General features: G+C 37.6%; 6 protein-coding genes and 1 long non-coding RNA gene across 8 annotated transcripts in view; 3 read left to right on the top strand and 4 right to left on the bottom strand.

The window, feature by feature from the left end:
- The first annotated feature begins 14,531 nt into the window (after positions 1-14,531).
- LOC141628525 (F-box/kelch-repeat protein At3g23880-like) lies at positions 14,532-15,686 on the top strand. Its single transcript, XM_074441672.1, has one exon. It carries the CDS (start codon positions 14,532-14,534, stop codon positions 15,684-15,686), a length of 1,155 nt encoding a protein of 384 aa, XP_074297773.1.
- Positions 15,687-23,832: 8,146 nt separating this feature from the next.
- Positions 23,833-26,848, bottom strand: LOC141594870 (universal stress protein PHOS34-like). 2 transcript variants are annotated; one of them, XM_074414860.1, is made up of 4 exons: positions 26,274-26,848; positions 25,267-25,370; positions 25,061-25,179; positions 23,833-24,214 (listed from the first exon to the last, which is right to left on the bottom strand). In XM_074414860.1, exons 1-4 carry the CDS (start codon positions 26,704-26,706, stop codon positions 24,127-24,129), a joined length of 744 nt encoding a protein of 247 aa, XP_074270961.1. In that variant the 5' UTR covers positions 26,707-26,848; the 3' UTR covers positions 23,833-24,126. The 2 variants fall into 2 exon arrangements, with proteins under 2 accessions (XP_074270961.1, XP_074270958.1); XM_074414857.1 differs by having other exon boundaries at positions 23,833-24,228; positions 26,274-26,832.
- An 11,798-nt stretch (positions 26,849-38,646) lies between these two features.
- On the top strand, positions 38,647-46,886 carry LOC141594859 (putative glycosyltransferase At5g11130). Its single transcript, XM_074414851.1, has 3 exons — positions 38,647-39,313; positions 45,194-45,815; positions 46,400-46,886. Exons 1-3 carry the CDS (start codon positions 38,800-38,802, stop codon positions 46,884-46,886), a joined length of 1,623 nt encoding a protein of 540 aa, XP_074270952.1. The 5' UTR covers positions 38,647-38,799.
- Positions 45,941-48,909, bottom strand: LOC141594867 (uncharacterized). The gene is made up of 3 exons (XR_012522238.1): positions 48,690-48,909; positions 47,216-47,345; positions 45,941-46,916 (listed from the first exon to the last, which is right to left on the bottom strand). It is a non-coding gene; the product is annotated as an uncharacterized LOC141594867 (long non-coding RNA).
- A 1,231-nt stretch (positions 48,910-50,140) lies between these two features.
- LOC141594852 (uncharacterized) lies at positions 50,141-53,699 on the top strand. Its single transcript, XM_074414844.1, has 2 exons — positions 50,141-50,356; positions 52,190-53,699. The coding sequence occupies exon 2, from the start codon at positions 52,199-52,201 to the stop codon at positions 53,462-53,464; it is 1,266 nt and encodes a 421-aa protein (XP_074270945.1). The 5' UTR covers positions 50,141-50,356; positions 52,190-52,198; the 3' UTR covers positions 53,465-53,699.
- Positions 53,700-54,806: 1,107 nt separating this feature from the next.
- Positions 54,807-58,263, bottom strand: LOC141594845 (multiple C2 domain and transmembrane region protein 16). Its single transcript, XM_074414837.1, has one exon. It carries the CDS (start codon positions 58,045-58,047, stop codon positions 54,961-54,963), a length of 3,087 nt encoding a protein of 1,028 aa, XP_074270938.1. The 5' UTR covers positions 58,048-58,263; the 3' UTR covers positions 54,807-54,960.
- Positions 58,264-60,183: 1,920 nt separating this feature from the next.
- Positions 60,184-61,948, bottom strand: part of LOC141594841 (putative cyclic nucleotide-gated ion channel 5) — an 8,216-nt gene continuing 6,451 nt past the window's right edge. The window contains exons 7-8 of the mRNA XM_074414830.1: positions 61,228-61,464; positions 60,184-61,089 (exon numbers count right to left, since the gene is read on the bottom strand). Of these exons, the coding sequence (XP_074270931.1) occupies positions 60,391-61,089; positions 61,228-61,464 (936 nt within the window). The 3' untranslated portion in view covers positions 60,184-60,390. The remainder of the gene's footprint in view (positions 61,090-61,227; positions 61,465-61,948) is intronic.

Raw genomic sequence — 61,948 nt, 5'->3', positions numbered from 1 at the left:
CATATTTTAAACAAGTGCTCATCAGGGAGTCAACCCATTAAATTGTCTTCAGTACCCCAAAGGAGATTGCCCCAGCTGTAACAGAAATCATATCGCAAATTAAGGACAGTTTCGACATCAAGTTTGAAACCGTACTATGAAGATAAGCCTACACAACCTAAAAGACGAAGCTTAGCTCGTTTTTCCTTGATATCATGCAACTTTTCCGAGGAGCACCTAGGAATCGTAACGAGGCTAGCAATACAAAGCATGACTACGCTATACCTTGCTGGTACCTTTAGAGTGAAGGGTACCGTTTTGTTAGCTTGGTGATCATACCATTTGAGATCCCCACAATATTCTAGATATTGAAGCAGTAAACGATCACGTCCGTCCTTTGAAAGAGCAATAAGCTGATGCCGGTCAAATTTTGTAGGAAGATGAAACATCTTCTTCCATGAACCATGTTCCTCCATTATCCATACTTCACTTGAATAACTACCACCGCGTAGATATAACAGTCCATCCAACTCTCCTAATTGTACCGGATTATTTACTTGAGGTAAACTAAGGTCGTCTCTCCATTTCTCCGTAACAACATCAAAACGAGCAATTCGATGATCGCCTACATCTGAAACAAGATAGTGTAGCATCTTGTATTTGAATATTGCATTTTGCCATCTTCCATTTTCCCATCGTCTTCCGGATGAAACTCGAGTAGGCGGAGGAGTAGGATAGCTCCATGAATCACCATTCAAGCTATATATACGAACATCTCGGTCAATCTCCGTCCAAACTCTACTAGTCACTACAATCTTATAATCATCATGTTCACTATCGTAACCAAAACCATATGATAAGCTATCGTCTCTCCATATCTTCCCCAACGAAGGAAAAATCAATTTGAAAGAACGCGTTGTAGGGTTGCATATACGGAAACACTTAACCGTGGAATAAAGCCTATGCTTGACATAAATTTTGAAGCAAACCAAGCCATTACAGGAGCCTATAACATTGCTATAGGCTTCGTTAAGACTTGTGATATCCTGAGGCAATTTCAATTTGGTCCATCTATAAGGGCGATAAAAATCATCGACGATACGAAAGGTAGTTGTACAAAAAAGGGAGTATTTGTGTGTTGAGTCGGATTGGAGCAATTTGTTAAGATGGAGTTTAGCGAAGAATTGGGTGTTGATAAGATCGCTCCACTCTTTGCATACGCATTTGACGCGTAGGGCGGATTTAGCCGGTAACCAAGATAGTATTTCAAGGATAACGTCTAACGGTATTCGACGGGTCGTCTTTCGATTGCATCTGTTGTTTCTTGTAGTGAGACACCACATTTCTCAAAATCTTGTGATGGAGAACAACTCCCGGATCTTAGTATTTAAAGAAGGAATTATATTGAGATTAGGAAGTTGATTGTTGTTAGGATTTTCGTCGCGATTAAATTGTAGTAGTACGTCTTAGATAAGTAGTTTGGATTTTAATCGCGATTATGTTAACAAAAATACTATATTGTTGGAGGTAGTCGCGGCCTATGACAAATAAAAAGGTCCTATATTATTACGATAATAATCTTGTCTCGTCTAATATACGACTATACGAGTAGTCCGTATGTCTTATTAGTTAAAAACAGAGATTTGGAAACAAACAATTGCCGTAACTTCAGATCACAAAATATATATATAGCAAGAATCATATTGAGTTTAGGAAGGTAATTGTTGCTAGGACTATAGTATAGAGCCCGTGCAAATGCACGGTATTTTAGATTGTCATGTGTAGAGAACTTGACAATTAAAACTAATAATAATATATAAAATGAACTTGTGAATTTTATTTTTAACTATCTACAATTGTTAATGTGTAAAAATACTAACAATCTAAATAGAGTGAATTTTACATTTTCACTCGAAATAAGTTTATGATTAAAAAAATAAGATTTTTAGTTTAATTACAAAAACTTATGCTTATTTTTACGCATTTGAAGCATATAATTATTTTTGTAATTTTTGTTATTTCATACGGATTAACAATCTAAACATAGTAAAAAATTTAAAGAATAAAAAAAGTGGAAAATACACACACCGATTTTAATAATATGAGTAAAATCTTCATACGGTGTAAATATAATATTTACGATATTTAAAATACATATATTAAACTAATGAGAAAATAATGAATAAAATACATTTGACCCAACTATAAAAGCTGGAGTATTTAATGAGATATTGTGAAACATAAAGTCCATATATTAGGCCCAATACATATCTAGATAAAGTTAGGCCCAATTTCTAGTGAAAAACATTTAGGCAGGAAAATTTTCAGTTTTTTTATTCTTTTAGTATAAGGGGGATTCTTATGGCAAATGATGTAAATATTTTCTTTCTTAGCATCTTAACACGTCTTCATTCACATATTAGAAAAACCGTAATAAGGAACTGAATTTTAAGAATATGTTCATAGTATCCAATTTTTTTAAGAATTTGCCCATGGTACTTTTGACGTTGACTCCTCGAGGCTCCATTTTTATGGCCAAAATAACCCTTAACGTATAACATTTAGGAGATTTTGATTGGCTGTTTAAATTTAGAAAAATTAAGTTTACTTTGGTGATGTAGGGTCCCCATGATCATAAATTCTGATAGGATTCAATTAAAAAAATACAGAAAATAAATATAAAATCAGATGTGAAATCCAATAATCATCATGACAAATATATTGTAATCGGAATAATATCAATATTATTGAATAAATTATTATATTACTAATGTTAGAAGATATTGTGATTGTGTTCGGATACTTTTTTTTTTTTTTGATAAAAACCCGTAAGGGTTAATTCCTTTCTAATAAATCATCGCAAGCCAAAGATAACAACCATTCCGGAAAGTCCGTTTGCCAACTACGCCTACCAGCAACCCATGGCCTCGAATGAGCAAGTCCATGCGCTACTCTATTAAAATTTCTACGAACGAAAGAAAAAGAAACAGAAACGAAAGAAGTACAAATACTCAAAATGTCCTTGTAAATTAAAGAAATCTCGCTCCTCCCTGAACGACGGCTTTTAAGGTCCTCGATCACTCCTCTGCAATCGCTCTCAAGCACCACCAACTGGATTCCCGCATCCCTAGCTTCCTTAAGTCCATGTAACACCGCTAACGCTTCAGCTATCTCCGGTGAGACGATCCTCCTCTCCTGCATAGCCACTCCCCATAACACGCTCCCTCCTTCATCTCGACATACCATTCCCAAGCCCGTTCCCATCCCTTCAGCTACCCCCGCATCGACGTTGATCTTATGCCACCCCTCCCTCGGCCTTTCCCAACGACTCCCCTCTTTCACCACCATCTGTTCTCCCTTGCTTATCACACTTTCACCCGTCACTCCCTCTACCTCCCACATGAGCTCTCTCGTCCTTCGCACCACCTCGTCCCCACGCCAATCACCACCATCAAACAACACCTTATTTCGCTTCTCCCAGATAGCCCAACACCCAGTCAGAAATAGGCCACACTCTCTCGCATCCATGCCTCGCAAAACCTCCTCCGCCCACTCCCTCACTCTCCCACCCCCCGCCTCAGGCATAACATCCAACCCCAACCCCTCCCAAATCCCATTCACCCACCCACAATCACGAACCACATGGAGACAAGTCTCCACGCAATTTGAGCATCGAGGGCAAGTGTTGTCCGTCAATTCCATACGGGCTGCTATATTCTTCCGAGTAGCTATGGCATCATTGCATAGCTGCCAGAAGAACACTTTGACTCGAGGCAGAACTGGAGATTTCCAGATTTTGCCCCAAAGCCATTTCTCTTTTGCGTAATGTGATTGACCCGACTCCTCCCTATGACACTCCTCCATAAGAAGCCTATAAGCTGACTTCACCGTGTATTCCCCGTACTTATCCGGTTCCCAGCACCAATCATCATTCGGTCTAGAGTCGCTAAGATTGATTTGTAAGACCCGAGAGCTTTCAAAAGGAAGGAAAAGATGGTTTACCTTGTCCTCGTCCCAGCCGTGCCCAGCTTCATCAAAGAGGTCAGCCACTTTCATATCCTCACTCGCCATTCCTCGTGGTGAAATGATCTTCATCGAGCTCGTCACTAGTAGAAAAACCCCCTACAGTGGCGGTTATAAATGACCTTTTGTGGCGGTTTTTAGAGATTTAGGGTGCGTCGTTTATCGCGGCGTCGTATAAACTTTACGGCGGTTGTAGACGGTTGTTGAACCGCCGCTATAGCTCTCCTATAGTGGCGGTTTTTATACAAAACCGCCATTATAAACCTATCTAATACGACGGTTTTTAACCAAGAACCGCCATTGTAATTCATTGAAACCGCCACCATAGGTATTTCAAAAAAAATTTACCATTAATCTCGATACTACATGTTATCTATAACGTCGGTTGTAGCAATAGAACCGTCGCGAAAGGTTAGTATAACGTCGGTTGCAACTCAGAAACCGCCGCTATAGGTAATTATAACGTTGGTTGGTTGGTGAAGAACCGCCATTAAAGGCTCTTTTTTTAAAAATAATTTAACCTTTTAACGTCGGTTTTAATGAAACCATGAAACCGCCGTTACAATTATATATATTTTTTAAAAAAAAATAAAAAAATATTTCTACGAAAATTTCAGCAGCACCTCCCCATAAATTTAATGATTCCAAATACTATATGAACCAAACAAAACCTGTGAATAGAAATGTAACCACATTTGTAATATTTCAAACAACACAAGTCCAACGAACTAACATTCATGTGTCATCACATCCAACAAAATAACATCATCACAATCACCAAAGATACATCCAAGTGTATGAATAACACACGCCTTAGTTGATAAACTAATCTACAAGTTCTCTAAACATTTGGTAGCCCACTCTTCTTTGATCGAAAAAATATCGCCATCAGACATGGTTGAATCTGCCATAAGCTATAGTTGACAAATAGATCAATGAGTAAGAGAATAAAGCTAGAACTAGATAAATAAACCATACCAAAAATTTAAATAATACATACCTTCTCAAATTGTTCTTCTTTGCTTCTCGAAAATAAAAAAGTTATGTTATACATCCACTTCATAACATAGTAACCACACTCGTAATCACTTGGTTGTTGAGGACACTAAAATTTATAGAAAAAACATGATATTAATTATATAGAATGTAAAATGTAATTATAATTTAAAGTTAGTCGTTACAATATAAAAGGAGTTTATATTTTACTTACTACGACGTCATCTTTTATGATGAGCTTATTATTCTTTCTAGCAAAATTACGCCTACCGCCTTGAGCACAATGTAAGAACCAAGCGTTTTTTAGTCTTCCTTTTATGTCCACTTTCTTTGTTGTTTTTTTATCCGAATCCAAAATATAAATAGTATTTAGCCCCAAACAAGTAACGATCAACATCCAATGGTTGCTACACATATAAGTTCATAATTAGAATTACTATTAATAAATCATATATTATTAAAAGGATTTTTCTATAATGTGCCCAATAGGCACATGATAAGGCTTATCTAAATTCAAATTAATTGTCTTAATTAATTTATTTTGTCAACTAGAATATTATTTCAGGTTATAAAAGACGCAATTCTATTAAAAGATAAGGAGTGTGATAGTTGAGTATGCGAGTTAAATTATAGTTCGAAGTAATTAGAGAAGGACCCTAATAGTTGATAGTATTCTTGTTAAATAACCCATAAATTATTACCTCTCATAAAATGCGCTCAAGATATAATTCTTTTCCTCTTGAATCTTCCAAACATGTGCAATATAATCTTCACATTGTCGTCCCTTTTGCATATATTAAGAAAGTTTCACCGGACACATGTATCCGACTACTTTTGCTGCTTCGCTTTCAGTAGCACATTGATGCAGGAAACTACGTACATTGTACATTGATTATATTAGTAAATGAAGAATAATACATAACGAACAAGTATAAAAACTACCAGACTAAATAACACAATGTTTTGCAAATAATACATACCTTCCCCAAATTTGAAGCATTACAACATTTAGCCTTTGATTTCTGAACATATGTCTAATCTCGACAACAGTCAAAAAGCTCCTTGCGCTACCTTTTTTGTAATTATAAACGGACTCATCTATCACCATCTCGATTGTAGCATTTTTCGACAAGGAACACAACTTCTTTTCTAAAGAACGACCAAAAAAACCTAATTTCCCCACTTCTTCCACACTTAGATGTCTAACGTCATCTTGTTCTTCATCACATGATGCCTTATTATTACCTTTTTCCGAGGCCTTTTCAATTGACTTGGCATTCATAATATAAACAAGTTAAATTGAGCTCATCCACAATATAGTGATTAATTAGTATTAATATAAAAAATGATGATACTTACTTGCTTTCGCAGTTTATTAGCGGACTCCCCCTCGTATTTGGATTTGTCTTTTCTCTTAAGATTTCGAGTCTTAGAATTAACCTTAATAACAAAAAAATAATGAGAGGAAACAAATTAGAGGTTGAGAAATTATAAAACCATATCTTGACCATATCAAGCTATAAGGAAGAACGCTAACAGTGGGCATATCAAGTTTTTTTTTTTTGGAAGAAATCAGCTTCTCATTAATAAAAGAGAAAAAATTTCTTACAAAGCAACCCTCTAAAGCCACATAGACTACTGAATCATAAGATCAACTACCTCATCTGGGGAAACTCTCGCTAACGTTTGCAAATAATCTAATTGAGACAAAATATTTAATCTTATAAACTATCTGCTCAACAGTCATTGAGGACCCATTGAACAAACGCCTATTTCTTTCCTGCCATAGCAAATATACAGCAGCAGCAACACAACACCGAGCCCATCTCTTTCTCCAACCCTTGCCTCTATATCTGGACAGATGAATCAGCTCCTGCCTCAGACAACGAGGCCTTCTAGTGACACCCAACCACAGTAAAACCCGCTGATAAAATGCTGTAGAGAAAGGACAAGCAAAGAATAAGTGAGAAATGTTCTCCATATCTGCCAGACACAAAGAACATCTGTTCACTATGACCATCCCCATACATTCGGGTTATCAACTGTAGGCAAACCATTTTGAACAGCCAGCCGAGTAATTAGGGCATGTCTAGGCATTATCACAGTGTCCAGCAGAGGCTTTGCCCATTGGAGATTAGGATATATGCCATGAAAAACTGAGTAAATCTTCCCCAGTTGCAATTTACCCGATCCACACCAATCCCTCAGCCAAGTTTTTGCATTCTCAATGGTTCCCGCCTTAGTGATGAATTCATCACTGATAGATAGCAGGGCTTTCCAGATGGTTGAACTTGAGTTTCTAGGTGTCACAGTCCAACAATCAACCCTTACTCTAGCAGCAACTTTAAGGCTTTGTATCACATAGCTCAGATTGAGTTATCGAGCCAACGATGCACCATATGAAAGCTAGAATAGTTGGCTCTTATATCCAATTGGAATTATACAAAGTTATCGTCTGGTCTGTGATTTATAAAGCTGTAAACAACTTCAGATCAGTTCTGAAAGTTCAGCATTACCTTGTGCAGCAGCAACAAATTTCAGACTTCATATATCTTAACTCAAGTCGAATAAAAATGCCAAACATAAATCAAATGAAAGATAATTAAGTTAGCTTTCATTTCCAATTGGAATGACACAAAAAAAACTTCTAGATTGTGAGATATGGTCGTTTCTTTGCTGACAGGTCAGTTCTGAAAGTTCAGCCCTTTCTCATGAATCTCTATCTTCTCTCAAAGCTATGTACCAAACAAAATGAGTAAGGGTGCTGGTTCAGTAAAATGAGGTGACGATTGACGGCTAGAGTGCTAGTCAGAGACAGAAACAAGTATAGACCCTTAACTAGAAAAAATAATAGTATAGGTCATTGGACTAAATAGTTGTGCATCATCTATTTTCTATGTTTAGTTTTAGTCTTCTTTCATTACAAAAGATCTTGAAACTACATTCTGGCGAAATATGATTTAGTCGCATTTATGTATAATGGACAATGATTAAACCCTTCGCCAGGATACAAAATGGAGAGGGATAGGGAATGAGATTAAGAATGAGAGAATGGGATGGAGGAGAGTAAACTAGGTGAGATGTAATGGACTATGGAGCAATGGACTATTGTTTATTTATTTTCCACATCTCTGTATATTGGACAAAGTTATATGTTATAGTAATAATACATATAACATACTCCATAGTTGAGAATCAATTGGTCTTCCTTAAGACGGATTTATCCGTTCTAAGAATAAAACGGGTCGAATAACATCCTACTTGCATAGATGAGACAAGTATTGATTGCTAATAACATCCTACTTGCATAGATGAGACAAATCTTGATTGCTAACTTACATACTAATGATTGGACTGACCGTAACTATCTGAAATGTTGCAAATGTAATCTACAAAGGTCCTCGCATCGAGAAAGATTTCTAGCTGCATTATTTTCCAAATGGTTGTTTCTACTATTTCTTACGGGTTAAAACCCGTGACTAAATAGATTTTCGTAGTATGCTATTTACTATTATTGATAATCCAACCACAGGTGAAACATTAGAGATGCCTTAGTGACACTGCGGTCAAAAATCAACAATCAGTGACAATAACAAGACCACTATTGATGATGAAACTTGCAAGAAGGATTAACCTCTGAGTATGTGAAGATTTGTCTCTTCCAAATTTCAAGCTAAGACAAGACGATGATAAACCATCGAGATTGGTTTTACTATGTGCGGTGAAGATTTTTGGGTATCTGAGTTATGGTAGCCTCATAATTTTGGATTCTGATTCATTTTTATAAGATGTTTGTACATTCAAAGTTAGGGGATCCCTGATAGCTATATAATGCTTCGACAACGAGTTGCGGGAGGATGTGAGACGGAAAATATCGTTTCGCTAAACTGTCTTGTATTACGTATTAATGAAACCGACTAGAACAGGAGGATTCACTGCTACTTACCGGCCTCTATTTCAACTCTAAAACGTAATGAAACCCATCCTAGATTCATACCCTTCAAACCCTTTAACAACCTCTATCAACACACTATAACTCGACACAAAATACCCCCAAATACGACTCATACCAAAACGAACAAGGGGCAGCAAATACCTGACTTTAAATACAATATTTTACCAACCTAAAACAAGTACTCAATTTATACTAATAGAGATGCTACTTTGTATAATTCAATAATTCATAATTCAATAACACAACAATACAATAACGATTAATTTGATGATAGTGATAAAGATTTAAATGAAGAAACAGTCATTGCAATTAAATATGGTCAAACGGTACCTTCGATGATGTTGCGGATAAAGGGCGGTGGCTTTGTATCGTTGCTTGTGCGTTGTAGCCGGAAACAACCAGTATAGAGAGGAGTTCGAAAACTATGGTTACCGGAATTGAAATTGGAATTGATGATTGAATTGAGTCAAAGAATAGTCGATGTAATCGGCCCAAACAACAAGTTCTGACGAACTTAATCAATACTACGTCAGAGGGCGGCGTGAGGAAGCAAGTTTTCGATTGCCGGAGTTAAATTGTGAGGGGATGCGAGGTTTTGGCGGTTGAAATGAAGAAGACGAAGCAGCAGCTCTACAGTATATGTGGTGAAGGGTTTTGGCAGTTCAATGAAATACGTGTTTGTATGCTGAAGGTTTTTGGACTTTTTGGCGGTTTTATTTTTGTTTTTATAATTTTTCTATTAACGTCGATTTTAGTTAGAAACCGACATAAAAACATATCATGGCGGTTTTTTAGTCTAAAAATTTATAACTTTGTATTAACTTTTAGCGTCATTTTTAACGTCGGTTGTTAATAGAACCGCCACTATTGAACTATGGTGGCGTTTCCTATTTAGAACCGCCATAAAAAGCTTATGTTATCACGACGGTTCTTACTTAAACCGCCACTATAAACCTCCTATATACAAAAATATTTCCTTCCCACCAATTTATTGGGCTTTTCGCGTCGTTTCTATTAGAACCGCCACGATAACTGCGTCGTAATAGGGGTTTTTTCTACTAGTGCGTTCCAGGTACCCACGGATCACACCAAACCCGCGTGTTCAAGCCATTCCCTATCCTTTTCCTTGCCCCTAACCGCACTACCTCCCTAGCCTCCCAAATTCCCCGCCAAGTATAGCTGGGATTCGCACCAAGCTCGGCCTCCATAAAATCCTTACCATGGAAATACTTCCCTTTTAGCACCCGAACCATCAAACAACTATCCTCCGTCATCAACCTCCACGCCTGCTTCCCGAGTAAGGCCATATTGAATTTTTCAAAGTCACGAAAACCCATGCCACCCTGACTCTTAGACCGACACATCTTACTCCATGCCACCCAAGGAATCTTTCTCTTCCCATTCTCCGTACCCCACCAAAAGCGCGAGACAAGAGACCGAAGTTCGTTACAAAAATTAACGGGTAGCTTAAAAACACTCATCGCAAAGGTTGGAACTGCTTGGCCAATGGCCTTTATGAGTATCTCCTTCCCTGCCTTACTGAGTAGCTTGCCCCGCCATCCTTGTAATCGCTTGCTAATCTTGTCCCGAATCAGCCTAGAGAGCACTTGTTTCGACCTCCCAATAACCGTTGGCAACCCAAGATAACGATCCTGTTCCTGCACCTCCCTCACATTCAACACCCCCAAGACCCCTTGCCTCCGTGCCAAAGAAGTACCCCGACTGAAAGATGTGGTAGTTTTGTCAAGATTCACCTATTGCCCAGACGCCATTTCATAATCCCGAAGAGTATCACGCACTATCACTGCTTCCGACTCATTGACCCTAGTAAAAATGATACTATCGTCTGCAAAAAACAAGTGTGAAACAGTCGGAGAATGTGGAGAAATTCGGATTCCCTTTAGTGCCCCCCTCTCGACATTTCGCCTTAAAAGACTCGACAAAACCTCCGCACATAAAATGAACAGATACGGGGACAGCGGATCGCCTTGCCGAAGACCTCGCTCAGGTACAAACCTCTCAGACAAAAGCCCATTAACCGAGACCTTATAAGACACGGTTTTAACGCAAGCCATAACCCTACTAACCCATCTAACATCAAGTCCGAGTCTGATCAAGACCGACTCCAAAAAACCCCATTCCACCCTGTCATACGCCTTGGCCATGTCTAGTTTAAGAGCCATGTGCCCACCATTGCCACGAGAATTTTTCATATAATGGAAGAGTTCAAAGGCCACAAGAATATTATCAGTTATAAGCCGACCCGGTGTAAAAGCACTTTGGTTCTCAGAGACAATATCTCCCAAAAAAGATTTCAGCCTATTCGCAAGCACTTTTGACACTAATTTGTATATGACATTGCATAAGCTAATAGGGCGAAAGTCTTTCATCTTATCTGGCTCCTTTTTCTTCGGGATAAGAACAATGTTCGTTTCATTCATACCTTCGGGAATAGGGGCTCCATTGAGAATATTAAGAACACAACGGGTCACGGAGGGTCCAACGATATGCCAATAAGTTTGATAGAAGAGACCATTCATACCGTCCATCCCAGGGGCCTTCAAAGGGTGCATCTGGTTCAACGCCTCCGCCACCTCCTCTCCTCGATACTCCTCCCTTAAAACTTCATTCATCGCATCCGTCACTCTCCCCTCAATACCTTCTAGTAAATGATCAAAATTATCCGGCCTCGAGGATGTGAAAAGATCACGAAAGTAGCTTACTGCACAAGCAGCCATGCCCTGCGAATCACTCACTACCCGTCCCCTTTCATCCACCAGTTTCGAAATGTGGTTTTTCTCCTTCCTCTGACTCGCCTTTTGGTGAAAAAATTTTGTGTTCCTGTCGCCATCCCGAAGCCAGAGAGCTCTAGATCTTTGCCTCCAAAAACACTCTTCCTGTCGAAGCAGTTCCGCAATATCTTTGACAACTTTCCTTCGCTCATTCACTTCCCTTATAGACCTGCCTCCTTCATTCAAAACTTTAAGCCGTGCCCTCTTTAGCTTCAAGTCTCGCATAACCTTTCCAATGCTAACTCCCTTCCATTTCTGCAGCTCATTCGCGCATTGTTGTAGCGTGGACATCAGCTCAAAATCCCCATCATCCCACGCCCTCTTCACAGCTTCTTCGCATCCGTCTTGACCTACCCATATTTGTTCAAATCGAAATCGCTTAGGAGCTCTCCCATCCGAGTTCCCACGCCCATTTAGAAGTACCTTTATGGGTGCATGGTCAGACCATTCCCGGTCAAGATGAAGGAGCTTAGCATAGGGAAAAGTGTCCGACCAAGTTCCATTAACCATGGCTCGATCTAGGCGGCATTGTCTATTCGCATCACCCACTTGCCCATTATCAAAAGTGAAGTCATACCCCTCATATAATAGGTCACGCAGCCCACACTCGTCAACCGCATCTCGAAAATTATTCATTTGCCACTGCAGTCGCGATCCCCCTTTCATTTCTGTGGAGTATAGGATCTCGTTAAAATCGCCCAAACAAATCCACGGTAAAGGAGAAGACGAAGCTAAGATCCGTAACTGCTGCCATGACAGGTGACGGTCTTGGATAGCAGGCCACCCATAGAACCCCGTAACCCGCCATTTATTCTCTCCTTCTTCCACCTCGACATCAATATAATGCACCGTCGCAGAAACAATCGAACAAGTAAACTCTCTTTTCCAAAAGAACGCCAGCCCTCCTGATTTACCCACACAATCAACCGCATACCCCTCATAATCGTCTAGCTTATTTCTAATTTTGTGCAATTCTGTACTACAAAGCTTTGTCTCGCACAGGAAAACAAAACTCGGGGCCTCCTTACGGAGTAAATTACATAAACCGCCTACCGCAGCCGGGTTGCCCAGACCCCTGCAGTTAAGGCTCAAAAGACTCATTGGGCCCGGCGGGGTTGAGTCCCCTCAACCTCCGCCTCAGATGAAAACACATCCATATCGAAATGAAGTCTCTTAGTCACACACCCCTCGTCCTCCTCCTCCCCATTCCTTCTCCTTTTAATCCCCACCCCGTCCACACATTCCTCTAGTGATGTTTGCACCTCCTCCGCCATGTTTACCCTCGGAATTCGCGTCCATGTCCCAAGCTTTGGCCCACCCTTACTGCCCTGTCCTCTCTCCTTAGCTCCCTTAGTCAATTCCCCCTGCTCCAACGCACACTCCTCCCCTTCTTCCACCCCTCCTGTTTCTTCCACAGCTTGACATGCCCCCCATACCACCCTATCCCTCCCCTGATCTTCACCCTTCGACACAACCACATCTACACCAGACCCCTCCTCCTCCCTTTGCTTATTCTTCTTTTGTCGCAGGGATACCGCAATATTTTGTAATTTGTTGATCATGGTTTCAATATCAAGTTCCTCCTTTCTACTCTTTTCTGCTTCAAACACCTCGCTTAGGTTCTTCGCTGCTTTCGTGTGTGTCGTGCCTGCAGCTCTAAAGATTTTTCTGGGAGAAGCACGAAGCCAGTCACCGAATCTTAACTCATGTTCTTCGTATGGACCCTCATCACAATCCCTCTCACCATGACCCATCAACCCGCATCCATAACAGAAATTTGGAAGCTTCTCGTACTTAACATCAAAACGAACCACATTTCCCCCTCGCATCTTAATAGCCACTGATGATTTCACCGGATTATGAACATCATGCAACACACGGATTCGAATAGCCCTATCAACCCCGTCCTCATCGTCCTCCCCTTTAGCAACAAACGTACCCAACTGTTCACTGAGCCTTTGAATATTGTTATCATTACTGCGACCACTAATAGGCAGATCATATATGCGAGCCCAAATCGGCAATCGGTGTAATGGCACATCCGTCATCTTCCCTTCCTCATTGGGCTCATTGAAACACCACACCGATTTGTCGAAGTGCCAAGGTTGTCCTGCAAGGACCTTCTCCTTTTCCCTCAAATCAGGGAATTTAAACACAAAAATTTTCTCCTTGATATCCACAATATTGCCTATGATTGGTTTAGGAGAATTCCAGAGTTTCGTCATAGTGTCGATCACTGCTTTTGCGTTAACCGTCTTAGTCGTCCATATTTTCCCTATTAGGGTTAGGTTGTGTTTTAATTTCTCCCTCCCTTCACCTGGTTCCCATTCAAAGATACCCTCAATATCTCCACCATCGCTACCCATAATCTCCTTTCCCGGTCTTCGATTAGGGTTTGTTCCCATCAGAACGATCAAGAAAACCTATTCTAGGGCAGAAAATGATAACACAACAAACGAGCACAAGCGAAGAAAAAGAACAAACCGTAGTATGAGAGAGAAGAATGCTTAATCGAACTCCTCACGTCGAGACGGAAGGAAAAGACCCCAAGAGATGAAGAAAGAGCGAAGACGAGCCTAGACCGAGATCTCCATAGGAAACCCTAGGAGCAGTTCAATTAGTTTTTGTGTTCGGATACTTTTTGAGTACTACAAATACCGATCAATATAATGTTGGAAATACGAACAATTATCAATAATATCACAATCGCTTTATGAATTTCTCCCCTCTCCATTTTTATTAACTGGATATTTTGAGATATGAGTTGTCTAAAGACAACCCATCGAATGCCATTAGATGTGCTCCTCGAAATACTAATTTTATTACCGGTTAATTCCGCCGTACGCTTCAAGATCGTATGCAAAGAGTGGTACAATTTGATCAATAGCCCCATCTTCGCTAAACTCCATGTTAAAAAATCCCTCGAATCCAAGTCGGGACACAATCGTTCCCTTTTCTGTACTTGTACCCTTTCTGTCGTCGACGATCTTTATAATCCCTTAAAATGGACCAAATTGAATTGGCCTAACGATACCATAATAGACGACGTCGATAGACATCTGGTGGGCTCTTGCAACGGCTTGGTTTGCTTCAAAGTATTTCCGAATTCAAAGGATACCACCATGTGTAGTTACACGGTTAGGTGCTTCCTTATATGCAACCCGACAACACGTACTTTCAAATTAGTCCTTCCTTCTTCTGAGAACAAATGGAATAGTCGAGGGTCATCATATGGTTTTGGTTACGATAGCGACCACGATGATTATAAAATTATAGCGACGAGACGTGTTTGGAATGAGAATCATCCTGATGTGTGTATATACAGCTTAAAAGCCGATTTATGGCGTTGTCCTAGTACTTCTCCAACCCGATTTACATCCGGGAAAATCTGGAACAACTATGGACGCCCCAAAGTATTCGGAAACAAGATAGAGGACAGCCTGCTACATTATCTTCTTTTTTGTAAGATAGAAAGCGACGGACGTGTCACCTTAGATTATCGAATTGCTCGTTTTGATGTCGCTTCAGAGAAATGTATAGACGACCTAAATTTACCGGTTGAAATGAATGATGACATACAACTTAGACAGTTGGATGGTTGGTTATACATACACGGCATTTATTCAAACGACGTTTGGATAATGGAAGAATATGGTTCATGGAAGAAGATGTTTCGTCTTCCTCAAGATTTAGCGTGGCATTATATTATTACGCGTTGTTCAAAGGACGGACATCATCGTTTATTGCTACAATATTATCAAGGTTCTGAGAATTCTATAAAATGGTACAATCACAGAGATAACACAATTGTACCCTTCGAAATAGAGGCAACAGTAAGGCCTGATGGAGTCAGTCCACCACCACTCATACTTTGTATTATACCAAGCCTCGTTCCGATTCCAGGGTGCTCCTCGACTATGTTACAAGAAATCAAGGATTAACGAGTTTTGTCGATCTCATAATTAGATATCGTGGTTTTTACAGTTAATGTATTATACAACTGGTTATATATACAACTTATTCATCTTCCTATAAAATTTGAAGGGCGGTATCAGCTTATTGCTCTTTCAAAGGACGGACGTCATCGTTTACTGCTTCAAACTCTAGATGAACGTGGGGAATCTCAAATGGTATGATCACCAAGCTATCAAAACGGTACCCTTCACTGATAATATTTAAAACTTCACTGATGTCGAAAAAGGAACTAAGCGCCGTCTGTTTCAAACTTGATGTCGAAACTGTCCTTTCTGATATGATTTCTGTTGTTTGTGGTCAATATCAGCCACCGATAATATTTAAAACTGTTTTATGTGATACGGAGTATTTCGTTTAATTTTAGCGTAATAATTGATTTGTTCAGATTAGTTCACTTTGTAGACAGACTAATCACTACAAGAAAAACTGTTTTGGGCGGCGAAAGGACGTCGAGCTTAAAGCATTGACTACCGAGAATACGCTTTCAATAATTGAAAAAAAAAAAAAAACAAATTATTAGATGAGGATTTCATTACTGTTTTCTCATCCTCTACTAATTTCATATCCTAATTTCATTCGAATGATAGGATTTGAATGCTTGGGACGATAATTCAGGCATACATAAAGTACAGTTTTGATATCAAGTTTTAAACCGTACTATGAAGATAAGCCTATACAACGTAAAAGACGACGCTTAGCTCCTTTTTCCTTGTTAACATGCAACTTTTCCGAGGAGCACCCTGGAATCGTAATGAGGCTTGCAATACAAAACACGACAGAGCTATAAAACCTTGATGATACCTTTAGACTTTTAGAGTGAAGGGTACCGTTTTGTTATCTTGGTGATCATACCATTTGAGATTCCAATTACCTTGAACCAGTAAACCATGCCATTACAGGAGCCTACAACATTGTTACAGGTACTATTGGTTCTTATTATATCCTTAGGCCAATTCAATTTGATCCATCTAGAGGGGCGATATAAATCATCGATGAAACGAAAAGCAGTTGTAAAAAGGGTACAATTGTGTTTTGAGTCGGATTGAAGGGATTTGTTAAGATGGAGTTTAGCGAAGAGGGGATTGTTGATAAGATTGCACCACTCTTTGCATACGCACTTGAAGCGTAGGACCGATTTACCCGGCAACCAAATTAGTATTTCAAGAATCACATCTAAAGGCATTTGATGGGTCTTCTTAGATTGCACTTGTTTCTTGTACTGAGAAATCCCATATCATTTTAGATAAAAAAAAATGGTATACCAAACTCAAGTTCCCAATACTTAATGGAGGACCTTGGTTATGTCGAGATGAACCTCGAACCCTGCAGACTATTTAAGTCCCTATATAGTTTAGTGAACAAATTATCATTTGCACCTCGGTGGTTGAAGTATAAGTATTAACACACATAACTAGGACGATGTCCAAATCTTAGCCTCGTATGTTTTATTTCTAGGACAAATAAAAAGGTACTTCCTCCGTTCTAATCATTTTACAATTCCACCATGCATCTTTATTTGGTAGTATCGTTTTTGATTGAATAACATCAACCAAATATCGGAATATGTGAATAAAATAATGAGTTAGTGTCACCCGGTGGCGCCCAATCTTAGAATACCCAACATAATGGGTATTCTAAGATAAGCCTATAAAACGTAAAAGACGTCGCATAAGTCCTATTTCCTTGATTTCAGGCCACTTTTGGACGGAGTACCCTGGAATCGTAACGAGGCTTGGAATATAAAGCATGACGACTAACCTATACCTTGACGATGGCACCTTTAGAGCGAAGGGTACAGTTGTGCTATTTTGGGGATCATACCATTTGACTTCACCATGATTTTGAAGCAGTAAACGATGGCTTCCGTCGTCCTTCAAACACGCAATAAGACGATGGTACAAGAAGGCTGCTGGTAGATGAAACATCTCCTTCCATGAACCATGTTCTTCCATTAACCAAACGTCAGTCGAGTAAGAATAATGAACACGTAGGTATAACCGTCCATCAAACTCTCTCAGGTATACTACCGGATTTTTTAGTTGAGGTATACTAAGGTCGTCTATCCATTTCTCCGTAACAACATCAAATCGAGCAATTCGATAATCTTTATAGACTCCATAACTTCCATCACCTACTATCCAAGCAGAAACAAGATAGTGTAGCATCTTATTTCTATATATCGCCTTTTGTTGGGTTTCCCATCTTCTTCCGGAAGAAACTCGAGTAGGAGGAGGAGTAGGATAGCTCCATAAATCAGCTTTTAAGCTGAATATACGCACATCTCGGTCACTTTCCATCCAAACCCTACTAGTCGCTACAATCTTGTAGTCATCGTGTTCACTATCGTAACCAAAACCGTATGATAAGTCATGGTTCGACCATATCTTGTCCGAAGAAGGAAGGATTAATTTGAAAGTACGTGTTGTAGGGTTACATATAAAGAAGCACGAAAGCGTGTAATAAGGCAAATGAGTTGCACTACCATTCAATACAAAAAATTTGAAGCAAACCAAGCCATTACACGAGCCTACAACATCGCTATAGGCTTTATCATTTTTTTTTATTTGCTTAGGCCAATTCAATTTGGTCCATCTCGAGGGGCGATACAGATCATCGACGACACGAAGGGTAGTTTCACATAAAAGGGCATGATTGTGTCTTGAGTCGGATTGGAGGGATTTGTTAAGATGGAGTTTAGCGAAGAGGGGATTGTTGATAAGATTGCACCATTCTTTGCATACGCACTTGAAGCGTAGGACCGATTTAGCGGGTAACAAAATTAGTATTTCAAGGATCACATCTAAAGGCATTTGATGGGTCGTCTTTAGATTGCACTTGTTTCTTGTAGTGAGAAATCCCATTTCTGAAAATCTTGTGACAGAGAACAACAACCTGGATGATCTCAGATTTTAAAGCAGGAATGAATTATATTGAGATTAGGAAGTTGATTGTCATTAGGATTCTATTTGCGATTATGTTAACAAAAAATATCACGTTGTAATCTGAATGTGCTTTTCATTAAATTGTAATACGTCTTAGGCCCTGTTCTTTTGGACTTAATTTCAGTTCTAATAAGCTCAGTTCAGTACAGTTCAGCTCCATTCAGTTCAGTTCAGTTCAGATTAGTTTATTTCAACATTAATATTATTATTCTTATTTTATATACTTATTAATATCATTATTATTATATTAATTTATTATTTTTATTATATTATTATTTTTATATTTATTATATTACTATTATATTTATTATTATTTAATTCGTATGATTTATATATTTAATATATTTATTTATTATTATGTTATTATAATTAATAGTAATATTATTATATTTATATTTAATATATTTATTTATTATTATATTAATAAGTTATTATATTACATTTATTATTTTATTAATATATTCAATATTATTATTATTATTATATTTAATATTATTATATTAATAAGTTATTATATTATTATTATTATTATTATTATTATTATTATTTATTAGTTATTATTATTAATATAATTTAATATTATTAATAATGTAATCATTTATATTACTAATATATTATTATTATTACTATATTTATTATTATATTACTATTTTATTTTTTATATATCTTATTAGATTATTATTATTAGATTATATTAATATATTATTATTTTTAATTAATAATATTATTATTATATTTATTATTATTGGTACTATTGTTTATTATTATTAGTATAATCTTTTTATTATTATTTCAGTTCAGTTCAATTCAGTTCAGTTCAGCTCCATTCAGTTCAGTTCAGTTCAGCTCCATTAAGTTCAGTTCAGTTCAGTTCAGTTCAGAACATTTCAATCCAAAAGAACAGGACCTTAGATAAGCCCTCACTCCGTCCCAATCCTTCTTTTTTTTTTGAAAAGAAAGCACGAAGGCATATTACTTCAATAACGATAAATCAAAAAGCGAAGCACTATTCACCGAGGGAGGCAAGTAGACCTGTCAAATTCTGACCCAACCCGAAAACCCTACCTAACCAGTTTTTTAAGGTCAAGACCCGAAAATTTTGACTCGACGACCCGTTTGACCCGAACCCAAAGCGACCCGAACGGGTATCCGTTGGGTCAAAGATAAATTAAGAATTTTTTAAAATATTAATATTTTATATTTGAAACTTTAATAAATGGGTTTTTTTATAATGTGCCCAAATTAAATTGTAGTAGTACGTCTTAGCTAAATACTTAGAATTTTAATCGCGATTATGTTCACAAAAATATATTGTTGGAGGTAGTCGCTGCCTATGACAAATAAAAAGTTCCTATATTATTAGAGAAAATTGTTGATTTTTTTGAAAATTACAGCCTTATATTTTTTTGCAAATTACATCCAAAATTTTACTTTTCTTACAAAATTGCACCACAATACTCTTTTCGGTCAAATTTGTTAAAAAGTGACTTACTTTCCCTAGATTATGTCTTTTTACTTCTCAATTGAAGAAGAATTAAAGAGATGAGGAGTGAAATATGAAGAAGGAAGATGAACAAGGGATTATAAAGAATGAGGGTGAGGGTATTTTCGTCATAAAAAATGAACTTAAGTGACAAAAATTCAAATTGGAGTCAATTGTCCGTCGGAGTTAAAGTTTTGGATGTAATTTACAAAAAAGTGGTTTATAAAAGGCTATAATCAACAATTTTCTCATATTATTACGATAATGATCTCGTCTCGTCTAATATACGACTATACCAGTTGTATAGTAGCATTGTATAACCGCCTCAAAGTTGTTGAGCTCTTACATAAAATTGATGAGCTCTTACACAAATTTGGTTAATTATTTTATAAGTTATTGAGCTTAATAATTATTCTGTTAAGCTCAATCACTATGTATCATAGCTCGATAACTTTGTTAGTAGAGCTCGATAACTTTATAACAAACTCAACTACATTGAATAGGTTATATATACAACCAGTTGTATAATACATTAACTGAAAAAACCACGACATCTAATTGTGACTTATGAGATGGACAAAACTCATTAATCCTTGATTTCTTGAAACTTTGTGGAGGAGCAACCTGGAATCGCAACGAGGCTTGATATAATACAAAGTATGAGTGGTGGCGGACCGACTCCATCAGGCCTTACTGTTGCCTCTATTTGGAAGGGTACAATGGTGTTATCTCTGTGATTGTACCATTTTATACAATTCTCAGAACCTCGATAATATTGAAGCAATAAACGATGATGTCCGTGTCCGTCCTCTGAACGCGTAATAAGATAATGCCACGCTAAATCTTGAGGAAGATGAAACATCTTCTTCCAAGAACCATATTCCTCCATTATCCAAACGTCGTTTGAATAAATGCCGTGTATGTATAACCAACTATCCAACTGTCTAAGTTGTATGGCATCATTCATTTCAACCGGTAAATTTAGGTCGTCTATCCATTTCTCTGAAGCGACATCAAAACGAGCAATTCGATAATCTAATTAAGGTGACACGTCCATCGCTTTCTATCTTACTTAAAAGAAGATAATGTAGCAGCATGCTGTGCTCGATCTTGTTTCCGAATACTTTGGTGCGTCCATAGTTGTTCCAGGTTTTCCCGGATGAAAATCGGGTAGGAGAAGTACTAGGACAACGCCATAAATCGGCTTTTAAGCTGTATATACACACATCAGGATGATTCTCATTCCAAACACGTCTCGTCGCTATAATTTTATAATCACCTTGGTCTCTATCGTAACCAAAACCATATGATGAGCCCCGACGATTCCATTTGTTCTCCGAAGAAGGAAGGACTAATTTGAAAGTACGTGTTGACGGGTTGCATATAAGGAAGCACCTAACCGTGTAACTACAAATGGTGGTATCCTTAGAACTCGGAAAAACTTTGAAGCAAACCAAGCCATTGCAAGAGCCCACCAGATGTCTATCGACGTCGTCTATTATCGTATCGTTAGGCCAATTCAATTTGGTCCATTTTAAGGGTTTATAAAGATCGCCAACGATCGAAAGGGTACAAGTACAGAAAAGGGCACGATTGTGTCCTGACTTGGATTCGAGGGATTTGTTAACTTGGAGATTAGCGAAGACGGGGCTGTTGATCAGATTGTACCACTCTTTGCATACGCACTTGAAGTGTACGGCGGAATTAACCGGTAACAAAACTAGTATTTCGAGGATCACATCTAATGGCATTCGATGGATCGTCTTTAGACCCCTCATATCTCGAAAACTTGTGACAGAACACAACCCCGGACCGGACCTCAGAGGATATATTGTGTTCAGGAATGTAATTGTTCTTAGGATTCTAATCGCCACTGAATTTCTAAATATCAAGTTTTAATCTAATGTAACTTTCCTAATAAAAAAAATTACATCTTAGACAAATGATTAGCAAAATATTTTATTTTATTCTTGTAATAATAATATTTCCCTATAATAATATTTCCCTATTTCTTTTAGTATATATAAGCTAACATAGCCATGTTGTACATTTATCGGGCTTCTTTTACCGTAACATAACAAGGCCATGATTTATTTTCACATAAGCTCTCATAAGTCCATGAACTTGATAAATATTTGGATGGTGAATCCTAATGCCACAAAATAATGCTTCTTTTGTTGTGAGTGAACATATTCTTAAAAAATCAGTTTTTAATTACGGTTTTTCATGAGGGGTTGCCTTGAATCTATGGAATAATTCGGGGGTAAATTTTAATTGGGTGATAATTACCTGAGAATTTAATTACTTAGGTAATGAGTTCATTATCAGGTTTGGCATAAGGGTAATGATTACTGACTAGATGTTTTACTCCCTTTTATGAGAGTAATAGATTCAGGAGATACACCTTATCAATCCAAGCAAACCCTAACATGTGAATGGGCACATGTTAAGATTCTAAGAAAGGAAAGATTTACATCAATCGCATTAGAATCCTAGCAACAATTACCTTCCTAAACTCAATATGATTCTTGCCATATATATTTTGTGATTTGAAGTTACGGCAATTGTTTTCCAATTCAAGATTTGAGATATGGGGTGTCTAAAGACGACCAATCAAATACCTTTAGATGTGATTCTCGAAATACTAGTTTGGTTACCGGCTAAATCCGTCCTATGCTTCAGGTGCGTATGCAAAGAGTGGTACAATCTTATTAACAATCCTGTCTTTGCTAATCTACATCTTAACAAATCCCTCGAACCCAAATCACAACACAATCGTACCCTTTTCTTTACTCGTACCCCTTGCATTGTTGATGATCTTTATCACCCGGTTAAAGTGACCAAATTGAATTGGCCCGAGGGTACCATAAGAAACTATGACTATAGACAAACTATAGGCTCTTGCAACGGTTTGGTTTGCTTCAAAGTTATTGTGAAGGACGGTAATTACGAGGAGTGGCCAGTTAAGAGCTTCCTTATATGCAACCCTACAATGCGTACTTTCAAATTAATCCTTCCTCCGTCGGAGAAGATATGGAAGTTCTATAGCTTATCATATGGTTTTGGTTATGATAGCGACCACGATGATTATAAGATCGTAGTGAGTAATAGATTCTGGACGGAGACTGACCGAGATGTGCATGTATACAGCTTGAAGGCCGATTTATGGAGCTGCCGTACTCCTCCTGCTCCAGTTTCATACGGGAGAAGTTGGGAAAACCGACGCGAAGTAATATTTAGTAACAAGATGCTACACTATCTTACCTCACCTAAATTAGTAGAAGATGGAAGGGGTCGTGGTCGTAGAGATTATCGAATTGTCCGTTTTGACGTCGCTTCAGAGAATTGGAAAGACGATTTATGTTTACCGATTCAATTGATATCGGGTATAATAATGGGAGAGTTGGATGGATGGTTATACTTACATGTTGATAATTATTACCCTAGTAAATTTTATCACGACCTTTGGATCATGGAAGAATACGGTTCATGGAAGCGGATGTTGCGTTTTCCTCGACATATAGAATGGCATTATCATATTATTGCTCGTTCAAAGGAAGGACGACATCGGTTACTACTTGACAACTATGGTCTGTTTTGGTATGATCAACGAGATAACACAACAATCAAACTAGAGGCATTGCCAAGGGATCAATCAGCCATGGTGTGTATTGCAAGCCTCGTTACGATTCCAGGTTGCTCCTCGACAAAGTTGCAAGAAATTAAGGATTAAGATGCCGTAAGGTTTTATCCGAGAATAAGTTACAAACATTGTTTGACACGATATAAACATAGCTACAAACATTGTTTGACACGATATAAACATAGCTTCGACTCCATAGTCGAGCCGGAAAACTAGGGTTTTTGAAAGACATCAATTACACTAGACCAAATAGTTCACTGGAAAACATAAACTAATAGTATGCATATTCATATTATTTAGCTTGGGAGTCGCTTCACTGCGATCGCTTTGTATTTAGGCTAGTGGGCTTCTTTTGGCGGCTTCACGATCAAAACAGGGCAACTTGCATGGTGAGCGCAATAATCGCTGACACTTCCCAGAAATGCCCTGTAAACCAACAGCTATGGGGTGAACTAGAGATTAGATGAGAAAACAGTCCAGAATCTGCAACTGTTTTTCCTTTAATGTTTTAATCCATTGTCTCTTGTTAATTGTTATACATGTTTTTAAGCATTTTCGTGTCGTATTATCAATGAGTACAAGTTTTGGACTAGGATTCAAATTATCATTTACACAGCTAAATGTCACACTTGAACAATTTTTTCTTTTGTTAGTGAATGAGGTGCATGATCAATGATCAGTAACATGCAGGGAAGCGGATCAGAATATAGAATATTCGACATTCCGTACACAAGCTTCCAGTTAAAGCTGTTCAACGGTGCGGGCCAGCTCGGGCCAGCCCGCATTAGTGGGCCGGTTTTTTCTAGTCTAGCCAGGCCGCGTGCCAGCCCAGCCCGTCCCTCTACCCGGGCCGGGCCAGTGCCCCAAATTTCCAGCCAGGCTTGGCCCGCTAAAAATTATAAAAATGCTAAAAAACACTATATGGTCCGGACCCGGGCCAGACATTATGGAGCCCAGTCCGACCCCTTTTCAGTGCCGGGCCTGGGCCACAAATTGACAGCCCAGCTGCCCCCGGCCCAGTCCAGTGTACACCCCTACCTCCAGCAGCTACCACTAGACGAAGAAACCATGATAGACGCAAGACAGGTTAGAAGTCAATATACCATAGCATTGTCGGGTTGATGCCACTCCCATCAAAATTGTAATTATAGATAAAGATCGAAGGTAAAAATAACATAGGACATAGGACGGTTGATAATGATATCAACTCATAAGGAGCCAAAGTAATTTCACTGCAATGTCGAGACTCGAAACACAAAGAAATAGACATACCTTTTTATTTGTCCTAGGCCGCGACTACCTACGACTAACATATCCACATGCGTCTGTTCAATCGCTTTGCATATTTCCTCCTTCGGGTCTCCTTCAAGAATCAATGTTTCTGCTCTCACCTGCACAATTATTAAGTTCATTCATCATACACTGTATATATGATGAAACTAAAGTACCAAAGTGCTCTCGGGAACTCAATTTGCTACCTTGTTGTGTCTGCAAAATGACAATGCACGCTCGAGGATTCGAGCTGAAACTTCCGCTTGTGCTTGCCTAACCGACTCTACTACACTTGATCCAGCAAAAGCAGCTGGTTTAAATCACAACCACTCAAGATAGTCAACAGTAGTTTTGCTTAAAACAAGTTACATACTAAGACTCGTATTAAATGTCCATTTTTTTTCAACTAAAGCTCAGAGAAAATAAAAGAGACAGTTAATTTGGGATAACTTAAGACGGAAAAGGAAAAGGGAACAATATAAACGGAACGTAGAGACTAACATGTTCTAGTGTCTTAGGGAGGGAAAAAAACAAGGGTAACATGTCACAAGCTCACAACTTGTAGACAAGTCACAAGCTCACAACTTATACTCGTGAAGGGAGTATGAATTACAAGTCACAAGCTCACAACTTGTACACAACACACTCTCTTCACAATCTCAACAATCTCTCTTTTTTTTTTCCCCAAATTTATTTTTACAAATTAATCCAATACCTTTTCCCTAGAACAAAATGCCAAAACCTAAAAATATTTCCAAATCATCACACTCCCAAACTCCACCTTCATTTTGAAATTGAAATTCCCAGTAAAATCAATTTTTTTTTTATCTATTTTAAAATCCTAGAAATCCCCAAATTTTCAATTTAAAATCCCAGAAAACCCAATTACTCAAATTAAAATCCCAGAAAACCCAATTGCTCAATTTAAATCCCAGAAAACCCAATTAATTACCAATTTAAAATCCCAGAATAACCAATTTATCACTAATTTGCTAATTTTAAAACCCAGAAAATCCAATTGACCAAATCAAAATCCCAGAAAACCCAATTTGCTAAATTAAAAACCCAATTTCTCCAATCAAAATCCCAGAAAAAATTGGGGATAGAAATCAAAAAGAGAGAAAATAATCAATAATCAATAAATGAGATGAAGGGAGTATGAATCAAAAGACGATGGACAATATAAATGAGATGAAGGGAGTATGAATTATACCAGTATGCAAACCCGGCCCGACAGGGTAAACATAATTATGAAAAGAGCTTTGAACATGAGCTAAATACACCAAACAACCCTCTTCATTTAAACTTGCTCTAGGATCATCCACTAAAGTTGGTGTTGCAGATGCCAAAGTTTTGGGAGTAAAAAGATGTTGAAGTGCCCAATTAAGTCCATAAAAACTTGCATCACTTTCATCCAAACCTACCATTACTTTCATCATCTTCTTTTCTTTGATTAATGGAGTTTCTTCTTCTTGTTTTGTTGATGTTCCTGATGTTGTTCCACTTCCTGTTAGTATTCCTGTTTCTTGATCCATTTTTTGATGTTTTTTGTGTGATTTTTTTGGTGTGTTTGGGTTTGATGTGTTTGTTTGAAGAAGGTTAGTAGAAGAATGTTTTGTGTTCTTTGTGGTACACGCGGTGCCCATGCAGCATATCAATGTGCATTTACTGATTTAATTCAAGACTTCATGATCAGGACTCGAGAGTAGATGATAAAGACGATATTTTACGTACCTCTAACCCATATTTTATTTTTTATTTAATCGAATTAATAATTTGAGTTGGCTTTATTCACTTATATTAATGTCAAATCCCCATTATATTAAAAGAATAAGAAATCTCCAAATTTTTCCGCCTAAATAAATTTGGCAATAATTAGGCTTTCTTTATACTCCCTCCTATTCTACATAATCCTCCCTACTAGATTTTGTCTTAAGTGCGTCAAGGCAGACGGTTATAATATCGGCCGCCTAATCTAATTGTTATTGTAGATTTTTTAATACTATTTAAAACGGTGTTCACAATCACAAAATAATTACATGGGAAACATTATAAAAACTATATTGGATTCTTTAAAAATGAACTAAAAAAACAATCCAACAATGCTACTTGATGTACCTAATTAATTTGTACTAAAATACTTAATTTTCATCCTAATCCAACAATAATCCCAATTTCTCCCATCCCTTCTTTCTCTCACCTGGGAGAAGATCAGTTAAAAAAAAATCCCCAAATAATAGGGGTTCTTTTTCTTCTTTGATGCATACGGGTTACCTAATATAGTCTTGAATATTTTGAGCTTCCAAAACATTGTTATGGATGTCTATTAATTAAAAAGGACTTGGTTACAAACTTACTTGAAACACTTATTAAGCCAAATAATCAATATTAGCTAAAAAGGTAAGATATTGTGGATGACATGAATAGAAATGTCAAATTATTGTTGAAGTCAAATTTAATTTATCAACCTCTTTATTTTTTTAAAAAAAATTAAATTTAAATTTAATTTTATATTTTTTATTTAAATAATTATTTTATGAAAACTAATTTAATTCAGATAATTAATAATTACATTAGCAATAACTATTTTCTTTATATATAGACAGAGTCCACATTATACGTACCTAAAATACATATTAAAGCCAATTTTATTTAGTCTTGGATTTCATGCGTTTTGTTCCTATACTGTCTTGATTTATCAATTGCACAATAGTGTTATTGTATGTTTTTGTCTAATTATAATTATTAACATGCCATAAAAAAATGAATCATAATATAGATAGTGTTATCTTATCAAATCAAGATAACACTATGATATGATATGTAGTGTAGTTCCTTTTATTTTCACATTGAACCGGTTAGTCTTTTACCAAGAGTTTGGAGAGACTGTCTCTCGGTAAGTTATTAAGAGACTACTGTATCGTACCTTTTTTATGTATTATTTTGTACCACTTTATCTATTGATTGTGACTCAAAATTAATAAGCCTAATTTATTTAACTAAGTTGTAAGATAAATATAAATACTGATAATATTTAATGTTTTTAAAGATAAAAATTGAACTGATGATCATAGAAAAATCTTAAAAGAAAGAGATTAAGACCAAACTGGCAAACTAAATACTCCCTCCGTCTCAATAATTTGTTTGACTTTAATTAAAATATTTCTCACAAAGAATAAAAAAGGTAAACAAAAATTGGGACGTAGTAGTATATCTATATACATATTCCATGCGTATACCTTTTACCTTGTGATGTATTCTTATTCTTATTGTAGTTCGTGTTTTTTAAATTTTGTTAGGATTTACATGAATCAAGGTTGTTTACTAAGATATTAGTCCGTATTAAAGTATATCACTAATTAAGAGATTGAAAAATCGTCATTAAAGATATGTCTGCATGCTGCAAATATGTCTTAACTTGTCCTTATCCAGAATTTTCCAGTGCTTGTAAAACATATAGCACAACCTTACCATGCATGTCATGAAAAACCATGCATACACGTAATCTTAACAGCATCAACGAAAGCATCAACGAATGTTGAACACCAAAGAAATTAAACGATGCGATAAATAGAAATGATAACAGAGGGTATAATACTATGATAGTAGGACAAATTAACTATATATCTCTTATCAAGAAAGAAAATAAAGATAAACAAATAATTGAAGCGAGGCAAGACTCTATTTTATAGAGCATTTTATCACTTAAGATATGTATAGTACACTTCTAATAAGATCCCATCAAACTCATAGCAATTGCGCGTATACAAAGAAACCTCTATATTTGTGAAAATTAAAGGGATATTCTCTCGTGTACCTCCAACTTTTTCATTTTCTATGATATACCCCTTTTTTTCATGCAAAAAAAACTTTGACCGTCAATAACTCTTGGCTACAAGTTTAGAATACGATAAACTTTTTTTCCAAATTGACCGTCTTTTAAGAGGTCTTCCGTTTGAAAAAAAAACGAAAAAGTTTGGGGGTACAAGAGAGAATATCCCAAAATTAAAAGATATATATGATGCCGATTCCTATGTAGTACTCTGTATCAAATATAAATGCTTCTACTTAATAACCATGCTCTACCGTTATTCTTCTTCTTGATCAATCTGTTAAAAGAAAATAAACAGACGGTTAGAAAACTTATGATTGCAAGCAATAAAAGTTGAAATAGTGAGTCGTGTAAAAATATAAACGAAAAAAGAGAAAAAAGATATATACCTACCAGAAACTTGCTTTTTAACCAACTATGTGACAAAGACGGGGTAATACTTCAAATAATGAAATGGCCTATTGTCTCATCACCTGCATATGAAAGATGAATAATAATAATTAAAAATAATATATAAAAACATGGACATATAAATATCTGGATTCGGTATGAATGAAGTGCTTTTGGACCTCTATCTATCGATCTATGGCCATGCATGATCTCTATTCCTCACACTTATTCTGAGCAAAGAAAATTCGGTGCTTAAATTGTTAAAATTATGAGGTCATCTTGTAAAAAGATGGCACACGTACGGCCTATACCAGCGTTTACTCCTATTACTCCCTCTTTGTATGGCTTGGAGTCTTGCACTTTGTTTGTTGGTGGAGGCAATACATAAGTATATACTTCCTCCATTCAACTCCACTCTACCTATTTCATTTTTGTACACTATTCACAATTGTGTATTCAATTTCGATTTTCTCTTGATACGTAAGTGGAAATATATTCATGTGGGATCTTGTTTGATTCGTCTTTACGAGTACATTAAAAATATCTAACTTTTATAATTTTTGCAAATACGTAGCTAACGATAATTAGCGTGTAAAACACGCGTTGGCAAACGTGAAAAAAGAAAGTGGTAGAGTGGAGTTGAATGGAGGAAGTATACAATTAGGTAGTTGAGTTTGATTACATTTCAATTTAGTCAACGTAGCTACTTGAACTTGGTTTTACGGTTTCTTTAGGGGTGATTAATAATAGATAGTTGCTGCCTTCTAGCTAATTTCTATCTTTTTTAATATCTTTTTAAATAATGTTATAATATAATTATAAATGTAAATATTTATAAACTAATTTTAATTAAAAGTGTTTTATAAAACTTGGAGTCTCTAGAATTGCCTGAAAAAAACCTCTTTTATATATATATATTGATTGATTGATTCATGGGGGGCACTAGAATTAAGGAGGGGAATTAAAATAAGGTAAAGTATTGTAGTGGGGTTTGGTAATTGGAGAGAGGGAAGGTATTGTGGGGTATTATTTTGGGTGAAGTGATTAAAATAAGTATTGTTGTGGGGTAAGTTGATTAAAATAAGTATTGTTGTGGGTGAGGTGGGGTATTGTTGTGGGGTAAGGTGATTAAAATAAGTATAAAACTTTTCTAGATAAGGAAATAGGGAAGGAATTGTGAATAGATGAAAAAGGAAAGAGGGAAGTTTATGTAGAATAGGAGGGAGTACCATATTTGTAATTGGCCTTTTATTATACTGAACTTCCCTCTTCCACCGATTAATACAAAACATTAATAATAATAATAAATTTTACAATTAAATATCAAATTGAGTTAAATATTAGATTTTATAATTGTTATTTCGTATTTTCTTTAATATTCCTATTTAAAAAATCTATACTAAGTAGTATATTAGTCGATTAGTTTTATAATAATATTTTATTTTATTTCTCGGAATGTGGTAGTGCTTTTCTCATTTTTTTCATCTCGTAGGTACCGATTACCGAATAAACTAATCGGGTCAAGGAGGAGCAAATTGAAACGGATGAGGCTAGAGAAGATTGCACTTGAGCTGTCTTACGTTGGGCCTGAGCTTACTTCATTTGGTCGTTGTCCATATGCATTGGGCTGGTAGTGTACAAATACACAAATAAGTTGGACTTTTGAATACCAAAATTTTTGGTGGTTTTGGCAGAAGACGAAACGGAGGAGTAGTAGTAGTTTGAAGGTAAGTTAATTTTTGTTCTTCCAAAATCAAGATCTCGTCTTTTTTTATTGTTCTTTTAGTTTAGATTTAGTGTGTCTTCTTTTTAATTCACAATAATTGTATGAAAATCTACCATTTTACTTCCATTTAAATTCAAGTATTGGTATAATATGTCTTCTCTCTTTTTCTTATTGTTATTTAATTATTATTATGATTATAATTACTTTAATTAGTTAAAGTTTTAGTGAGTAGTATTTTCGTTATGATTTGATTTAACCCCGGCATATGTAAGTTACTTGATTAAATCTCATTTTAGTTAGTTGTTGGAGTGTTGGGTAGGGACGATTGGAAGATTTGACTTGTTATAGTTTTATTTGTTGTTGATGATTGACTTTTAACCATTGGTGAGAACCAATTAGGTTGGGACTTGGGAGTGAGATCACCTCATTTAGACTAGTTGTCGACCTAGGTTGAACCCGAGAGGGAGAATTGAGGGAGAGTGCCTTCAATCTTGAGTTTGAAATCGACCCTCGACAGAGGGAGTGGAATGACTTGGAAACCAACGCGGGTTTAATAACCTTGACAAATACTCGGGTATTTGGGTATTGAATTAGGGAGTCCGAGTCACAAACCCGGGAGGGAGGTGAGTCGGGGTTACTAGTGTCCTATTATGAGCCTGTGAGGGAGTTAGTAGGCGAATTAGAGGTGTTTTCCCCCTTACACTTCACCTTAAAGACTAATTAACGGGAATTACAAAGTAAATGAGCATGTCTGTGGACAAAATCGAATCCTAAACCTTCATTTATTGTTTAGACCATTAGTATTCGTATTACTTATTTGTGCATATTACTTATTTATGGTACCTACACACACGAAACGATAAACAATACAAAAGTACAAAACAAAAAACACGTAGAAGTATAGAACACATAAAACATATGCATGCATGAAACTTAGGCTGCCCAACTAAGTAGGTCCCGTATCGAACCCACAACCATCTCATCAAAACTCTTCTTGTTTCATCAATTTAAGTCATTTCCTTCACTCTTAGATTCTTCTTTCCTCATAATGTCCTTTTATTCTCTTCTTAATTCTTCACCTTCAAGCTTAAATATTCTTGTCATCCACCTTCCTTTTTCTTCTAGACCACCTCACTTGCGTACATTACCGGCTTATGACCTTATTTTTTGGACTTAAGCTCAGTTCAGTTCAGATCAGGTTTTCTGACTTACAATTTAACGATAATTCTTATTCTTTGTTTCAATTCAGAAAGTTTTAAGCCAAAAAAAAAAAGTGGACCTAATAATAATGGGTGGGGAAGGTCTAGCTAGTGGAACTTGTATGAGATTCCCTCCAAACTTGGGACCTTTTAGTCACAAGACATCTACTTTTAGAACACAATTAGATGTTGTCATGAGTATATATGGACGTACGAATCCTGAAATTCTTGCAATAATATGCTTTCAATTTTCACAATTTTAGCACCCTCCTAGCCTTTTTGGCTTTCCAAGGAAGTGGTATGGGTAGAGAATGTCATTTAAAGAGCGTTAGATGTACTTAGGCTACATCTTTAACATTGCTCCCATGAGTAATTTAATTTCAATTTTATAATTTATCGTGTAGTAAGGTTAATACAGATGGCATAAGTCTAATTAAAAATCAAAATTTATCGATGCTTACCATGGAGATGTTAGTCATTAGATAATCTCGTGTATATTCTCCGTATCTCTTTGCCTTGATCGCTACTCTACATATCTTCCTTGTATTTATGCTTTCCTTATTTCCTTGTATAGTTTAGGTAATTAGGTTAATTCCTTTCCAAGTCTTGTATTTGTACACTCTATAAATATTGTAATTACACATCAATGCAAAGTACACAATTCATAAACAATCTTTACATATCTTACATGGTATCGAGCTTGTAAGATCCGTCTTACTCAAATACAATCAATTTTCTTTCGGTCCTCCCTTTCTCCTCAACCCGGCAACCTCCATGGCTCCCCATGGCAACCTCATCCCTAATCCCAACGATCCAAAAGCCCCCTTCATCGATGTTAACCTATCTCAATGTAAAGAACTCACTCCCCTCACATATTTCAACTGGAAAACACAATTGTCTAACATTCTCTTTGGCTACGACTTACTCAAGTTCGTAGATGGTACTCATCCAGCCCCTCCTGCCACCATCACCGATGAAACAACAAAAACCACAAAAGCAAACCCGACTCTCAACTCTTGGCAACGCCAAGATAGACTTATTCTAGGCTCCCTCATTGGCACCTTACCCACAAACATTGCCTCCCTCCTCACCAATGCAACTACCTCTCGAGAAGCATGGTTAACTCTTGCCAACACCTATGCTAACCCTTCTCGCGGTCATATTCTCCAAGTTAAGGATACTCTCGATTCCTTCTCCAAAGGCAACCTCTCCATCTCCGACTACATGACCCAACTAAAATCATACACGGACAAACTCGCTGCCCTTGGCAAACCCATGGATGCCGAGGACATCATTGCTAAGGCTCTTCGTGGTCTCGATAGCTCGTATCAACCAGTTATCGATGCCGTAAGAGCCCGTGACACTACCATCTCCTTTGATTCCCTTCATGAAAAACTAATCAATCATGAACTTACCATCAAACAAACCAACACTAATCCTGCTCCAAATACATCCTTACCCGCCACTGCCTTCGTAGCCCAAACCCGTCCTCCTCACAACCGTAACTACTACCGTTCCTCACAACAACAACAACAACAACAACAACAACAACCACTCCTTTCTAACCCCACTGACCCTCCCTTCAATGAAACCCAAACACCTTTCAAAGGCCGATGTCAATACTGTAAACATCTTGGTCACTATCTTACCATTTGTCGCAAATTCAAGCGTGATTTCCCGAATGTCCAAATTCCCGACCTGCCACCTCCAAAGTCCTCTCCTCGTCCCAACTCTCAACCTCAAGTGCACACTGCTGCCTCCTCCCAACCATCATCCTCTCGGCCGTGGATTGTTGACAGTGGTGCAAGTCACCATATCACTAACGATCTCACGACCCTTTCATTGCATTCACCATATGATGGCTCTGACGATGAGATCATCGGTGACGGTACCTCTCTTCCTATCTCAAATATAGGCTCTTTTCATATACATACTCCCACTGCCACTTTAAAATTTTCTAATGTTCTACATGTTCCCCGTATTTCTCGTAAAATTTTATCGGTTTCACAATTTTGTCATGATAACAATGCTCAAATTGAATTCTTGTCTTCTTCCTTCTTAATTAAGGTCATTCCAACGGGTCAAATAATCCTCCACGGACAGCTTGAAGACGGCGTGTATCTGTGGTATCCGCCTTCCCCTCAAGCACACCTCAGCACTCTTACTACCTCCGTCACATGGCATCAAAAATTAGGGCATCCGTCAAAGTCTATTCTAGCTTATTTACGTAGCCAATTTTCTTTAAATATTCCTGCACTTTCTTATTCCAATTGTAATGCCTGTGACATCAATAAAAGCCATAAGTTAGTTTTTTCTGAGTCCTCACTTTCTACCTCTCGCTCACTTGATTTAATATTTTCGGGTGTATGGACATCACCCGTTCCATCCTATGATAAATTCAAATACTATGTTATCTTCGTTGACCATTATACTAAATATATATGGTTTTACCCTCTTAAAAATAAATCCGACACAGAACTTGTTTTCAAACGGTTTAAAGCACTTGTCGAAAAATTTTTTGATCGACCAATTTTGCGTTTCTTCTCTGACAATGGTGGGGAATTTACTAAGCTCACTCCTTTTTTATCTACTGATGGTGTATCTCACCTTACATCCCCTCCGCATACACCGGAACACAACGGTTATGCAGAACGTCGCCATCGTCACATAGTTGAAACTGGTCTTGCTCTCTTATCTCATGCCCAACTTCCTCTCCAATTCTGGCCTCACGCCTTTTCCACTGCGGTCTATCTCATTAATCGCCTTCCCACACCATCTCTTGACCATGCTTCCCTCTACTTAAAGCTCTTCGAAAAACCTCCAAACTATCTTAAGTTACGAAGCTTCGGTTGTTTATGCTACCCGTGGCTTCGTCCATATGCTTCCCATAAACTCGATGTTCGCTCTAAACCTTGCATATTTGTGGGTTACTCCTCCTCTCAAAGTGCATATCATTGTTTAGACCCAACCACAAATCGTCTATATACGTCTCGACATGTAAAATTTGTTGAAGACTCTTTCCCCTTCTCTCGTCTAACAAACACCACCCATGTGTCACCTTCCTCTACTGCTAAGTGGTGTGAAATAATGCTCCCACTTCTTACTTCCCCTTCCATTACTGACCCCAGCACCCTCACCTCCCCTGAATCCCCCACGTCGTCTACTCCTACCCCTTCAACACCAGCTTCCCCTGTTTCTCCCACAACCTCTTCCCCTGCCTCTCCTCTGACTATCCCGACTGCCTCCCCTACACCCACCCCGACTGTCTCTCCTGCCACTTTGACCCCCTCCACTCCTCCTCCACCACCTCCCTCCCTCCTCCTCCTCCATCACGCAACATAACCACGCGTCTCCAAAATAATATCCGTAAGCCTAACCCTAAGTATGCTAAAACTGCTACCCTCTCCGACCTTCCCTCTTTACCTACCTCCGCCAAACAAGCCCTTGCTACGCCTCACTGGCGTGCAGCTATGGAAGAGGAGTTCACTGCTCTCTCTAAAAATAAAACTTGGACCCTGGTCCCACCACAATCTGACCGGAATTTGATTGGTTGTAAATAGGTGTTTCGGATTAAATACAATCCCGATAATACAATTCACAAATATAAAGCGTGTCTTGTTGCAAAGGGTTTCACTCAACGGCCAGGTATAGATTATTCCGCCACTTTTAGTCCAGTTGTCAAGCCGGCTACGGTCCGTCTTCTGCTATCTCTTGCAGTTTGTAACAATTGGTCTCTTCGGCAATTGGATGTTAATAATGCTTTTCTCCAAGGTTCTCTAACTGACACGGTTTACATGGCGCAACCTCCGGGGTTCGTTGATGCATCGTGTCCGTCTAATCACTGTCTACTGTCCAAAGCTATCTATGGTCTCAAACAAGCACCCCGTGCTTGGTACAATGAGCTCAAGACGGCCTTAATTACTGGCCTACGGTTTTCGTGTATCCCATGCGGATCCTTCTCTGTTTCTTTGCACTACTTCATCGTTTCCTATATACTTACTCGTATATGTTGATGATATTATTGTTACAAGTCCATCTCAGGCTTGTCTCTTGTCTTTTATCTCTACTCTTGCAGCCCGGTTTTCGCTAAAGGACTTAGGTCCTTTATCTTATTTTTTGGGTATCGAAGTCACTCCTAACAATGCAGGTCTCCTTCTCACTCAAAACAAATATGTTCTTGATCTTCTTGAGCGTCACAAGATGCACGAATCGAAGCCTCTTCCTACTCCGGTTGTCTCTCATCCACCACTACTGCGTACTCTTGGCTCTCCTATTTCTAATGTCTCTGATTATCGGGCTATTATTGGTAGTCTTCAATACCTTGCAATTACTCGTCCTGACATCTCCTTTACGGTGAACAAATTAGCTCAATTTATGTCTTCTCCAACCGATATTCATTGGCTCGCTGTTAAAAGGTTACTTCGATATCTACATGGTACTGTCGACATTGGGTTACAGTTGTATCGTAACTCTCCTCTTCATCTTCATGCTTTTTGTGATGCGGATCATGGTGGGGATAAGGATGATTATGTCACAACCTCTGGTTATATTATACATCTTGGTCGTAATCCCATCACTTGGTCTTCTCGAAAACAGCGCACTCTTGCTCGTTCCACCACTGAAGCCGAATTTCGTGCCATCGCAGATACCACGGCTGATCTTGAATGGGTGCATGCTTTACTTCTTGATCTTGGTGTCACTCCGTCTGCTACTCCGGTTATTTACTGTGACAACCTTGGTGCTACGCATTACTCGAAAAATCCCATTTTTCATTCTCGTATGAAGCACGTTGCTATTGCCTTTCATTTTGTTCGTGAGCGCATCCAGTCTCAACAACTTCGTGTACAACATATCTCGGGCACTGACCAGCTCGCTGACCTTCTTACTAAGCCTCTGTCTCGTCTGCACTTTGCTACACTCTGCTCCAAGATTGGTCTCTCCTCCGGAACGTCCATCTTGCGGGGGCGTGTTAGTCATTAGATAATCTCGTGTATATTATCCGTATCTCTTTGCCTTGATCGCTACTCTACATATCTTCCTTGTATTTATGCTTTCCTTATTTCCTTGTATAGTTTAGGTAATTAGGTTAATTCCTTTCCAAGTCTTGTATTTGTACACTCTATAAATATTGTAATTACACATCAATGCAAAGTACACAATTCATAAACAATCTTTACATATCTTACAGGAGATACGTACTCTTAAATAAATTTTATCTGTCCACGATCCATAAGAAAAGGGTTGTAAGATAAAATAATAAGATACTCCATAGTCATCTTTGAATTTGGTACGAAGTGTATATATATATTAAGAGCTAACATGAGTTATGGTTTTGATTAGTTTCCTACATACAAAACGGTTTCACAATAATATACTTATTAACCAATTTAAAAACAAAACTAACAATTAATTACATGTCATTTTCACTATGATCTTATCATTGGACTTTTTTCATTTGAAATTTCGCAAACAAAAATGGTATCTTGCTTGTTTTGATTAAAAAAAATGGTATAAGTAAACCAATAGAATTACAAGTTTATTTCAAGAATATCATTATTATATATGAAAGCTTTCACACGATTTAATGGAATGATTGCTTCTCATTCATACGGAATTTGGGATGGATACTAAAAGAAGTACGAGAAATACAAATGAAGGGGAGTACTAAATTTGGAGGTAGAATATGGAAATTAACACGGAAATAGAAATAGAAATAGTACAAAATGCAAACTAATAATATATTCATATTAATAAGTGCTTGAAATTAAAGAATTCTTAGTCTAATGATTAAGATGGAGGTATCATGATAACAACAATTCAAATCACCCTCCTCCCTATATTATACTGGTCTTATCACAAATAACCCATGTAGTATACTCCCCAATACTTTTTCACTTCATAATAACTAAAGTCACTTTTACAATAAAACCGACTCCACCAATCGTTAGTTGGCGCAGTGATAGCATGGGGTTGCGCTTGGTATGGAGGTCTGCGGATCGATCCCCCACAACTGCGATTGGGAGGGGTTTAAATACCGTAATCCTTGGACACGCCCCGAAATCCGGATTAGTCGGCCCAATGTGGTTCGGATTACCGGATGATTTAGACCAAAAAAAAAAACAATAAAACCGACTCCCACATAATTATTACTATTATTATAGAAGTATAGCAATTACTTCTTCTGTTTTGTTGAATTGCTTACGTTTTCAAAATTTTCCTCGCATATTTTGAAAAACGTAAGCAATTCAATTGAACAGAAAAAGTATACAAATTCTCATTTCAAACAGTCTTAACTTAATATGACAAAAAATATCACCATTTAATAATTGAAAAGATCGTTTAATGTTAAAAATGGTAATCGTTATCGACAAATATTCATATTTTATTGTAAAATGGTCATCTTTTATCAATCTTAACTTAAAACGAATACCACCCGTATAACCCGAAAATCAACATCAATAATAATATGAGTACATTACATACCCTACATTATTATAGTCTTACATAATACTACTCTTACACACCACTTGTAACTACATAACTTTATTATTCTATTATTATTGCCTAGTCTACAATCCCTCATGTAATTTTCATGACTAAATCCATTACACAAACGACGACCCATTATAAACACTACCAAAACATCCACGACTCTTCTCTTCTTCCTCCTCACCATCATCCCTCAATTTCTCTCCTTAGAGAAATGTCATCGTCATCATCGTCGTCACCGACATGGAGTTTAAGGCCGTACTTCATCCACCTATCTCGTCGTAAACCACCACCGTTAACGTTGGTGCCTATAACCTTAGCATGTATTACTACCTTCCTTTTACTCCTTTACATATCGTTTACGTCGAATCATTTATTATTACACCATCCCATAGTTCATTCTTCACCAAATATCTTAAATCCGAAGGTGCGAAATGATCATTTTACCCCTCTAGTCGTCAATTCTTCGCCTGTAAGAGAAACTCCCGCTGTTGTTACTGTTACTCATACTGAAAATAATACGAGTAATAATTATCAAAAAAGAAAGCTTGAAGATAAGGAATTTTTTTTCAATGATACAACTTCGTTACCTCCGTTGACTTTATCTTCATCAATTGGTAAGTTTACTAAGAATTTAAACTATTTAATTTTGTTCTTTATTTAATTTTTTGATTAATTGTTAATTACTCCTACTTAAGTACGTAATATCTTTTCTAGTACGTAATTTAGTGTTTTGTGCACTATTAGAAATAAGTTTCGAGTACATCCGACCTCTATTACCCCGTATGAAACGGAAATTTCCATGGTGTTGGGTTAATATTATCGTTCATGTTGCTTTCAGCTACAATTAAACAAAACTACAAAATAATTGCACGTAAGATCTTATGTTAAAATCCTAGAAATATTTACCAAACTTTGTATTTATATATTTTATTATTATATTGTTTGACGTGTAGGATTAGTGTTTGTACAAGTCTAAACTCCAACTTAATCTGTATGAAAACCGTACTGTCCTTATTATATTGAACAAGTCATTGATAGTATTATACTACAACAACAACATCAGAGCCTTCATCCCAAAATGATTTGAGGTCGGCTGACATAAATCATCCTTTAGAACCGTCTATGGGTTATCGCACACCTCAAAAAGCGAATAGAATAGAGAAAAATGAAAAACAAAAGATAGAGCGAAATGTAAGTATGAGAGGTGATACGTACGATCAGATTTGATAGTATTATACTATTATATTAAAATTAATGGTGAAATGCAGATGTCAATTAGTTTAATAAGTATGAGATGTGATACTTAGGATCAGATTTAAATGATCAGCCCCCTAATTCTAGCAGTTTATATATAGACTATAAAACCACTTGTACTTTGTGGTACAATTGGTGGTATAGAATCCGAACTTTATAATAAAGTTTTCGAGTTTTGTTTTAAACAATCCGAGATATACCATAAAGTTTCTGAACTCACCCACTTAAACATAAAAAAATAAACTTTAAGAACGCTCAGGAAAATTACACATAAGCTCAGTTAAATATAAGTTGATTGTACGATGTTATTATACCATCGGAAGTATAATGTTATTTGTGTAGTTCTGGTACTGATTAGAATCCTATACGAGTAATATTTTACCAACTTTTAATTTTTTATTTGATTTGTTTAATCATGTGATAGGTACATAGAGTTGGATTGTAAAAGTCTAAATTCCAACTTAATCTATATAAAAGTCATAATTAATGTCCTTGATCCTTTGATTAACCAATTAAATTGTTTAGAACAAGTCATTAACTTGTTTCACGAGAGAAGACAATTATACCGTGACATTGTCTAAATAGTTACTAGTATAATATAATACTCCCTCTGTCCCGGTCATTTGTTGTACTTTTCCTTTTTAGGGTGTCTCAGTCATTTGTTGTCCTTTCTATTTTAAGAATGAATTTGATGACTAATTTGATCATTCACATTCAATTTATTCCACTTGTCATTTAGTAATTGGCCCATTCCCCCTTTCCTTGGTCTTTGTACCAAAATGAAAGGACAACAAATGACCAGGACGGAGGGAGTATAATAAACCCTATTAAATATTTATGAACTTTGAAAAGTCCAAATAATTGGGAGGTCAATAGTGAAGTACTATAAATAATCAAAGAAATGGGTGTACAACAATTAAGATTTGAGCTACCTCGGTGGCTACTTAACCATTCAACTATTTTTTTCTCGTAATTTGAATTTGACATTATAATAACATGTGTTATGAAATAGGATACGATACGACGAAAATATACGGTACTCCGTATGAGTTATGACTATTCTGATAAGATAATACGATATGAAATTATACGGTACTTTGTATGAGTATATGACTATTTGTGATGAGACATTATAACATGTGTTAGGTTAAGACGGAATTTGTAAGAACTTCGTAAAGTCCTACATGTGAAACCATCTAATTAGAAACTTACTTGTTAAGTTTACAAGAACATTTTAGTACATAAATTTTCTTTTTCTGTAAGAAGTGAGTCATAATTACACAAATTAATTTAAGATTTCACTCTTTTACTTACCCAAAAAAATATCTTTACAGAGAATTTATACAAGTTGAACTTTTGAATTTCTCTTCTCCTTATATTGTTCTGACCTTATGGCTCCTCCAGAAAGGTAATAAAGCAAAACCGTGTTTTCTATCTTCATAGAAAACCATTTTCGACTTATTATTTACCTCTATAATTAAAACATCCCTCAATTTTAATAAAACAAACTAATCCATTGGCAATGTTAGTTTAGGCAATTTAATTTAAGTCTCTTTATAATTTTTAGAATAATACCCTAAGATGGAATTAATTTGGTTATTGATTATTTTCAATGAAGATGTTGAGCACTGGGAATTTTGTTTATTGTGCAAAATATTCACCAAAATGTAACTTGTGTAAGTTTGTGGGGTTGTTTGGTAAACAGTAGATTGGTGAATTTTCGGCATATTCAAACCTTTTTGCATGTTTAACTTATCAATCTACTAATTTACGTGTTTGGTAAATGACATATTGAAACAGTAGATTGAGCTTCAATCTACTGTTTTCCAATATGCTGCTCCACCCAGCATATTCATATTAGTAGATTGGAAAAATTGAATCTGTCAACCATTTACGTATAAATACAACAATTTATTAACCTAAATCCGCTAATTACCAAACACTTTTATTAAATCTGCTAATTGAAACATACTGGTCAAACCCGTCAATCCAATCCGTCATTTATAATCTGCTTGATCAATCTACTTCTGCTATTATTAATCTGCTGAGTACCAAACAGGGCTTGTGTGTCTTTCAAATCTTTTTTGATAATTGGCTTGAACTATTCCAATTTTGGCCACTAAAACGTGAAAGAGAGATTATTTGAACAAACACTATTGATATATAGTAATGGACCGCAGACAACTAGACAATACGTTTCTACTGTCTCATTCCTTATTTCACACGATGTCTTATATGCTGTATTATGTGAGAAGAATTTTGAAATACGAAATTAACATAATAAAATACGGAGTAAAGGAATTTATCTCACCTCAATAATTCAACCCTTACTACTAACAAGTGTTTTAGACGAATCTGACAGACACATCTTTTCCCTTTTTGGAGGGACTAAAAATAAATAAGAAATTAACAAAAAACCGCAAGATATTGGTCTCTAACTAAAAAAGTAAATGCTTGGGCTAATGACAAAGACATCTTGAGAAAAAGATGATTTTTTTCTGGATGAAATGAAAATTGGATTTATGTAACAGAAGACGAGCAAATTAGTGGCTGTGTCACAAAAGAGCCGTTTTCAAGTAATGTTCGGTCACCCGTTTTCGCGAATTACTGCATTTATCCGAGTGGTAAATAGTGGTACTACTCCATATTTTGTAAGCCATTTTTGACATGCATATAGTTTTCAAAAACCTATCATGTCTTTTTGAAAAAATATCACATTACTATAAGTTTCTATGTGAATATTAATATAAAGATTATGGACTCCAAATTTCTTTTCGCAAGGAAAATAGGAAAATAAAATAAATACAAGAAATATAATAGATTAAAGGTACTTGAAATCTCACTAAAATACAAATGGATTTGTCTCCATATGCTTTTAGTGATCTTGAAAGTCAATTACTTCATAATCACAAGTTGATCTCACCTTCAAACGATCTATTTTGATCTAAAATAATAAGACAGAGTTTTGAAACCATTTTACAGTTAAATGATCACATAATCCTGTCTTATTGTTTCAGACCAAAACAAAACGTCTGAAATAAGAATTTACACGTAATCATAACAAGTCTTTAACAAATCAGACGATTTTATGCAATTTTCATCATGAGACAGTCTCATATGAAAATACCGGTAACTTGTAAGCATAATATTAATGGATGGTCATGGTGTGTGTTTATTGGACATTGAATGTTGAAAGCTTATAAAATATATAGTTAAAAGTTTTCAAGTTATACAAGTATTGGTTGTTGGGGTGTCGTATTTGGTAAATAGTTTAGGTATATGCGTTGGCCGTCGACTAGAGGAGGGGAGCCTATTATTGTCATTTGTCAAGAATATAAATCGTGATGGATATAAATATGGACCTCTTCATTGCTTACGTGAATGTTATATGTACTTGGACCACCCCATTTACCATTTGATGTAGAGATGTCTTTCACATTATTGCTACACAAATTCTTATTTGCGACGGAGGTATCCGTCACAAACAAGAGACGGGTATCATATTCTCTCACACAAAACCCATAAAGGTGAGAGACAAAAGCGTGGGGCCAGTCTTGTCCCTCCTCTATCCATTTCCACTCACATAATACCCGTCGCAAGATCCGACCCGTCGCAAGCAAGACTTATTGTTATTGCTAATAGGTTAAAATTAACGTCGAGTCTTCTTTATGGCGGATATATCTGTTTTAAGAATAAAACAGGTTAAATAATATTTTATTTGTATAAATGAGATAAATATTTTGTTAATCTCAATACATTCTGTTTTTATGTTATGTGTAATATTTAACCCGTCTTAACGAATATATCCGTCTTAAATGGAAATTTGTGCAAAATTAAAGAAACCCCCTTTTTAATAATTCAACCATTATTCTCTCTTAAAAAGTTTAAAGAGGGGAAATAGTTTTCCACCTACCTAAACAGAACAAGTTTTAAACATTATCAAGGGAGGCCAACTCTTTGTTTAATACACAAACAGGAGTGTTACCAACCTTTTCTCTTCACCTTCTCACAATCGATTAGATTAATATATACTCCCTCCAAGTTTTTTCAATCCTCCCTTTTACTTTTTGCACCAAAAATAAGGAAAACAATAAAAAATGGATAAAGTAGTGTGAGTTGTGGAGAGAGAAAATAATAAAGAATGAATAATGGATAAAAAATGAATAAAGTAGGATAAAGTAGGGAAAATTGTTGACTTTTTAGGAGAGAGGATGAATAAATAATGAATAAAAGATAACCAAAAAAGGAAAGGGGAAGATAAGAAAATAAGCTCAAAAGAGAAATAGGGAAGATTGATCAAACTTGGAGGGAGTATCGTGTGAGGGTCACAAGACAAGTAGAAGATGCAAAATAAACGATATTTTAATCAATTGTGAGAGGAGAAGGTAGATAGTATTTCTCATACACAAATTCTCATTTGTGACGAATAGTATCCGTTACAAGCTTGTGACGGTCAAATAAAGCTCACAAGGATATATAAAAACAAATCATTTGTGACTCCCTAGGCATTTCGATTTTTGTCTTATCTACGGTTGATATTTGACCCGTCAAAAGGGAGACTTATTGTTGCTAATATACAAGCATTCCGCTTTTGTCTATCCATTTTATTTAACTCGTTTTAAGTTTGAGAGAGAAACTATCCACTTAAACAAAAAATTTGTGATAATCCAAATATTTGCTCATAATCTAATCATGTACTTGCCTTCAACCCAACCTATTTTAGGAGTCCATTTTTGAAATAATGGTCAAAAATAAAATATTTGTCGTTTTGGGTTCGGTTTTGAAAATATTTGTCAAAATGATGTCTACGTAGGCTCGGGATTTCTAGACCTGAAACACGTCACTACTAATGACGTGTTTTGTGAAGGAAACACGCCATTAGCAGTGGCGTGTCTTTACAACAATTTTTTTTCCTCAGCTGAACTTTAAAAAAAAAAATATATATATATATTTACATAACACGCCATAGGGGGTGGCGTGTTTCCCTCCAAAATCTGCCATTCCCAATGGCGTGTTTGTTTTAGTCCATTTTTTAATAAAGTTTCTTTCCCTACTCATTATAAACACGCCATTGGCAGTGGCGTGTTTTAGGTCCATAAATCCCGAGCCTACTTGAACACCATTTTGACAAATATTTTCAAAACCGACCCAAAACGACAAATATTTTATTTTTGACCATTATTTCAAAAATGAATTCATTTAAATGTCATAGTCAACTAATGTTATCTTAACTATCACAGGATCATTGGAAAATTATCACGCCCAAGATGACGAAGAGAACCAAGATAAACCGACGACCTTACAAAACAATGACGAAGTATACCATGACGAAGAAATCTTCCTACAAAACTACGAGGAAATGAAGAAAACTCTTAAGATTTACATTTACCCTCACAATAAAAATGACCCGTTTGCCAGCTCTTTACTCCCAGTAAACAATGAGCCAGGAGGTAACTATGCAAGTGAAGCTTACTTCAAAAATGTACTCTTCACGAGTCGATTTGTAACAAGTGATCCACTTAAGGCCGATCTCTTCTTCTTACCATTCTCAATCGCGAGCTTAAGGAACGATAAAAAAGTCGGAGTTGGAGGCCTGAAAGATTTTGTAAGAGACTACATGGCGAATGTTAGACGGACTTATCCTTATTGGAATAGAACGGCCGGAGCCGATCATTTTTATGTTGCTTGCCATTCTATTGGTAGGATGGCAATGGAGAAGGTTGAATATGTGAAGAGTAATGCTATTCAAGTTGTTTGCTCTTCTAGCTATTTTTTGCCTAATTATTATACCCATAAGGATGTTTCCCTTCCTCAAATTTGGCCTAGACATGATGAGCTTCCGAATCTCGGGTTATCTAAAAGGTGAGACCTTGTTTACAAATGGTATGAAACTATGACTTACATAATACTCTTTCTGTGTGGATCATTTGTTTATCTTTTATATTCATTGTAAGGAGTATTTTAATCAAAGGTAAACAAATGACTGGTACGGAGGAAGTATATACTTGTATATACCATAATAACTAGAGCAAAACTTGATTTTTTTTCCGAAATAAGCGATTTTCACCAATTATTTAACGAAATGGGTCGAATCTCAAATTAATTACCCAAAATGGCCGGGTCCACGTCATACCCGAAGCTAGGTTCGTATCTAAGTCGCCATCTCGGTCAGCGACCAAGCCCAAAGTCGCCACCCGCCATGGCATTTTGGTCTGATGGTCGTGAGCTTCCTTGGCGACTTCCTTCTTTTTGGGAAGGAGAGGGGATGCGGGAAATATGACTTCGACACAAGTCGCCACCCGCCATGGCGACTTGACCCCTTACACTAGCTTCGTCAATACCAAGCCTACGTGGACCCATTTTGATAATTAATTGGGGAAAATCGCCTATTTTGAAAAAAAAAATTCGCAAAACCACCTAACATTATTATGCTTATATCATGGCAGGAAGAGACTGGCCTTTTTTGCCGGAGCAATGAATTCACCGCTACGCAAAACAGTTTACCAAGCATGGCAAAACGATTCTGCCATCTTCGTGCATAGCGGAAGGATGAAGGCGCCTTACTCAGAGCAACTACTCGGGAGCAAATACTGCCTCCATGTGAAAGGGTTCGAGGTAAACACAGCCCGTATAGGCGATTCAATTTTCTACGGATGTGTGCCAGTGGTTTTAGCCGACCATTATGATCTTCCCTTCATGGACATCTTAAATTGGAAGAGCTTTTCCGTCATTGTTACATCTTCCGATATCCCTAACTTGAAGAAAATTCTGAGAAGTATTAGTCCCAAAGAATACTCAATCTTGCAAGCCAATGTGTTGAAGGTAAGGAAACATTTTCAGTGGAATAAGTCGCCTCGTGACTTTGATACTTTTTATATGGTCATGTATGAACTTTGGCTTAGAAGAAGCTCCATAAGGTTATCTACCGTATAGTGAATCCTTGATTTCTTTGCTGTAATTCAGCTGTAAATATCATAAACTCATTTGTTTAGTTATTCTTCAGGCTTTGCATATAGAGCATTTTGAATCTTGTGAATATTTATTTACAGAATCATCGAGTTATCTAATATTAATACGAAATTAGGTTGGAATAACGATTAATCTATACGGATAAATGCTGGACGTACTTAAGCAGGACAGTAATTCTCATCTGAACAAAACCAGAATAATGCATACATAACACAGGAAATTTATTCAGTTTCTTCTAAGGGAGTATCGCAGGACAAGAAAACAAATGAAAAAGATAAAGGTATGATACATACCTAGATCAAAGATGCGATGACCCGAAGAAGCAAAAACTACGACGACAGCAACAATTATCAGTAACATTTACATTTGCCCATTTCTCATAAAAGCCAAGGGACTGCAGATTCCTTCAGTGAATACGGAAGCCTGAGAAAGAATACGAGTTGACTTTAAGCTACAAATAGAGACATTTACCTGAAAGCCAGCCATTTTGTCTCAATAATTTTTCCAATTAATTGCAACAAAAGAAAATCAGGTGTAAAATCAAGCAGAAATGCATGACAATTGACAGACTTAATTACTTGAGAAAAATGAGATGATCAGAGTGTTCGTCGAAAAAAGAGATTATCACAGCATACCATTACATACGCATAGGAAAACGAACACAGATTACATATCATAGCAGCAAACTTGGCATCCTGTATGCAGTTTGAATACACTACACTCCTACACTACTAAAACTAGTTAGCAAAATTATATCAGTCTCCATATTCCTCCGGGATTTAGATCCCGGGAAGTACAACTAAGAGTGTTCTGGAGATGTACTATCCAGGAGCTCTCTAATTATCGATCTTCTCATATTGCATCAAGGAGCATGATATGAGGAAACTGCAACGTTTGCATCAGTAACATATGGAATTGTGGAATACCAAGTGATTGTAAAGGGATTGGGAGTCAGAATACGGATTCCGAACTGGTTAAAATTTGCTGAACACAGGGAAATAAGACGGCAAACAACAACATTACCCTCGTGCCTCAAGGCCTCCCGCAAATGGTGGGGTAATGGGGGATCGTTCTACAAAGCCCTTAGCAACATGGAATCCCAATTTTTTTTAAAACAGAAAAATTTGCAGGTCCATGCACCAGAATTCTGAGAATTTAGTCCTCCAATAATTGCAGAGACGGCACAAAGCCAAGAATCCCCCACTGTATATTACCTGCTGCAAATTTCAGCCTTCTCACATTCAACTTCATGATTCAACTGTTCCAACCAGGCTGTGTAATTCATGTATATAAAAATTCACCCCCACCGCAAATATCAAGTCTGTTACCTCTTTATTATATCAAAAAGTCCCAATCTTTAGACTTTAGGTATCATAATACCCTCTCCGTCCCAATCATTTGTTTACCTTTATTATTCTTTGTGAATGATGTCTTAATCAAAAGTAAACAAATGATGGAGACGGAGGAAGTACTTCATTAGCATGGTTAACTAGCATTCAATGAGCCAGAAATGTGATTAAAAGTTAAAATCATGATTAAAGAAGCAATTAACCAAGTTCAGAAGTGAATAAACCAAATTACAGGAACAATCTGCAAAAATTAGGCAGTAAAACAATATGATCAAACTGAAGCAAGAAAGGCGAATTCAAACAACAAAGAACATGTCTTTAGCACACACATATTGAAATATAGAGTTGCTGAAAAGTTTGATGATATTCTAAGCAAAATGCAATAACGATTAAAAACTGCTCATCTATTCAATTGAACCTGATAAGATCCCTCTGGTGAGCTACATTCTTTATTGGCATTGTTAGTTTTTAACCCAGAAAACAAATAAAAAAAGTTTTTTTTAACCTCAGGTCCTTCGGCTCCTGGCATTCCGTGTCCTTAAACGGGTCAATCAGGTCGGGCTTGGCTATGGTTAATCGGGTCGTGGTTGTTCGGATTTACAAGAATTTGAGCCAGGCTAGGTGGGTTGTTTACTTGTTTCGAGTTATTTTGGGATAACGGTAATTTGCAATAATAAATATTCGGGTGGGTTTAAATAGAGTGGGGTCAATTTAGTTTTTGGGTCCTCAGTTTAAGTACGGATCGCTTTCACAACGGGTTATTCAGGTTGGGTCAGTTTTACCGGGTATATCCTTAATTTGGTACAAGCCTACACCTGGGGATGGCAATGGGTAGGGTGCAGGTAGGGTCGCCTGACCCAGGACCGAGATTTTCCTTTGGACTGTGCATCACCCAGGCCGTAAGGGTCTAAAATTTGAGGACCCATACCAGGACCCTATGGGTAAGGGTAGAGGTGCAGGTCACCCATGGATCCGAGTTTCAGCCACTTTAGTAACAAAATTAATAGCTATGGGGTCTATAATATTAAAAAAAAAATTCATACTACTTTAACATTATGAGTTTATTAATCTGCCGTTAATGGTGGTTCTCGGTCGCCGCCTATTAGAGAGGCGATTGTCAGTCGCGTATCAGTGTTGTGGTGGTGGTTTTCTTGTGTCAGTGGTGGAGTGGTGGTATTGTCAGAAGAGTTTGGTTGGGTTTTATCACTTTATGGGATGAAGGAAGAGAAAGAGACTTTAGTTGTGTTTCTACCGTCTGCCAGTATGAATTCAGAAAAGTTGTGATTTTGATTTTTTTTTCTTTAATAAAGGGTCTAAGGGTCGGGTATGGGTCTCATAACTTAGACTCGGACCCGAACCCAAAATATTTTCTTAAGACCCATACCCAACCCATACCCATCGGTCCGAAAAATGAGACTCATACCCATTGACCCATTAGGGGTCCAGGCCCCTCCTCGTGTCCTGGGTAGGGTCCCCGAGCAACTGCCATCTCTACCTACACCTCATGAAAAGCCTTCATCTTTAATCTATTTTCATTATTACCAAACTTAAACAATCTTTAAAGTCTATTACATTTCGGAATGTTTACTTTGATTTAATTTGATTTACTTGCCTTCAGATCGAAATCCTATTCGTTTAACTAGAGCTGGAAATTGAGCCATGCCAGTGCGGGCGGATTGGGCTGAAGACGGACTGCAAAATTCTGGCCCAGAAGTGCGTGCCAGTCCGAACCGGCTCGCATTGCCCTACATTTAACCATAAAGATCAGATCGGGTATATAAAAATTCGGATTGGAACGGATCGGGTCAATGCGAAATTGCCAACCGTGAATCAATGAAAGAAGCCCATGTACTGACTGAATGACAAAGTAGCTTCTACTGCCACTCACCCGATAGACACGCTTTCAACTCTTCAAGTTACCGACCAAGTTACCGACTTTCCTAAGCATCCAATCCTATAAATATTGAGTATAATATGAATGTAATTCTGGTAATTAAGGTCCTACATTTCTCCAAACTGCTCTTCTACAACATTCTCTTCTTAGTTCTTACCCATTAAGAAAGATCCAATCTTGCAATTTTCAAGGTTTGCTTACTTTTATCCTATTCTTCTACATACAGTACTGTATGCTAATGTTTTAGTTTTAATCTGGGATTTCTAACAGTTTCATGTTGACTTTATAATTGGGTACTGAATTTCTAATCAGCTGAGTTGAAATTCTGATAAAGGTTGGGACTTTATTAGTAATTTAGAAAATTTGATGATGGGTTTTTGTTTTGATGATTTTTTTAGTGCATTTTCAGCTGAATTTGATCAGTGGGTATGTGTTGTTAATATTGATCATGGTGTTTTTGTTGATGTTGGTGGTGATTTTCGATATGGGTTTATCCTGTTATAGACTGTTTGTGCAGTACAGACTTTCAATTTTGGAAGCAAGTTTATGACCAATGTATTTGGTGTTACTTTGTTCTTGCCTTTTAAGGGAAAATCCGTCTGCAATCGCGCTAAAACTTGGAATTATCAGCATTTAGTTATCCTTGTTCTCGATTATTGTTGTAATTTGTGATTGGGGGAGGTGAGCAACATGTTTGGGATGCATTTTGATTCAGACCAGTATTATTTCTGGGTGAAATTCCAGAGATTGTGAATTTCCATTGTAATGGAACATCTGTAGGTCGGTTTTATAAGGACAGAAGAACGTTACCTTAGTGTCTCAAAGGCTTCTGCCTTGATAGATGAACCATCTCAACCAAAACCTTTATAAGGCCCAACTATTATAATTATTCCTATTATGCTCCCTCACTCAAATGCCCATTGAGCTTGAAGAGTGGTTAATGCAGGCTCCCCCGTACCATGTGCTGAGATTCCACTTCGTGAGTTATTGAGGTTGCCAGGATTCGAACCCGTGACCTATGGTCACACTGGCTCTGATACCATGATAGATGAACCATATGGCCCAACTATTATAATTATTCCTATTATGCCTATCTGGTGTAGCGGGGTCGAATGTAAATAGCTTTACCCTAATGGTACAAACAAATAGAGGTTCACCTCAATGAAGGTGAAAGAGCTATATGTCTAATTAGTTGTCTGGTGCAAAGTAAAATTTTCTGGGTCTACGGTATAGTCAATTAAACATTATCCCAATGCCGCAACAACATTTTTGCGTATGGTGAGTAAGGGGAGTTGGAATATACGTAGGTACATAGCCTTTCCCGTTTGTTGATAACGTAAAGCAAATGTTTGTTGTTGAAAGCAATTTCTTAATCGACTGATGCTTCATGATTTAAGAAACCGAGATAGTTTAGTGAGTCAATTTGCTTTATTTCATCATACTGCACTACAACTTCGAACTTACTACTAACACTATTAGTAGAAGATGAACCATTGAATGGTTATCCTTGGATGAGGTTTATCTATAAATCTTGAGGGACTAGCGCGATAGCATCGTGAACCTGTGCCTGTCATCTACTCTCATGGTAAACTGGCTGCTAAATCAAATTCCTTTCAATCGTGCCTGTAGTAAAATGACCTCTATTCAAGTCCAACTGTCCAAGGATATCGGTCCTTAGCTCACCCTTGGTGGCAGCCTTGTTGGGGATTTACTAGGGTAGATATACCTTCTGACATGGTATGGTAGTTGCTGATTACATTGATGCAGACTTGTAGCAGGTCTCCGTTGTAAATTACTTAATTTGACTTGGTCTGACACAGTATGATAGATTGATAGTTGCTGATTACAGTGATGCGGACTTGTATGATAGATTGATAGTTGCTGATTACAGTGATGCGGACTTGTTGCAGGTCTCCGTCGTAAATTACTTAATGTGACTTGTATCTTGTTTAATTCGTGTGTTTTCTAGTATTACTGAATTTAGGATGATGGGATGCAATTTAAATTTTATTCTCCTTTGCCAGGAAATTAAGATGGGAGACTCATTTGTTATTGTGGAAAAGGAAGAGCTTCCCGGCAACGAAGTGACTGATATAGAGAAAGAGTTGGCCTTGAAAAAGACTGTGGAGATACCTATTGAGGTAGAGGAACCAAAGAAAGAGGAAGAAATTAAGAAGGATAAGGAAGTAAATGTACTTCCAATTGAGGAGACGGAGCAGGTGAAAAATGAATCAGAGAGAGAACTAGAAAAGGTGGAACATAACAAAGAAGACAAGAAGAGGAAAAAGTTAGACACAGATGTGAAAGATGGAGCAAAGGATGCAAAAGACAAGAAGAAAAATAAAAAGGAAGGTGAAAATGATGAAGAGAAGACGGAGAAGAAGGAGAAGAAAAAGAAGAAGGATGGTGAAAACGATAAAGAGAAGAAAGAGAAGAAAAGGGACAAAGTGGACGGTAAGACGAAGACCGGTGATGACGAACAGTCAGAGGAGAAAGAGAAGAAAGAAAAAAATAAGAAAAAGAAAGAGAAGAAGCCCAAAGATGACGAGGATGAAGACAAGTTGAAAGATGGAGTGGAGGAAGCTAAAGACAAGGAGAAGAAAATTGATGATGGTGAAGATGATGAAGAGAAGAAAGCGGACAACAAATTGAAGACAGATGATGAGAAAGAGGATAAGAAAGAGAAGAAGCACAAAGATGGTGATGACGAAGAGGAGTCAGTAGAGGTAAAGTTGAAAAATGGAGCAAAGGAAGTGAAAGACGAGAAGAAGAAAACTAAGGATGGTGAAAAAAATAAAGAGAAGAAAGAGACAAAGGAGAAGAAAAAGAAGGATGGTGAAAATGATACTGAGAACAAAGAGGACGGTAAATCAAAGGCTGAAGATGACAAAGAGTCCGAGGAGAAAGTGGAAAAGAAAACTAAAAAGAAAGATGAGGAGAAAGACGAGAAAAAATCTAAGGATGATAAGAAATGCAAGGATGATGAGAAAATAAAGTGTGAAGTTGGGCAACGGGAAATACCAAGTGAAGTTGAATCCGAGGAAAGTAGTGAGGAACATAAGAAGAAAAAGGAGAAAGTTAAGGATAAGAGCAAGAAAAGTGACGAAGGTGAGAAGGTGAAGGATCTTGTGAAGCTGAAGAAGAAGCTAGGGAAGGTTGATGGAAAGATAGAAGCTCTTCTTGTTGAAAAGGCTAACCTTATTAAGCTAGTCAAGGAAGCGGAAGAAGCAAGTGGTGAGTTAATGGAGAAGGTCATGGACGTCAAGCGCTCTATTTCTTTAGTTGAAGCAGGACCGTAGATGGAGGTGGTCGTTGCGAGTGCCAACGAGTGCAGGATTCCAGGTGAAGATGTTGAAACTCAAGTAGCATAAAACTGTATTTTATGTATGTGCTTTCTCTTGTATACTTGTATGTGTGCTATATGGCCTATGAGCTTTTGTTATATGCAGAAACTTGGAAAACAAAAAAATAAATAAAAAGGTTTCAGCTGATACTGTAATATACTACTCTTCTGTTTGAAGAATCTTTACTCAATATTTCTACTTCTTTTTCGGTTTACCTTCTCATAAAACTTTCTTTGCTCTTTAAGTTTAAGATGATCTGAAGCCTGTATGTTTGCTCTTCCATAGTCATTCAAGCCTATATGGTTATTTTAAGCATCATTTAATGGGGCTGCTTCTAGGTTTCTGAATGGTGGCTTGCATATTTTGCATCAGTAAGTTCAGCATCATGATATTTTGGCATATTTGGCAATTATGCATGTATATTTGAAACATGCATCGTATTTCCCCGATGAGAAATCAAAGTCGAATCAATTCTTGTGTCCCTTCCCCTACGAGTTGTGTTGGGGGAACAAAATTTGTAGCAAGGCTTAGGAAGGACAAGCTCTTGTAGCGTTGTTTATATCATAGTTCATACTAGGGTTTTTAGCTGTTTGATGAAAATTTGAACAGTTATAGATCTTATATACTCTATCCGTCTCAATCATTTGTTTACCTATTATATTCATTGTGAGAGGTATTTTAATCAAAGGTAAACAAATGATTGGAACGGAAGGACTACTAAAAAAAGAGTTTCATCATTAGATCCTCTGAAAAATTGGCAGTGCTGTCTCAAAATTGTATTAGCAGTAAACTAACTGTGCAGGAAAAATTTCCTTGGTGGCTGTTTCTTTTGCCTTCTTCCTGATGATATTTATTTTCTGGCTTTGTATTCGGGACAAAGGTTCCGCAATACCTATCACTGTTATTGTTGTCGTTGGCCTGTTACTCCTTACTCCCGCTGTTCACCAAATTGTTCTTTCACATATCTCTGTCTGACACTCAAAACAGAGCAACTGAGCACATAAATTTCTCAAAATCCCGGGCGTGCGTGCGCAGTATACTTTTAACCGAGTCTGGTTAACATGTTATACAGCTGTGGTAATATTTTCTAAAATGCAGATGGATATCCTGATTCCTGAATAATGTGATACTGATATGCATCTTGCCAAAGCCAGGATACTGATATGGTATGCACTCTTTACTGAAGTACATTGAGACCTAAAAGACAGATAAGTTTTATTTGGTTCTTTACTTTGTTTTAGACTATCTTAATCAAACGTAAAGAATTAAAAAAATCGGAGGAAGTACTACATTAATATTACCCAGAAAAAGAAATCCGTCGAAATTTATTCACCACTCCACAAAGCTAATTAGCAAAATCAGAGGCAGTACAGTGTGCTGCACTGCTGCTATGATATGCACATTGCAGTTTCATTATATAAACACACAGTTTCAGTCTCTTAATATTCATCTTACAATATTCTATCAGATTGTGAAGGAAGTCTCTTAAAGAAATTGATAACAGGAGGCGGAGCTCGGTCCCGAAACATTGGGTGACGAAAGTAATAGAACCCGGAAGCCATTGCCACCATCTTTGAAGGTATCAAGTACAATATGATGGCCACACAAAAACACAACGCGACGAATATCCCTGTTGCTCGTGGGTCCCTCCACGTTACCAATGCTTGAACCCGCTCTCCTTGGGTAGCCAGATCTCCCAGGACGGTTTGGACACGTGCCCCTAGGGTCCGAAGTTTATCATACCTGCCACGGAAGACCTCAGGTGGTCTACTACTAGGCACCATATCAAACTCCTCATCTAGCTCGTCCTTGTCAATGTTCTCGGCCAACGAGAGCTTGGGATCGAAGTGAGGGAGTGTGTCACGTGACCGGAACCGGTAGTTCCAAGCACCAATGACAAAGACATAGAATGCCAATGTCGGTATGATAAGGTCAGGAAACCATACCAGCATTACCAGTAATGCATGTACAAGAATGGTTGATGTCGGGTTTTTCCATGTTCTTGTGTCTTCTACCCACTTCACCATATCGATCACTCCCGCAACCAAGCTGATAATTCGGAACCAATTTACTCGGACTTTTCTCATGCTAAACGTGTTGGAGTCAGCGTCCAATAAGTAACGTACAACCTCAGGTCGAAGAGGCGGTTCTGATCGTGACAAATGTACAGCAAGGATTTTGACAGACGCGTTTCTCAGCATTTCCTGTTGGCCTAAGGCCAGCGGTTTAATATGATGCATTAATGGCAGCAGAGGTTGAGAGTATACCTGTAACACGTCTAGCGTAGGCGTGTTCCGTACAAATCGTACTGCTAATTCTATGTCACCCATTTTCTTTAGCCCAATTGGCGTTAGGAGGAGTAACGGGTAAACATTTCTGTACACTTTTCCGGTTTGGAGTGTAGAAATGCGTACTCGTACCTTACCAATACGGATATCTGGACGCGTTACTTCTTGTAATTCATCGGAATCAAATACACCGCAACTGTCAAACACCCCAATGGTTAAGACGGTACAAGGGTCGTATACCTTCCATGTATACTGCTCATTCCACTTCGGATCCAAACTGTCCGATATTGTTCTCGTACGCACCCATTTAGGGCCGTACTTTGCTACCGCGAATGCATCTGTACATCCTTTACCATCCACACCCTTCATAGGCAAAAGATTCCTACACCCAATGATTCCAAGCTCTACCGTCCCCACCGCAGGCTTCCACAATTGCCTCGCTGTGGGCCGATAATCACTGCACACGTGAGCTGCCTCATCCATCACGTGATACCCGCCATCAAAGCATATCCGTAGATGGACTCTCGGTTTATACGCTCTTTTCTCGTCTGTATTTGGGTCATCGAACGAGAACCACCTAGGGACCACTTTTCGGTCATCTACCCGTCTCTCAATCGTGTTTAAACCCACTCTAGCCACCCCAACCATGGCCGAGCCTTTGTGCAGTCGTTGTTCCAATGTGAACACCAACTGATCACCAAATGGCTCGGCCGCAACAAACATCAAGTCCTCATTCCAAGTCGGTGAGCCGTTTCGGCTCACCGTTGGCTTGGTCTTCAACACTTGGAAGCCCAATTGAGCCTTCAATTGGAACACGGGGTCCTTAGACCCCGCAAAAAGGTCTTGCGCCTCGATAACTGTAGCCCTCAAGTACCATAATTTCGGGGACAAATAAACCTTAGCTCTTGAATTAGCATTCCCTGCAGTATCAGTTTTCCATGCATCAGGGAATGAGTCATCTGCCTGGGTCCCAACCCACGTGGCAAGCATCAAATCGCCCATGTGGGCTCCACCTCCTTCCAGCCTGTACCACTGTGGAGCCAGGGGACTGTCCGGTGGGTCCCTTAGTGGAATCTCCGACGTGTCAAAGCATATCCCACCTAAGAACTCCCTCATGGACAGTCCTCCTTCAGTGGGATCTGCCAAACCCCCAGGGTTCGGCGGATCCCACACGGATACCTCCAGGATAGCTGAGGAATCCGGAGCGTCACGGGCAAAGGCGAATGTCTGATCCCACTCGAAAAATGTCGTTTTTCGGGCGGGTTTGGATACGATCCGATGACCCGAAACCAGTATTTTTACTACTGGACAGCCGTTAGTAGGGAGTGATCTTGCTTTTACCACACGTACAAAAAGGTAGTGCATTTTTTCCACTAGATCAAATGTAGAGTGTTCAAGCGGAACGCTCTCAAACGACGCTGTCGATATTGATCGTGATATCGGCATCGTCGGTGGAATCGACGGTATTGGAGCTGGTGGTATTCCACCAGCTCCGACACCAGCGATTCCCACTTCAGGAATCGACCCTGAAGCCATATTAGCCATCATCTCAATATTTGGCCGTGGTGATGGCGGCGGCGGTGGGTCACGTGCCGGTGACATTGGCGGAGGCGGTGGTGGATCACGTGCTGGCGATGACGGTGGTGGTGGTAGTTCATTAGCATCTTTGAACTCTTCTTCAGGTAACTTAGAGTCCACGTTAGTATTACTTGGTTCTGGTGGTGGGACCGGGGCTGCTGACGTGTCAGCAGGTGGTTCGTTGGGATTCTCCACCTTTTCTTCAGCTGGCTTTGGCTCCTCATTTGCTGCAGGCGGTGAAGCTTCCGGTGGTGGTGGTGGCGGAACGTCGTCGGAATAATACACTTTAAGGCCAATGTCACCTTGAATCCAACTCAATAAATACTTCTTTTCAAGAGGGAAGTAAATCAAGGCCTCTTCGCCTTTCTTAACGAACTGACCTGAACTGAGCCTGACTCGACCTAAATGGTTATGCCTCCTAGTCGGACCGTAATTCTTGTCATGGTACACATCAATTTCAACCATGTCCCCAAAAACGTCGGAGGGGCCACCGACGTTAAACTCAAGGGCCTCATTCCAGGTCGGATTGAGGTCCTTGACAATTGTTTGGGTGCGTTTTCGTTGACCGTAAAAGTCTACTACAACGTACGGGCTCGATGTCCCGTGACCGTCTTTTGGTAGTAGGTTTCTTGCGTCTACTACTTCTACTATTAGTTTCTTCACGGTTGCCATGACAAAAATCAATAAATAATCTTAAGAAGTTCAATTGATGAACGTAAATTTTTGCATGTAAATATGTGATGACATCTCAATTATATGCTTATATTTGGTAAGAAAGCGATCGCGAAGAATTTTATCGTAAGTCTTCTGTAAGACGGTCTAGAATAATTTTGAATCTTGTAAATAAAGGAAAGGATGGAAAATACTGACAAAAGTTGAGGGGGTGGAAAAGAGAAGAATTGTGGTGGTGAAGAATGTGATTTTTATAGGAAAGAGTGAAGACTTAGCTTAGTCCAAAATCTCATTTGTGAGAGGGTTCTTTTTCGTCATAAATTGTGATTGATTCAAATATGATCATTTTAATGAGAAAATATAAATATTATTTGTGTATTTGATAAGTAACCTTTTATGAGTGGTTGCTTTTTTATCTTAAAGTGGTTATATTTAAGAATGTCATAAATTGTGTCCGTCACAAGAGAGATCAACAGTAGCTAGAGATGTATGAATGATGAATCATATGGTAGTGGAGTAAATGAAAGTAAAAGATAAAAGGGTAAAAGAATAGAGATGTCACTTAACTTCATGTGCATTAAACCTTTACACCACCTATTGATCCTTACTCCTCTCTTACTTTTGCTTTGTTTTCATTTAATAGTAATGAACTTTTTCAATTACTTGTGTATTAAAAATTGTATTGATTGTGGATTGGATCAACAAATTGAATTAATTGATGTTTAATGTTCGCGATAATGAATGTCATTAGCTAGTTATGTTGGCGAGGTTCGAATGGTACAATATTTTTGTCGATGTATATTGTATTATCCGAGCTGAATCTGAATTGGATCAACAAATGGACCATCTTGATGCTTATTAATGCTCGCGATAATGAACGTCAGTAAATAGCTATGTTGGCGAGGTTCGATTGGCTCAATATCTACACTAGTATGTGTCGTGTCATCCGACCTGAATTTGGAACCGGAGAAGTCGATATTATATATTAATGGCATAACATATTGAAATACCTAAAATGATCAACTTAATGTTTAATGGTCGCGATAATGAATGTTTAGCTAGCTATGTTGGCAAGGTTTGAATGGCTCAATATCCCCATCAGTATATATCGTATCATCTGAGCTGAATCTGGATCAGCAAAAGTTGATATCAGATATCGTGATATTGAAATACCTAAACAACTCGAAGACAAGACACATTCCGAGAAATCGGTTTTAAAGTAGGGTAGTAAATAGTATTGAGTACATATTATTACAACAATTTACAAGTCATGATATGCACTAATAGTAAAAGAAAAGAGTGACTTTAAATGGAGTAAATGTAGCACAAGAGAAAAAAGAGCAAAAGAGAGAAATGGACGACCACTTTATTGAAATCAAGATTCCTATAGGAAACTTTATAGTTGTCTTGGGCGGCACAAACTTTAGTGTCAAAGAATCATATTTGTGTCCCTCCAATCTAAATCAATCTCCTTATAATGGGGTATAAAATTGTCATAAAGTTGAATTTGGATCTAATTCTTCTACACAATTTGAACTTCTTTCACACTCATATGTACGTGTTTGATATCTTCTCTAATCTCTCCAACTTCATCCGAATCTAATGACTTTTGTCCATTCTTGGTTAAGACGATTGTAAATGTGAAACGAATTAAAGCAATTTACACCCGATTAATAATGATCACTAATTCGTGTTTAAAGTAAGTTTTTGAATGTGTTTCTCACTTACAATGGTCTTAGAAGAGACTTTCACACTCTTATTAATAGACCTAGCAAACGAGTCAACCAGGTCGGGTTCGATAGAAAATCATTCAAACAATTCTAGTTCTTACACATAATAGGCTTCAGATCGGATCAGGTTGAGTCAGGTTAATTCAAGTTCGGGTTGTTATTATCAAGTTATTTGATTGGTTCAATTCGCGTTACGTGTCAACCTCGGGTCATTAGTTTAGGTGTCAGGTCCGGTCAATTTTACTAGGTCTACACGTATATAGTAGCAAAATATGATAGTGATAGAGCCCAGAGGTCTTTATTAAACTCTAACAATAAGACGATTTTACAGTAAGACATTCGATATCAAAGGGCCACAACCCTGAACTATGTACATAATCCAAGTAGGAGACGATCTAAAACATCATTGACAAACATCCGTGTATACTTGTTATATTTCCTTTACAAAAATCAAAACAATATCCAGTTATCCACATCAAATTTTACATAATTTGAATACATATCATACACTACACAACTAAAATCATTTAAAAACACGAGAAGCTCGAAAGTCGGAAGTTCGAAATTGTATAGTTTCATCCACAAAAGCATTACATACAAACAACATTACAAGTTAGTCCCTGTCAGCTGAGAAGTCGGGTTCCGGAGGCTTAGGAAATTTCACCAAATCCCTAGCACTAATTCCTTTCTCAAGTCGACTTCGATGAACATTTCGCATAGCTTTTCCAGCAAACCGTGATGCCAAAAGGGTAGCTCCGAGGCTAACGGAGCCACTGCCGACATTCTTCAAACCCTCGTTCAACCCTTCGACGACTTCCTCCTCCTTATGACGGAGTTCCAATTTCCTCTTTAAATGTCGGCGCCATGCAGCTTGAATGAACCTGGCGGCCCATGTTCTCCATTGCTGGGAGTAGAAGCGGAAGGTGTGTTGGACTTGTCGGCTATGAAGCCGCCTAAATTGACTTGCTACATATTTCAATTCTTCAGCTTCTAGGGCAAAGGCCTCAACTTCGGTTAAAGCCCTCACGGTTCTAGTAGATGATGGGAGATTAGAACCCGACCTAGGGTCCAATGCCCATGTTAAAAGCTCGTCCCCACAAAAGGCACCTTCTTTTAGGGAGCTTCGGTTCAGAAACCCACTTCGGCCACCGTCTGTAGTTTCGCTCTCGAGATGACCACGAATGATGAAGAGCATTTCATCAACTGGGTCACCTTCTCGCAGAATATACGTATTTTCGGTGTATAAACTCGGTTTCAGGCGCTCACAGATGGCATCCAGCAATCTTTCATCCATATTCTCAAAGAGAGGGACCTGTATGAAATAATGAGTTCAATTTGACATCCCCTCATATTTACGGTTTCTTGATGTAACATCCCCTTTTCTTAAGGACAGGGTCCCAAAACAAAAGAGAACTTCAGCTATTCTCGAGTAAAGAGTAAAAGAACTTACCCTCCGCACTAATGCAAGACAAAGATGGCGCTTGATATCCCTCCTCAAATCCTTTGGTAGAGTACTGACCAAGCTCTCTTCATCAACTCCACGAGTTTCCAACCACTTGTACTGATCATAACGTCTCACACGTTCCCTAAGTTCCTGAGGTAGCAGGCGATGACGCATCCATTGCTCTGAGTCACGCCTTTTGACCCTCATCTCTTCTAGTCGAAGAGTAAGAGACTGAAGATATGTCTGTAAAATGACAATTTCAACGTATACACATTGTTAGATAGAAATCCATAACAGTTGTAATGATTTCATTTTCTTTTAGCAATAAAACAAGAACTGCTAATCGAAGGTACTTTTCGGTCAACATTGGCTTGGGGCGTCCTCTCTCTAACTGAACAACCCGAGACAATCCAAGCCAGCCAGCCTTTTTCGGTACCACGACAAGTAGTGAGGAGCACAACCCCTACTTTTAGGGTATAAGGTACTTTTTTCCCTTCATTTTTGGGTATTTTGTAGGATAACTTTGTCTAGATAAAAACTTCTAACCTACGAACTTGGTGTTTGAACAAAAGCAATTAATTTAATAATCTACTATCAGCACGGTATGAGTAAAGAGACGGAGGAATGATTTCTCATCCTAATGCATTCAGCCTTTTATACCATGCCTCAGCATTGACACGTTTATACCATGCGTCACAGAGACGGAAGTAGTACTTTCTTTCCCCTA

Source organism: Silene latifolia, chromosome 1 (genome assembly GCF_048544455.1).
Source record: "Silene latifolia isolate original U9 population chromosome 1, ASM4854445v1, whole genome shotgun sequence".
NCBI classification, from domain to species: domain Eukaryota; kingdom Viridiplantae; phylum Streptophyta; class Magnoliopsida; order Caryophyllales; family Caryophyllaceae; genus Silene; species Silene latifolia.
This window is presented reverse-complemented; position numbering and strand designations above follow the sequence as displayed.

Coding starts and splice junctions, on each gene's coding strand:
- LOC141628525 (XM_074441672.1), top strand. CDS start 14,532: ATGCCATTAGATGTGCTCCTCGAAATACTAATTTTATTACCGGTTAAT.
- LOC141594870 (XM_074414860.1), bottom strand. CDS start 26,706: ATGGGCACCGCGTGTACCACAAAGAACACAAAACATTCTTCTACTAAC. Junction 25,180..25,266: donor CATTTTGCAGACACAACAAG/GTAGCAAATTGA, acceptor ATAATTGTGCAG/GTGAGAGCAGAAACATTGAT. Junction 24,215..25,060: donor GGCCTAGGACAAATAAAAAG/GTATGTCTATTT, acceptor GTTGGTTTACAG/GGCATTTCTGGGAAGTGTCA.
- LOC141594859 (XM_074414851.1), top strand. CDS start 38,800: ATGACTAAATCCATTACACAAACGACGACCCATTATAAACACTACCAA. Junction 39,314..45,193: donor GACTTTATCTTCATCAATTG/GTAAGTTTACTA, acceptor TAACTATCACAG/GATCATTGGAAAATTATCAC. Junction 45,816..46,399: donor AATCTCGGGTTATCTAAAAG/GTGAGACCTTGT, acceptor ATATCATGGCAG/GAAGAGACTGGCCTTTTTTG.
- LOC141594852 (XM_074414844.1), top strand. CDS start 52,199: ATGGGAGACTCATTTGTTATTGTGGAAAAGGAAGAGCTTCCCGGCAAC.
- LOC141594845 (XM_074414837.1), bottom strand. CDS start 58,047: ATGGCAACCGTGAAGAAACTAATAGTAGAAGTAGTAGACGCAAGAAAC.